Below are 68,812 nucleotides of genomic sequence, written 5' to 3'. Positions count from 1 at the left end.
TTAAAGACTGCATACTCTGTTTGCCAATACTTGCTATGTCCGTTTGGTTTGGTGGTGTACACCTACTGTACACTGCAGGTATACTTTTGGCTTTGACCTTGTAATTGTATAGATCTTACACGTAATTTTGTTTCTTCCTGCAGTACTGTTGTATTGTGTTTTTCTTCCTCAGGGATATACACCAGTAATAAAGACCCCATCTCTTTGAGAACAGCTTGCAGTACACCACTTCCCTCCAGCCTTCTGTCTCACCAGAGCTCCATCCCACCATACAGTAGAACCGGCACTATCCCCCCCTCCTCCAGCGCTTCTACCACGCAGGTCAGAGCTGGGGACAGAAAAGTGCTTTTTTCATCATGGGTTAAGTGTTATTGGCGTAGTAGCCTGTGTGTGATCGAGGGGTCTCATCACTAAAGGTTCATTTTGCTGTGAGCTTACAGATAAGTAGAGCTAACATACTAAACGTTTGCGACTTTGACTAAACTAATTAACTTGAATTTTAATGAACTTCTAATTGAATGCAACAGCGGCTAAGCTGCGGGGTGGTAGTGGGCAGTTTAATGCTACTGTACTAAATAGGACGAGTGTCTATGTATATATTTAAGTACAGAGTAGCTGGCATGTTGTCTTTGCTGATAACTTTGTTTGCTTTCTCTTTATTTCCCCTGCCTCAATATACTCCTCTATTCTGCTCCTCTCTTCCTCCCCCTTGCAGGTATTCTCACTGACCGGCTCAACATTCAGTATCCCCTCATCTCATATTTTCGGAAGCTCCTTGTCAATGCCTCCTCTTCTCAGCCAGGCTGAGAATAGTCGTACAGGTAACCTGAGACTTATATATATATATTATATTTATGACAAAGGTTACACACATGGTTATATGCTTTGTAGTGATACGTTGTACAAGAAAATAATGGTGCCTTACACCTATCATTCTATGTGTTCCAGTAATGTGTGCCCCCTATAGTACAGAAGGTGGTCTATAGCACTAATTTTACTCTTACATAGATGGGACGTTATTGCTCTGCCAGCAGGGGAACGATTTGCTTTTTCAAGGACTATTGGGATGAGTTTTAAGCTTCAGGTCACTCAAGTCTCTTCCTCTAGAGCGTCTCTGAGTTTTGTTAGGTATGTTTGCATTAAAGAGAAGAAGAAGGAGTGGTGCATTCGTACATTTGCAGATTTTAACTACCGGTGTATGCTGCAGTGCAAGTTCAGCTGAACCCAATTAAATATCTATCACAAGTGCTCTAGGACAACAACTTTATATCAGCTTACCTGTCCTAGGTAAATGATTAATCCATATTTATCTGAAAAATAAAACACTGGGTAGGATTTCACCCTAGTGTACCTGGTTTCACATATATCCTCGCATGGATCCGAGGGCTTGGTTTATTAGAAGTGATTATTTATTATACATGGACAGAGACATCCTGGTATAATTCAAGGAGCCTTGCTGACAGCACCACCCTTAAACTTGTTTGAGTCACAGTTGTAAACTGCATACAAAGATAAAATGGATTGAGAGCTCACATATATTCACCCCCTCAACGAAGAGAAACAATATAATAATGCTGGCTTCCTCCCCTTATCCAGAGCCCGAGCTGGAAGATTGCAGTTTTGTATGCAGAGGCAGCTCCCCCCGAGAAAGCCTTTCCTCAATGTAAGTCTTCAGGACGGAGAGATAAGACCAGAGGGTTTATGTTAAGACTGGAATAACTTTTTGTGAGAGAGGAAGGCATAAGGGAAGCATTTGCAGAAGGACGTATCAGTCATGACTGTGAGACATGGTAAATAGTGTGTGTAGATTGAGGAGGTTATGGAAATGGGTGGTGGAACAAACTGCCGATGTTTTGTATATGCTTGAGAGAGCACATAGGTAGCCGTGTGTATGTTTAAGTGAGGAAATGGACGGTGGAGGCTATATGTGATGCACAGGGGCTGTGTGGATATAGGGGTTGAGCAGGAGAATGAGGGGAATTGTTAATAACCTGTTTGCGTTTGATCTCACACACTCTTGCTCTTTGGTCTCAGGTCACCAATCAGCAGTCTGCCCCCGTTATTTGATCCGAGCGGTTCCTGCAGTCAGAATGAGAGTGTTCCTCATGTCACAGCCAACCTTGAACAACTGCTGGACAAGCATGGAGAAGCAGGGGTTAACAGTAAGACACGGGTTTGGGCCAAGGGACCAAGTGATTAGCAGTGAGGCCTGAACCAGAACCAAGGCCAAGGTAGCAGGAGATGGAGTGGAAAGTGAAGGCTAATTATGAAACTGCTCGGCGTGTATACTTTCTGTACGTTTCTGGGTTATATTGTGACATGGCACGCTGGTGTTCATGTATTTTGACGCCATTGTGGCGAGTTCCCCAAGATCTGAGTTTTAGGATCAGAGTTAAAGTGAGTTGCCATGCTGCTGAGATTTAAGTGAACGCCCAAGGTGACATTTATCATGTTTAGGGCCAAATCTGTGGATATTAGTGATGTGTAGCTTCGTAGGACATGATGATCTGTAACACTGTGTGCCTCTCGTATGTGGAATTACAGAGGTCAACGTGTTCTGTTTATGTGCCTCTGTCATTGTGAACCTGCCGCTCTGTGTGAGTGCAGCTTTCTGGTGTTCATTGGTAGATAAGACTTTGTGTTATTATATACTTTGGGATGCCATGTTTTATTTCTCCGTTGTGCCTCTTATGATGACTCTATGATTGTTTCACAGTTGTCGACATGCTTCAGGCCTTGCACTCCCTACAGAAGGAAAACCGCTCCCTGCAGGACCAGATAATGACACTTACGGCTCGCAAGGAGAAGCTGCAGCTGCTGAATGTTCAGTTGTCTTGTCCATTTCCCCCAACCCATTCACAGCCCAGTGCTGCCCAAGGTGAGAACCTCGGCAAGATCCTTTCTTTCCCTCCCTTCGACCTCATCTGCTCATCCCTTCGTTTTGTTTTTTTAATGTGGGTGTGTAAATTGCTATCACTGTTCTTCTCTGTAGTGTTTAGCTTTCTGTGCGGCTCCTTTCTTTTCTTGGCGTTCCTCACTCTTCTTTCTCCCTCTCTGTGCAGTGGGGTCCCAGGAATCTTTCAGCAGCAAGAGTCCTAATTCCAAGAGCAGCTTCCGTATTGAGAACTCTTTGTCTTCAGAGGTGAGGCAGGTCTGGGGCAATCAATCTGCACTATTAGTAAGAGGACTTGTCCAGTCTTTACCTTGCATGTTTCCCTCCCCATGTATACTTTACCTACCTCCTCTTTATAATTCTGCTGTTACCTTATTTTCCCTTTTACCCCCGTTGTTCCGCTAATATACAGAGTTCATTATGTTCTTTGTTTGCCACAGGACACACACTCTGGCTTTCCCAGCAGAAGTAGTTCTTGTCTGTCATTACATAGCACTCCACCACCAGGCCCTGTGTCGCAGACAGGACCGTCCCTTCCGTCAATGGCAGCAGAGCAGCTAATGAATGGATTGGCACGAGCCACTGCTCCTGGTGGCCCTTCCGCACTAGCTACTATGCCTTTGCTGGGGGCTTTGTCAGGGAGCCCTAGACCGCTGTCATTGAATGGTATTCTGGGAAGCCTCAATGGAGGCCTACAGGGGACGACAGGACAGTCCCAGAATCCTCTGCACAGTGGTACCGGAAGCACACAGTTGCCAGCCAGGTGAGAAATATGGAATATTGAATCGTTTAACACATTTTAACGACTATTTTCCTCTCTCGTTTAACTACCTCAACTTTTTGCCCATGCAGTGTCTCGCCTATGAACACCCTGTCAGAACAGCAGCGCCATCTTGTTCAGCAGCTGCAGCAGATCGCCTCCACGCATCTCTCTGCGGTAAGAGATACCAATTATCTAGATGTTATGCTTATTCTGTCACCAACATCTGGTGGTTTAGCATTGTGTATTATATGTCAACTTTCCATGTTTTTTTAATTTTCTTCGAGGACACTTTAGGGTGATTATTAGCTTGAGCATTTGAAGAACATTTTAGGCTTCTGATGCTTCAATGTCTTAAGAAAACAAGAAAGAAACACCTCCACAAAAAAAGTGAATATTAAAGATGATAAAAAATAATAATATATTTATAAATACCCTACAGGTCCTGCTGCTACCCGAGAATAACACTCCTCATAAGTGTTAACAGGAACAATAGATCAAAATACCGGGGCGCAAAGACATGTGGGAGAATAAAAATAGTAATATAGTGTAATAAAATCTCAGATATTTTAAGAGATATAAAATGAAGTAATTGCACTCACAAACGTGCTCAAGGTTAGGCGCTCATCAAAGTGATGGAGTCTGTATATCCTTAGGAATACTGTGATAAGGAACAGAAACCAAAAAATAGTGCAAATAAACGTTGATATATTTATTATAAAATAAAAGGTAAAAAACTCACAAGCGTATATGCATAACCAAATTGTCATGCATAAAAGCAATGGAAGGGTGTCCTTTTCAATAAAATCCGAAAGGTCGATGATATGTATAAAAGTTTCTTAAGTCTCTCAACGCGTTTCGCCGACTATGGCGTCGGCTTCCTCAGGAGAATTTTGCAAAGTCAATGTCTTAAAAAAGACTGAACTGCATTAAAAAATATTAATTGAATAAGGATAAATGTAAGCAATGTTACAGTCTAATCAAGCCTGGTCAACGTGTCCTTTGTCTCCTTAGGATCAGCAGAATATACTGTACCAGCTAGTTCAACAAATCCAACAGCGCCGGGATTTGCAGCAACTAATAACATCACCGCCTGCTCCCCCCCTGCTTCCAGTGACATCAGCGTGCAGCTCCATGGCATCATCACCTGCCCCTCCCATCCTTACAGCACAGACCCCCACTTTTATGGCGACACAAGGGGAGGGGACATTACAGAAAGCCACAGTGAGTGTTTGGAGAGGCTAGGAGGCCATATTGATGTGGGAATCGATTTCTTCCTCTGTTTCCTTATTCCAATCTTATCGGCTTCCCCATTGCTTTTTCTTTCTATCACAACCCGATATCAGATTTCTTTTCAAACATCTTTACTGTGTTTCGTCCATATTGTTGGACACACTTCTGTTTCTTTCTAAAATACATTCTTGGTTTCCTAATGTTTGATTGCTTTCTTATTAGCTCTTAACTAACTTCATTATTTATAGGTTTAATTTTTATTTGATTTATAAATTATATACGTTAGAGGAACCTATGGAGTAATGATTAGGCAATATATGGACGTAGAGCGGCATCTTCGGTGGAGTCTCATAGCTTTTATTTTTAAAACAGCGCGCGTCCTGATTGGTTAGTTAGTGCAAAAGAGACCAATCAGAGAAAACTGATAAATTAGTTAGTACAAAGAGAGACCAATCAGGACGGGCCGCGGTATTTGGTGTGACCACCCCTTGCCTTCAAAACAGCCTCAATACGTCATTTGCACAGCACTGTATCTTTGATATGGCCAGTTACAGATTTCTCTTGTTTTGTAGAGGGGGAGCGAGAAGACCCCCACAAGCCATGACAAGGGATAAGCTAAGCACCTGGTGGACTTTCGCTACTGAAGTGAGAAGATAAAACATTTGGGGGGTTTGACCAGAAAAGGAGAAAAACCCAGGAAAGAACATGACGCTGTGTGTTCATCCCAGACCTACATGGCCTAGCACATGCTTCATAGATATTGTATACTGTGTATGGTTTTTCTGACCAGTAGCCAACATGTCAGCATGTATGGATATTATCATGTGTATGTTAACTCCATGTCATTATCCCATATAGTTGTATATAGCGTACTCTGGGTTGTTGTCCTAGGTTTGCCTTGCATGAGACAAGTGTTTTTCTATAGTGGAGAACACTTGGTGTCCACTTTAAAAATACCATCTGTATATATTTTATGTGTGTAATATTTGTGTATACATATGTTACATCTGGTTAGATGTTCATTTAATGGCCAAGAAGGGCTGCTAACATTAGTCAGATGGCGAGGCTTCTGTTTAGAATGATGCCTCTTCACTATGAGTGTTGGCAAGTTCACGTTTGTTTTTGTGGAACGTGGTTAGAAGCATGGATTGTGATGGCACAACATTTTTTGCTTTTTTTTTTCCTTTCCACCTACAGATTTGTGCCGGTTTTCCACTAGGTTTTTGGTATTTGCACTGTGATGCCGCAGCACCACCACCACCATTGTCCTACCTTCCATACATTGTTATGTAGCAGCCTCTGAATTAGTGTTGCTTTGGCTAATAGGCGCATGAAAGCCAGGATGTATAACTCAGATGCCAGGAGCTCTGACCATGTTGGTAACGCCAGGTGATTTTTAAACATGCATACGTTGTGTGTCTGGCCTCTCACCTGTTATCCCTTTGGGATCTGAGCCTTCCCCTTCAACTAAATGAATATCTTCGCACTTTGGAAGTAGAACTTTGTGCCCCTGCGCCCTGGATTCCATAACTTCTACCCCCAGCCTATTTCCGTTCTCTGGAGCCAGGGGCGAAGCCTGAAGCACCTTTTGATACATAGTATCAGTCTGCGTGAAGGATAAGCACCTCCACGTTATGCTCTCTGTTGCACTGTCCTTGCGTTTCAACATGTACATGAGACCCATATTAGATATATATTTTTCTCTTACGTTTCCATGTTTGAATTGTTGATTTCTATATAGAGAGCGATAAATGTAGCTGTTTATATTGTGAATCCATTAGCACATGATGTAGACTTGTGTTCCTTTTGTATCTGTGGGCTAAATAGGTAGGATTGCTTTGAATCGATTATAGGAAGACTTGGTTTTTCTTATTTGATTCTACAACATAGGCCCCAGTATTTTGCACCTTCCAGAAGTCGCTTCTTGCGTCTGAATGACTGTTTTGTATAGAAAAGTCTGTGTTGGCTTCATTAATGCCTGAGGAAGGGACCTAACAACTTGGTCTCGAAAGCTCGCAATTAAACTCTGTTAGCCAATAAATGGTATCATTTTAATTATACTTTTCTCCTGTTTTGTATAGAGGAAGTATCGTATTCTAGTTTAGCTTTTAAGTGCTGCAAATTCTACAGTCCTTTCTATTTTTAACATAAACACCCAAACCCAAAATCCATCTTAAACTTATCCATTTTAGAGGGACGCGTAGCACAAAAACAAATTCATCGCCTGCTGTTTCTCAGTTGACTACAGAAAATTTGGGTCTCCAAACCTCTCATTTGGAAACTAAAATATGTCGTACAGGAGCGACGTAACTTCCAAGCATTATTTATAACTGGTGAACATTATGCATTTTAATTAAGCATTGGAGAGGTACCCATACAGATTTGACGGCTGGAAATCACCAACCATGGTGGTACATCCATCAGATTTTTGTGATGAATTTGTGGAGTAACTGGGACATGGAGCGAGTATGTGATACGCGGTTCTGATGAGTGTGAGGGAGGAGGAAACTTTGTTCTTAGCCTCCCACACACTGATCACAATCTGATCTCTGGCTGATAGCAGACATGATAATTAATACAAACCCATTAATGTACAAAACCCTGTTTCTACCATCTCCCAGAATTCAAACGCAACTCGTTTTACCAAACCTCTAGTTATATTTTTAGCACAGCATTCGAAGTAGCTTTGTAAAAGATACGAACATTCCCTGGTAATTGGGATTAGGTACCAATGTTGGAGTACTATAGACTGTATATAGAGTTTCACTCATTTGTTGGATTTGGGAACGGTGTAGCTATTATTTCAGTCCGTCCCTACATAAAAGGTTATGGGGATGTCCACACCAGACAACCAGTGGGATATATGACTGCTTCATAGTCCCTACCCCAGATAAGGAAAACTGTTGGGTCTGACCTTTTATTTTATAATTCGAAAACAAAGCTCTGTAGCATCAATGTCTAAGTGATAGAAGATGTCTTCAAAGGGATTATTATTTGCTTTAGCTCTCAGGTCACCACAATAGCGTCACCACTTTTTAACGCAATATCTGCTTGTATACCTACTATATAAATCTTTAAACTGCTTTTCCGTCCGATGAAGTCGGTGCAGACTTCCCCCTTCTTATTGCCCTGCTTGGTGTCCTGTTTTAAGAATTCAGTGTTGGGTTTTGGAGTAGATAGTTCTCGTTAACTCTATTTGTTCTTTTCTCCATCATACATGTAGGTTTAATGTCCAGGTAGGTAGACATTCACGGGATTAAATAGCAACAAGCCCGTCCTGAGAGTTGGATGATGTCCTAAGCTAGAATTCTGTTGGGGTCGCCCTGTGATGCTCTTATAATAGCACCCGGTTTAAATCACAGTGTAATATAGATGATAACAGCGTTATTTGCAGCCGCTGTGCACGTGGCTTCGTTTCTCGAGCTCGTGGAAACATTCGCCGAATGGTTCTTATCTGCTATGTTATGTAGGAGCCGAGCAAATAATAGATGCTGATTAAGATACCTTCTTTAGTCTCATTTTAAGGAAATATTAACTGAGCGCCAGTGACTTAGTCACTTGGACACAAGAGAAAGGGAGAATGTAGGCTTCCATGTTACCTACGATTTTTCTTTTAAAAGGTAAGTGGAATCGTCCATAGCAGGGCTAACAGACTATTGCCTTGATGTAAGAAAGGGGTTGCGACGTACTGAATGGTGTTTTATTGGAAGCTGGACTCCAGCACGCCGTAAACTCCTCGCTCTGCCGATGTACTAGTAATGGAAAATACCAGCATTGTATTACTTGCATCAGTTGAAGTCTCTGCCGCTCTTCTAGTATGTATGTATGCGTGTGTGTATATGTGTGTGTGTGTGTATATATATATATATACTACCTTTCAAAAGTTTGGGGTCACTTAGATGTTTTCATAGAAATCAAGGACATTTAGCCATCCTAACATAATTGCAAAAGGGCTTTCTAACGATCATTTAGTCTTTTAAACTTGGATTAGCAACACACAAAGTGCATTCGGAACACAGGAGTGATAAAAGGCCTCTGTGCTCCTATGAAGATATTCCAGCTTCACTAGTCATTTACAATGTCTGCGCTGTATTTCTGATACATTTTCTGCTATTTTAATGGACAAAAGTTGCTACCTATCAGAAAACAAGGAAATTTCTACGTGACCTCAAATTTTATATATATATATATATATATATATATATATATATATATATATATATATATATATATATATATGTGTGTGTGTGACATATATACGTATATATATATTGTACGCACTGAATATTGGGCAGTTTATCACCAGCAGAAATGTGTGTATGTTGGGCAATTCTGTATCTGTGGGTCTACTGGAATTTATTAAATGTAACTTGTAAAAAACTTTTTTAATAAAAGGAACGATTTTCAGAAAACAATGTTACTTTCAAAACAGTGAATATTTACGTTACATCTTGGGGGTGTTGCTTTATGGCATTATTTGTAAAATCCTTCCGGGGCAACACGGCTGCTTCAGCGTAGAAGCACACATAGCAAAAGGGAAACTGCTGTCATGGGGGGGGGGGGGGCATTCTGCCGCAGACAATCCCTGAACAGAACTTAGACTAGCAGCCTTACACAGATGTGTAACTACACAAAAACCACACAGCATTATGTGTAAGGAGGCTTTAAACCTTGTGCCACCCACAAGAATGTATGGGGACCGTGCGTTTACTGTTACAGTGCCGAGACAACACTCACTATGTAGTAGTCATGCCTTGGAATGCATAATAAAGTACATAAAATAAAAGCTCTCTCAAGCAGACACTTAAACCGGAACACGAGGACCTTGCTTCCCAATATATATTTTCAAACCACCTCCTCTTCACACTTTAGTAAATATACAAAAAACAAACTTCTTAAACTGTTGTGATTCTCAGAAAATGTAAACGATAACTTCATATGACTTCCCAAACCAGTATCATTATCTGTCTAATTTTCACAAGGCTAAATAAATCAACTTTTGTATAGGATTCTAGCCATACCGATTTCAGATTATCGGTATGCAGAAGTAATGTGCTGAATTCATTTTATTATGCTCGAGTATGAAATTATACATTGTGCTGGACAGCTCTTGTTACGAATGCTCTATCACTCTTGCCCGGAAAAGTTCTGGAAAGATATTCCTTGTACCAATACTTTACAATGATTTATTTAAGGCAGACGATGTGCTCACTCACCCTGTTCTTACTGGTTTTATAGTTTACAAGTAATTTAAATGTGTAATTTTATTACGTAATAAAGAAATATTGCAAGAAAATCAGCAAATCATCTTTTGTTTTATAATGTAATTACATGAAGATCACAGGACACCTAATTTTATGTTACATTTGGCCAATGGCCTCATCATGAGAGTGTCTAACAACGTTTGTTTAAATAGAATGTATGGTTTTCTATTGTTTTTAACAATACTTTTGCTATTGATGACTATTGTTAGTAGTATACATGTGATCTGACATCTAGGGAGAAATGAGAGAAAAGGAAGACAGAATGAGAGAAAGGGAAATAGAACATAGAGAAAGACACAAAGCGAAACGGAATAGTGAGAAAGAGAGGAGAGAGAATGTGTGTTTTAAAAGTGTATGTTAGGGCAAGTAGGTCTGTAAGAGCGAGTGTACGCTAGGATATTTGTGTGTATGGGCAGGTGTATATGTGTGTCTCTTGACAGTCTGTTACTATTTCTGATTCGAGTCTTCCTAAAGGGCATAGAATGATATATTCTGACACAATCTTGGCTAGGGAAACTATTTAGTATCGTTGCCTGCCTGCTGGCCCGACACCGACATCTGTTTCTGCATTGGGTTCTGCTCCTCCGCCTTGCTGTTGGTGACGTCCACCTTCCTGTGTCCCACGCCTGTTCCCGGTCTGGCTTCCGCACGCTACAGAGACGGCCTCGCAAACAAAATGACTGCAAGTAACGTCTTGAACAGCGTGACATCGCTCCGTTTGAATTTTTGCGCCAACTTGACACCTTTTTTCCTTCCCTGTCCTATACAAGCCTCAGATGCTCAGGATACATGTGCTAGTCATGGTGTATCCAGTCCTAGTGCATAATTACTATTTGTTCCTGTGTTTGACCCGGCTTGATCGCTACTATCTTGTTTTCTGGCTCCCTGACCTCGGTTCTGATATCTTGTCACCCTAAACTCCGTCTTACAGACTTCGGCTCCGGCATATCGGTTATCGTGAACCTTGGCACTGATCTCGGAGGATCAAGAAAGTCCCATGTAGGGTGACCACATGTCCGGATTTTCCGGGACATTTCCACAATGGAACTATAAGTCCCGGGTCCCAGGCAGCCTCAGTCTGGGTCCCTCCGTCACACAAAGCTCAGTGTAAGCAGCAGCCAGCACCAGGTATGCGTGTTTGTGACTGCGTTTGTCTGTTTGTGTGACACAACCTGTCCATAAACACACATACAGGCTGCCTTTACATACACCTGACCATTAACACGCATATACTCACTGCCCTTACACACGACTGCCTCTGTCTCTGTGCATTATCTGCCTTGTTTTGATCCCCATGTATTTGTGAGATTTAACATTTATGGTTTACTTTGCTGGTAATGCTTTTGACTTGAAAAATTGAAGACTCCAGAAATACTATCATTACAAAATACTGTTAGTCCGACAGGAAAAGGTATTACAAGATACTGCAACATTCTGTTATATTGGATCTACATTACTGGATTAATACTAACTACATTATGTAAACATAGAAATGTATATATATATATATATATATATATATATATACACACACACACACATACATACATACATACAGTCTCTAAATCAGCGCACTCACATCAAATAGGTAATAAACTCTGTAGTCCTTGTTACAGCTACTTAAAAACACCTTTCTAAGATGACAAAATTGGAGTTTTAGTCACATCATATGGCCATATTATGCTAAGCCCACCACTACGCCAAAGTACTCCAACGTAGGTGCGTCCTAACCTAAATACTGCTGCTTATATGGAGCTAAATCTTTGCAAGTACATTGCTTACCAGGAGCCAAAACACCTTTCTAAACACAGACACTCCTGCAATTGGGTTTCCAAGGACCTCAGTAATGGAGCACCTGTGGTGGGGAGGGGCGCTGAACCAAAAGCCTGGTCAGAGCTTCAAATACAAAAGGGAGGCACTCACCTGAATCTTTGCGAGTAATGTACTTTGCTGATTTGGAGATTGTGTATGGCTTTGGTCTTCAACAGCACCCCCTTATTATTAATGCTAATTCAGGCGAGTGCTTCCCTTTTGTATTTGTTTATGTGATATATATATATATATATATATATATATATACACACACATTTATATCTCTTACTCTTTGACTGTCTCTCTTTCTCTAAAGATATTATTAATGCTTGTTAGCTGAATCTAGCACGTTTGTATGCAAGGTAGGAACCAACGATTTAACGCCGAGTTTCCGGGGATCCAGGTTTCTGCGGTACCGGCCACGAATGTCAATAGCAATGAGGTTATTGCGGGCGGTGTGCGTGAGTGTGACCCGGGTGAGTGTGTACAGTATTGTATTGCATTAATTGCACTTTGTCAGCCTACTGCTTGGTAAATAATGTGGCTTCCCGTGCGTTGCTGAAAAGCGCTGCAGAGTATTGCACACTGCCTGGGAACAGCAGAAGCCTGCAGGACTCGCCGTTTGTCAGCCCGCGGTGTATATTCACATCTAGGCCAGATCATTACAGAGGGTTTGCATGTTTCTCCTATTAGAGATACTTTGTATCTATTAGGCGCAAATTGTTGAATATTTGTGTTGTATAACAATGCATTGTACCCCTTATGTACCAAGTAAACGTAGAGCACCACATAGAAATCGTTGTATGTATTGCAGTCTGATGATACGCTGAAATTAAGTTTCAAATACCTTTTTCCAGGCCTGTAGCACAAAGCAGAATGTCCCTGTGATTGCAGCAAAGCATCCCTATCAAGTAGATGTAAAGGCAGGGAAAGTATACCCGTGGTGCAGCTGTGGCCACAGCAAGAAGCAGGTGAGTTTAATTGCTTGTATTTAACATTTAAATCCAATTAAGTTTATTTTTATAAAGCAGGAGATAATGAACCAGAATCTAGTAGGCAGCGATGTGTAAGAAACACCAGTATATGCTGTATATGCCGCTTGTACGGCTCCAGCCGGATCTTAAAATCACAGCAGCTTAAAATGATCTGCTGGCGACTAGTCCATCAGGTCCCCGGTTAAAGCGAGTTTAGCCCCCCATCTGCATACTCATTACTCGCGTACATGTTTGCAACACTAAGCACTGGCTGTAACCCTGTCATTGCCACTCGGTAGGGGTGTTACATGATACTTGACAGGTGGAATGGAAAGCTATCTAACGTGTGGAACAATAGATGAATGATCGTGACAGTAGAAAATTTTGACCCATCTAGTCTGCCCTTTTTAAATCGGTTGTTACGCGCACGTCACGTTTTCTCTAATTCCCTTACTACGTTTGTCTGGACTGCTTCCAGTGGAAGTCGGTTCCAAGTATCTCCTACCCTTTCTGAAAAGCAGAAATCCTCTGGTGCTCAGTAACCAAAATGCAGCAATGTTAAATACATTTTCCCCTCGTTCACACTTTTTGTTTTTTTATTCTATCCCCTTTCAGCCTTTCTGTGACGGTTCCCACCGGAAGGCAGCCCCCGGCCTGTCACCATTGCGTTTCACCCCCACTGAAGACAAGGCAGTTTGGCTTTGTGGCTGCAAACAGACAAAAACAGCTCCGTACTGCGATGGAACCCACAAAGAGAGCCATGTGCAGAACTCGATGCCGTGCAACTAACTTACTCTATGATAAAAGTTCTTACGTGCCAAAGGTTTGCATGTCCTTCAGCCGTCTGGCAATGAGAATGTCGGTGTAGCAGTAATGTGAGATCTGTGGTAACACGATTTGGGGATGAGTGATGGTAGCTGTGTAATTATTACTTTATTGTTTCAATGCTGTAAAGTGTGTGAGATTCTTGGGGATTTAGTAAAGATTATTCTAAATGCTGCTTTCGTGTCTAATGTGAAGTAAACAAGGGACAGTAACCATTGCCAGGAAATTGAAGGTTGATGTAGGTAAAATTACCTGTGCTGTAGGAGGAACCTGGCCGAGTCGCTCGTTTTCAGGATGCCTGTGAGCTCTGTTTTCTATGCCCCACGTTCCATTGAACTTGCCAAACTGTAAGAATATACAGTTTTATATTAACGAGCAGTTAGTATGTCACTACAGTTTGGAACGCTGACAGACTGAAGGACCAATTTCTGACAGGCAAACCTATTTTCATGTGCTGGATTTGTGACTTTACTGTCCTTTAAAGGGCTTCACATGGACACAACTGAACTGGTTTTACTCTGATTGTATATTTTAGTACACATTAACTATACAGCCCAGTAATTTGTACACTTACTGTAAATCAAAATATTCCAAAAAGTACAATAAACGAGAAAATATGCATTCTTGATAAGGTAAATCATGTTAAGCGCCACCCAAGGTTGTCTGTATGTGTGCGTGTTCATTATATTCATATGCGAACGTCTAGTTCAATGGGGCATCTATAATATGATGCAAAGTTATGTTTCTTTAGAAGTGTTCTTTTGCACGTGTTTGTGTGCCTAATTATGCTTCATTGCATGTATGTCTCTGTTGTATATCAGCTGTAGTTTTAATATACACTCACTGGCCGTTTTATTAGATACACTCTGCTAGTGCCGGGTTGAACACCCTTTTGCCTTCACAACTGCCTTCGTGGCAGACTTTCTGCAAGGTGCTGGAAACATTACTCAGAGAGTTTGCTCCTTTGTTATTCACAACAACCTGAGCTGCTTTCCTTAAACTGATTGTTCCAGGATACACAGCCATGGCTCCAAGCCTACATGCCGTCTTCTTATGCGTGTAGTTCTTGTATCATATAACGGACCAGTTACATTACATATGAACACACTTTATATTAAAACATTTGGAGATAATTTTAAGAAGTATGAAACATTGCTCATGCCAAAACATAACACTCTGCATGACTTTATTGATATACACAAGAATAGACAATCCACAACCCTAGAATCCCACCCACACTAGATACACAAGTTTTTATAGGGGGGAGTTTAAAGGGTCATGATTAAGATAGGAACCCCCGTTGTGCCATATATGGAAGGTGAACAGATTTCCTTGTTTATGCATAGTCCTCTTGGAGGGAGTTGGGGTATTTTTCTAGAGAACGTCAACCAACATTATGTGCTATTAATTTTAGGAAAGGGGAAATCCTACTTCCAAAACAAATATATACCATAGTAGGTGCTCATAAGGGCCTCACTCTTGCCATAGGTAGAAATGCCGCAAACTCAGGTGCTACGTTATGGTAGAGCTACCGCTAGTATCAAGTTAGTCATGCCCAAATCTGGTCAATGACTTGGGTAGTTTTTCCAAAACCCCTATTCCTCAACAAAATTTTGTTATGTTTCCCTTTTGAAAATATTTCATTCAAAAGGAAGCTGTGATCACTCTACATGAAAGTTCCCAATCACGTCCTCCTATTCACAAATTTAACAGTCCTGGAAAATGGACTACATGGGAGATCGCCACCATCTGTAATAAGGGGGCAGGTTTACTGGCTCTTAATGATGCAGAGTATTCAGCCGTCCTCTTCACTCGGCATACAAAAACAAAAAACTGGAACGAGACATGAGACTAAAATAGAGGTTTGACAAACATGGGAGTGCCTGCATTCCTATTCAGAATGCCCTGCTTCTCCCAACTTTCTTATAAATTACAATCAAAAATTACAAAAAAGGGGTTTAGGGCAGGAGATGGGATTAAATTACTCTTGTTTTGTCCATAGAAAATAAGAACGTCCTTCTGTATATATACATATGTATAAAAGGCAGCAACAAGAAAGGGGCTTCAGGTGAGAGGGGGTCCCGGAACACCATTGAGTGCTAGTTTGCGTCCTCGTCCTGCTGAATGCCCGTTGTGCAGGGCAGACAAAGGAGGTATCTCAGTAGTGGGGTTTGGCGACCCCTGGCAAGGGGTTGCAGGGCTGGGTAAGGAGGATGAGGTGGAAGGAACAGGAGCTGGACTACTAGCCTTGTCACTAGCAGATTCTCCCTCCGACGTGGTTCCGCGGTTAAGCTCTTGAGGGTTCCTTGGACGGCTAAACCGCAACCTCTTGCACGTTGGCTGCACTCGATACTTAAGGGGTAGAGGACCCGTCTACAAAAGAATTAAAATGAGAAACATCTAAATGCAGAATGTTATTAATACAGCTGCAAGAAGAGAACATAACATATATAAGGGTGTAACAAAAAAGGCTACGGGTGTGTATCTTGCTTGTTATTGTTATTCTACTATCTGTATACATCCATGCTGATAATCTGATATCAACTCCGCGGACAAAGTAAAACTAATCCTGCCACTGATTTACAAATTCAAGCAGCGACAAACAATGATGGATCCTGGTGGAAAAAAGATTTTGCAAGCAGCTGCTTTCCACTGTCAGGAAAGTGTTTAATTACCCCCCCCCCCCCCCCATTTCAGAAGAGTACTTAAATATGCCCCTATAGGGGTGTCACATTCGACTGTCCCTTTAAATACAGATGTGCACATGGTACATTAATGTAACCATCTACCTCATGTCAGCAGCAGCAATGCTCCATTATATTTTGTGATATATATATATATATATCTCAGCGATTCATTTTCATCTTGTTCCCGGACATGCTGAGAAGCAGCACAATGCGCTCCTGGGACAGACCGATGCTTCATTTTCGCAATGGTTAACCTTATTTAGTTAAAACAACCCATTAGCAGTACTTACCCTCCCCCAGGGGTAGATATATGCAATGTCCATAAGCGTGTAATAATCTTTTAGTGGCTCCTCCTCGTAGAGAATCTCCACCTGCAGAAAGCAAAGCGTAAGCCAAATACATTCATCGCATGGTTAGATTATGTCAGATATGAAGTGACAAGGCAGATCTTTTTCACTGTAAATCATGGCTTTGTAGTGCACGTGTGTCCCTTCCCTTTTGTTGATAACCTCTACATAAACCTTTAGACTTAACATGAGGCAAACATACTGAAAACAAAGCCTGGTGGAGGTGAGCAAAACGTTGTGTGCTGGTTGTGTTCCCTCAAACAGGAAGTAGCTGTTTCATCTCAATGACTTCACATTGCTGCACCCAGTATACCCACAGCATTTTCCAGAGAGATCACATCAATGACACTCATTAGGTCGTGTGCACCAGAGAACTTCGGTACAGTTCTGACATGCTTGTTGCACAGACATACATGATAATATGTTGAACCCATTCATATAGCTGGTTGCAGAATACACAGGGTCCTGGATAATACCTTGTACTTGCTAGGGACATCCATCTTGTTTCGTAGGAATTTGGCAAGGTGAGTAATGGTCATAGCAGCTGGACAGCGCAGGAAACGCAGACTGTTCCTCTACAAAATAGGTGAAGACACGTATCTGGAGTCACACATTGGCATCGGAGGACATGCGGGCACACATCTTTCAGTGATTCTTAGGAAACTTGAAATGAAAGGTTTGGTTTGTTTGGTAAAATCAACTGATGTTCTCACCTTCTCCAAGTCCTCGCTGTCCATTGAATCCAGAGTGTCGTCCCTGTAAGTAAAATGTTTATGTTAATCTGTAATTATAGCAAACAACAAAACTGAATAATGGAAATGAAGATGCTTCAGAGAACAAGAGGGAAAGGGAGGGAGAAAGCAATGATCATACAGAAAAGGGATGGGTTTTGTGTATATATATATATATATATATATATATAAAAATAGTTTTATTGGGTGTCATACCTGGCATCCTCTGAAAACTGAATTGAGAGACTGATATTTTCCTCCTCTTGCATGGCTCCCTCCTCGCATTCTGTGGTCTTCTCTCCCTGTTCCGTGGCAGAGCTATCAATAGCTGTAAAATAATCCAAACCTTGAGGCTTACGAGTGGGCCAAGTGAGGTTTTGACTATTTTGAATGTTGTAAAAAAAGCAAGTATAATACTCAAGTGTTACACATTGGGGTCAGTTCACGAAAGGCAGAGTTGTCAGGACCGCTTAGTTTTAACTCCTTACCTCACTGTTCGTTATTTTGTATATTTTTTCTTTAAAAATAAATTTTTCTTTAAAATAGCACCAAACTTTAAGGCTGCGGCCTATAATCCAGCCAATACAGTATAATTTAATAGGTGCATTATACAGGGCCAACCAAGATTGTCTTGCAGCAGCAGCTAATTGGGGTTAGACCTTCATAAGCCAAGGAGTCAAAAGCTCAACTCTCCCATAAACTGTCCTGACATCTTTCCCTTTATTGAATAAACCCCATAGGTTAACCACTTTCCATATTTATTTTTTGTTGAACTATCTATAATTGAAAAATGAAATGTCTGACCCAAAATTTCAAGTCCACATGGGAGTTTCCTTGATAAACATCAAAAGACAAAACATTCTTTGATTATTTGATTATGAAGGGACAGTCCTGGAGAGGCTAAACTGACCCTGCATAAGATGTAGCGCTTCTCATTAACTGAGGACAGCTAATGTGGTTCTATTATGGTTCTCTTTTATTAATATAGCGCCAACAACCGATACATTAGGTAGAGAGAGCACTCACCCTCTTTACGGTTATAGGAGGCATAGAAATCTCGCCGTCTTTTCATCTCATCTACAGTGGAGAAAAAATAAAATACTTGTTATTCCAAAATAGCAGTGGATAATTGGAACAGACCGAGACAGTAGCTGTAGTACTATGACAAACGGTAAACGAATTCAAGAAAGCTAAAGATAAAACAATTAGTAAGAAAAAGTGATTGAAAAGGTGACAGTAGATGGAACAATTGGTTCTTTTCTGTCATCGCTAACTATGTATCTAAGAAACAAATAAGTATCTTTATTTTGGCAGTTTGGCCTATAAATTCTCCTTTTCATTACACAATCTAGTGCCCCTATATCGATGCGCATGTCCACAATCATGTGCTTCCTAGTACTGAGAAGACAGAGACATTGGTGTGGGGGTCAGAGAACAAGATTGGGGGGGGGGGACATTTATCACCACACAACCTCTTGCAGGGATTATAAACCAGTTATCTTTCTCTCACGCAGTCATCACCAAGCATTACTCTACTCGAAAACAAAGAAAATCAACCCTTCTCCAAATAAATAAATAAATAAACCAGATCAGTCTGAACACAGATGCTCCTATCCTGCATGAAATCATAGTAGATAATGAACAATATATATATATATATACACACACACACACACAATACCTGGATGACAAGCTATACAGAATATACTTACAGACATGAATCTAGAGCACATGCAGGTATATGATATATATTCGACTTTTTGTGCTCACCTCTAAAGAGTCCTGGAACAAGTTTATATACAATATCCTGCAGTGTTTTGTCTGACCTAGAGAGAAAAACAAGGTGTGTGTGATACAAAGCGGCATTACACTTGAGGTCTTACAATATAATTGAAAAAAAAGAAAAAAAAGAAAACATGTACAAAGGATAAAAAGCAAAAAAAGGGCCTGTTAAAATGTCAAAGGAAATGTTTGCAGAATACTATACATACATATAGTGTGGAGCCCTTCCATGGTGTGTTCTTTATAAATATATCACTTACTCCTTATCATCAAAATACCCCTAACGGCCATTTTTTTCTTTTACTTAACTTTGCTGCGTTTTATTTTAAAAATATGCTATATCTAAGATATGGGGTTCTCACCTGATGCTCAGGAGCGGACGTCCTTTGTGGACCTGGGAGTCACACATTGGGCAAAATTTGTGAGCTTCCAGATACCGCAGAATACAAGTTTTACAGACTGTAGAAAGAGAGGGGAAATGGTAAAGAAGGCTTGATGGAAAAGTACCTTATATTAGACCAGGGCTCGGCACACCCCGGGTGGCAGGTCACCGCGGCGGCTAGAAGCCACTTCCTGGTGCCCAGGATTTTGCAGGACAAGGGGGTAAAAACTGTCCAGGGCTGACACCCTCAATCCAGCTGCCTACACGGCACGTGATCCCGCTAGGTGTCACACAGCACCCGTGCAGGAAAGCATAGGGTGCCAGATTCACAATGGCAGAAGATAGGCAGCAGCGTGGAAGTTATCCACAAGGTGATAAGGAGAATAGTGTATGCGAGTGTATACTGCTGCGTCAGAGTCAGTGTGTATGTGTGTAAATGTATAGTGCTAGAGTCAGTGTGTGTACGTGTGTTAATGTATGGTGCCAGTCAGTATGTCTACTGTATTGTAGGGCCAGATTCAGTACGCATGTGTGCATAGTGTTAGAGTATGTATTTTTGTATAGGTATAGTGTTAGCCGGTGTGTGTATGTTGTTGCATTCTGCATGCGTGTGTATAAGAGGGTGGTGTTAGCGTGTGTGGTGTTGCTAAAGTCATACTGTAATATACACAAGTTTGTATGTCAGCATATAGAGCGTATCAGTGTATGTTCTTAAAACGATTGTAGAATGTTAGCGTGTGTTACTGTAAGGTGTTAACCCGGTTCCTGTAGAGGGGGAAGAAATCGAGGACTGAATACCCAGGAAGTTTCCAGGTATGGCAATTGCACTGGAGTGAGCGATTAGTAGGGCCCGGGTATTGTTTTTAACGATGACTAGAACTACGTAACATACGACGACATATTCTGCATGGTAAATAGCACTTACATGAATGCAGGCACTCTACAATCGTGGCTGCATCTATGAAGTATCCTCCACATAACGCACACATCAGGTGCGGGTTGAGCTCCGTAATCTTAATCCGCATAGTCCGATGCATGACTGAGCCGGGGGAGGGGGAAGTGGAGGGACTCTGCAACGACAGAAGAACAGGACTGATATAGAGAGAAAAAATATATAGAAAAGTCACAAATACCTGTTTCCCCCTCAACCACTGACTAGATTGTAAGCTCATGAGAGCAGGGCCCTCTCTTTCTTATTGTGTGTGACTCCACGGGTTGTAACAGTGCTAAGGAATCTGCTGGCGCTTTATCAATAAATGTAATGTGATGTAAATACAAATTAGATTTAATAAACTAACAAGAATTAACATTAAATCTATTATATTACTCCTTGATGTTGACATAATAGAGGATGCTCCTAAAGTACACATGGTTTTAGAACATAAAGCAGAAAAAGCTTAAGAAGCTTCTTCTGTTGCCATGGCAACAAACATATCTGTAGTCTGCTTTCTCGTAAGCGGTCACACAAAAAATAAAAATGAATGGTGCAAAATCTAGCACGATCACTGAATTATTTCTGGCCGGGGTTTGGGCGTCTGATACCGTATTTAGTAGCAATCGTGTTTCTGTAAAGCAATCCCACAGAACAGCGTGTAGTGTATAGAGCTGCAGAGAGAGCTCGCCGTACTAATACGAGTAACAGCCTTGTTTATAATAAACCGATACATCAAACTTATTAGAACATAAACAATATTATTTAATATCAGTCATTGTGTAAACTGCTACTGTGCCGTTAGTAAACGCAGTAAGTCCTGCCGGTGTGAGCGCCTCCTCTTCATTAGTAACAAAGAGAAATAAAATAGATGAAAAACATTGTTACACATTCGCCAACAATTGGCGGCTATCTCCATGTAATCGTCAGAATGATTTTACAGCAAAGTACCCAAAGCTAAAACAGGCATATGTACAGAGCTGAAGTGATTCATCCACACAGATCTACTGAAAATAACTAAAATGAACGATCAAAAAGTTCTGAACTGGTTTGTCCAACGCTGGTCTAACCGAACGTTCAATCCACTAAATCAAGTCAAGCCGTATAACATAATTAAAGAAAGTCTTGCTACATGCAGACAGAGAGGATGGTTAAAAAGTGAATTCCCATCAGTCTGCTCTTGGCACAGACAGAGGGAGAGCGGTTCGTTCCACAGGTTTGGGATGTGAAAACCACAATCGGGTTAGCGGTAGAAAAAACCACCGAGAAAATCAGGCAGATCCTCCCTTGAGATCGTGGAAGAAATAAGAGTCTGAATAGGAAGGGCCACAGAGCGTCCGGGAGCCGTACCCACATCAGATGCTAAAGTAAAGAAAAGCAAACACATTCACACACATCGATTATCGAATGAAGGAAATGGGGCTACCATAATGGGCATTCATTTACTTCTGCTCCATAAATATTGTGGCACAATTTTGGTTACGTTCTCCCGCAATAACACTAACAGAGTATCACAGGGAGCGACGGCAGCCCCAAACGTCATGAAGTTACTTGCCAACGTATAGCAAACTGCGTATCTGCTCAATTTCCATCATCTTTAGGGAAAATAAACTGGCTATTCGATAATATTACTAAAAACCTTTTTACTTACACCTGGAAAATGAGTGACCGATATAAACAAGCGTTATTATATACAGTTATATATGTATTATGTATTAAGGATACATTAGTAACTGTATATAATATAATACCGTTTATTTCACAGAGCGGCATTTTTGAACAAACATTTTATATTAATCACCTCCCGGTTTATATAAAATATTATGCCAGAGTCAAAAAGGAGGCATCACAGGAGTTGAAGCTCCACACCGAAAGAGAGAGACCCAACGCCAATTTATAGTTGCTGGGCTAAACGAATGTTCAATGCACTAAATCAAGACATATAAACATACCGTATTTGCTCGAATTATGAGACAAGGTTTTCCCCCCCAGAGCAAATGTTTTGAAAAATACCCCTCGTCTTATAATCAAGGTCGTCTACTAATCAGACCTCAAATAGAGGTCTGACTATGAGACTGAGATCCAGATCCCCCGCAGCGCTGCAGGGGACATGGATCCTCCTGTCTGGTAACCTTAGCAGCGGAGGTTGTCTACGCGCATCGCGCATATCTTCCCCGACTGCCACAGAGGACAATTAATATTTAGCGCAGGGTTCTGAAGCTAGCCCTCACAACCCATGAAACCTGGCTTTTTGGCAAAATATAAGTATGGCTGTACAATAGGTCTTTCCTAGCAGCACCTCAACTTCGTTTAATTCCAGAGAAGCCTCTGTTGTATATCACGTATATGAAGTTTGATAGCCCCTGGTAGCGAAGGTAGCGAGTACACATTGTATCGCGGGATCCTCACCGTTATTTCAGGGGAATGGGAGCCACGCGTTTCCAGGACAGCTTTTTCATCTATGTACGTTGTCTGGTCCAAAGTATGGAATGTATACATTTAGGCACATCCCGCGTTCTTTTGTATTTTATTCAAACCCAGGTGTCTTCACGGCCTTTTTGCCCAATCTCCAAGAACAACAACATTAGGCGACAGGTCCTTATATCCCCCTTAAGCAAAGACTGGGTGACCTTACTAAATAAATGGCGCACCACGGGGTCCGACAGATCCAAAGAGCCGGGTAGTCGCTGCCCACAGACTCTCAGATCTGCCCTCCTTTTTGTATCATTTTAGATCTCGATGGCTGTAACTCTGTCTCCTAAAAACATCAAGCCGGCTACACAAGTTTATCTAGATGGGCAGACTGCATCCCACGCGATAACCCACGGGGACCGCATCCACCCTAATTGTAAGATGGCACACGGGACCCTCGCCGCCAGCCACATCTGTATACACGCTGTATATTTATAACACATAATTATGGGGGTCGATACAGTGAAATCAGTTCGTAAGGATAGATTGTTACTCCTGTACATGTAACAGAGCGGCACGCTGCGCACATTCACCGGCGTATAAAAAAAAAAAAAAAAGACCCCAGCGTTTGGAACTGTTTCCCTTTATACCGAACTATGTTCATATATTCCCCCCCCCCCCTATATGCACGGGTTACTTTCCTTTTAGGGGTCCCCTCTATTACTTGTTCTGTAACAAGTCAAGCAGAAAATCAGACGTCTGATAAATTCCCACGAGAATAGGAGGAATTGGGGGGGGGGTTTGGGCTTCAACTGTTTGTGATTAAAGCCTTAATGCTCTCCAGCACCGCAGAGGTTAAACTGCAGGAGAGTCCTTCCTATTTCAAAGCACCCTATGTGGTTTAACCTCTTGTAATCTGGATCCTAATCGAGGTTCAATATCCTCTATGACAAACCATCAAAGACAATATAGGTCGGCAAACACCGGAGGTAATAAAAAAAAATCTCAGCACAAATATTCACTTCTCGATAAATCAAAACCGGGACTAACATTTTTGATTTGTTTTCGCAGAAGGTCTATCGAGTTCAACAACAACTTTTGGCCTTTTATATCGACAAATGATTTATCAAAATATACTATGTATCGGTCCCGGTGGATACATCGATAACAAACGCTTAATATTTACATTTACAGAGGATACGGACTTTACTATGGGGGGGGTGTCACTGATTAAACTATATAAACAGGGGGTGTATAGATTACTGCGGTTTATGTAACCGGCAAATAAACGTAGAATCTTTAGACTAATCAAACTAAAACTGTATATAAGTAGAATTTATGAAGCTGGTGTTGAAATGGAGTCGTTTAATATTAAATAATAAAATACACTAAAATGCAAAAACGAACAAGTGAAAATACATATTTGCTCTGGTAATATGTAACATATATGCACATGTTAAAAACGTATTACTGCTTTGTAAAATAGAATAAAAATACATAAAGTCAACCAAAACAAGGATTAGGACGATAATAAACGATACATTTTATACTCACATATACGAACAGTCAATCGGATCACATATCGGGCACACTGTACGGAATTGCAATTTAATGTTATTTCACCAGCAAGCGAGCAATGGGCTGTAATATATACATATATTGAATCTATATGTGCATTTACATTTCACACAGTAGGGTGCATTCTATGAGTACACACCATATAAATAAAGTGCTAGCAATTGCCCCCTTCTGAAAATGAAGTAGGGGGGGGGGCACAGGCTATTTTGACAGATGTCACCATCCCTGCCACACTTGCCATGTCTGGCACCCTGTGCTGATAGAGGGGTTAACAGTCTGACATATGGCACCCCACACACAAACACTTCCCGAGAAGCAGGCCCCACGCAGGACAAGGGAGGACATGGCTGGCAGAAAGAAAATGGGGGGTCGCAGCTTCCCTCAATGGTGGGAGGTCTTAAGCACAGCACTGTGTGGGGGAGGGGTGGCCAAGGAGCACCCCAAATATAGATCTTTCAATATATTACCCCTCCCCCATCCAGCACAACAACCCTGACAAGGCTGGCACAGAGACCCCGTATCCCGGGACCCCCGGGGCACTTACCGAGTGATGCCGGGTCCTGCTTTCTCCGCGCTCCGTCTGTCTCCAGTTATTACTCCGAGCGGTTCTGTCTCCACATCTCTTTCCCCCTCCTCGCCTCCCTCCCTGGCTGGCTCACCCACCCCCCACGTCTCTGTCACCCCCTCCTTTTGTCTCTCTCGCTCCTTCTCTAATTTTTGCTTTTTTTTTTTTTCTTTCTATCGCAAAATGGCTTTTTTTTTTTTTGCAGACAAGAAACAAACCACGCCCCCGGTCATGTGACCACCTCCCTGTGGATGGCTGATGATGGCGGGGGATGGAAAACAGAAGATGTGGAGGGAGAGGACAAAGACTGAGACACTGCCAGACTGTGCGTCTGCCTTATATCACACACACTGAATCAATACAATAAAGATACAGGGGGCGTCAGATACAGACCCCCGACTGCAATGAAATCACATGGGTTTCCCAGCATGCGTCTGGGAGGGGGCTGTGTTTGTAAAATAAGTGTACTTGGCACACACACGTATACTATCTTTACATACCGCTACAGTACATACACAGTCACTTATACACGCAAATGCCCGTGTGTGTCCGTCGCTGCCCCTAGTTATCGTAACACACGTGTGACACGGGTGAACATGCGGGGATTGTACGTGTGAACTGTGGCCCAAAATGGAGCGATCTGCATGGGGCGGACATACCCAGAACATGCGGGTCAAAACAGACAAAGGGAAACCCAAAGTACAGAAATAAGGCCTTTCCGTGTAGGATTTGCATGCTAAAAAGCTGCGTCGCTGTAGCTTCCAACTCTATGTTTAGAACATATCTGTATCTTTCCACGGCGTGAAAACCCACCAGTCACCACTCGGCTAGTCAGAGGACATTCAAATAAACCCCCTTTTCTGAGAGCCGTGCCAAGGGGTGTCTGTCTGCAGGGGTCCGTGCTCCTGCAGCATGCGTCCAGGGCGCCAAGACATGACATACCTATACAGCACACAGGGCAAACTATTCCGTTTGGTCACAATGCTCATTGCAGGGCCACGTGCGGGGCGCTCAAAGTTTTGGTCATTTAGCAAGTTCTTGTTTTGTTTTTTTAAATGGCAATGGGCGGTCCCTAAACCCATTGAAAACGATGCATTTTGAGCCGGTACGGGCTTTGTCATTAAGGGGTTAAAACTAAGTATAACTTTGGTTTTTAAATCAGTGGAATAAAAGATGGTTTAAAAGCGAGCTACTCCGTCCAGAGGCGAATTTCCACGGCAAACGGCGACAGAACAGCCAGATCCATACAAGGCGCAGACAGGACGTTAACGTGGCTCTTACTACTTAAAGTAATATTTGCGGGCATCGATATATATATCTGCCTTCATGCGCGAGCCGTGGGAATGAACCCACACAAGCAACTAACAACCATAGCCAGACAGAAACGGTATGTAATCTTACATAGTAACAGAAATACAGCGCTACGGAATTTGATGGCACTATATAAAACAATAAATAATAATATTAAAATACTAATATATGTCTACACCTATAACCGGGAAGGCCTTCTTACTCATGTAAGGCGGACGTCGGCGATCGCACTCGTTGAAGTAATCATTCAGCGTAATCTCTTTTTTAGGTCAGAAGGAAGAGAGGCGGCATTCAAAACCTACAAGGAATACAAGTAACCGGGTCGCCGGAAATGGAAAAAAATGAAGAAACTGCATCAGACGAAAGTAGGGCAAATAAAAAAGTAAAGAGGACGCTTTGTCATAATATCTGCATAAATTGTGAAGCGTAAAACAGTATTTACAGATAAGAAAGCCACATTGTTTCTATGCTTCATTCCATAGCCACCCTACTTGTCAGAGGATCTGCACAATTATTCCTCCCCATCAAATGGTATACTAATTTGGTCTCGCATGACTATACCCTTATTAGTCTCTGGGTTGGAAGGTTACGAGCCGGACCCCTCTTACCCTAACGTATCGGTTCGTATTAGTCTGTCTAGTTTCCTCGGACCCTTTGACTGTATGGACTGTAAGGGTTAACCGAGGCGTTCAGAAACATGTACTGTGACCAAGGCTTTAATGACATCACTCGGTACACATTATGGCGCCATCATATTCTGTGAGGACGTACAACAGGCAAGCCGTACAAATAGTGCGTCGTAAAACAGTTTGGACAGAGTAACAAATGGCAGCCATGTAACATGTATAGAGAAATACATGGATATCAAAAGGTTAAAACAAAACTAATTTTTGTTGCTGCAATGGCAACAAAACTACAGCCTATCAATCTCCTCTCAACAGAGATGTCATTCAAAACTGGCCATTGTTATTGAAATATAAATGCGGCAAACCGCGTAAAAGGCGCGTTGAGGCCTAATTTATGTGTGTGTTTTTTTTTCCAGGGGTCACTGACAGGAATCCCTGAGGGGAAATCCGGCCATTTCATTTTGGGCCACAGCGTTTACCCAGCGGATATCTGTTAGCCAACAGGGCTGGGAAGCTGCCCCTCCATGTACGTCGCAGTGAAGCTGCTCGTTCAGCTGGGCTCGGTGATAGCGTCACGGACACTGATATTACCACAAATATAGATAATTAGCAGCTTTACCGCTCGCTCAATAGCCTTCCGGGGGCTTTTTTTCAACTCGGGTGCTCCAAAATCCCATCATGCATCAGTGTTCGTTCTGGTCATCCTGTATCCCAGCATACACTGCGAGAGCGTATGACTGAGCTTTTTCACGCTCGCCGCCTCTCTTCCGGCCAAAGCACCAATAAGCGGTGATTGACAGGAGGCGGACGCAATGAACGCTAACTGTACGTCTTAGCGCCTCCAATCCGTGCGGCGTAGGCGGGCTCCTGAGTTAACACCGGTTTAGGGTTTCGTTTTCGTATACAACGGAGGGAAAGGACCGGCGGCATCATGGTGAGACCCGACAGGACACCGTAGTATGAAGCGTACAGCTCGTACCCCATGCGGGGCCTTTGGAGCGGTAGAGTAGAGTTAGTGCGGGCGGTTGAGTCTGGGGCTGTTAGGATGCGGGTGGGGATGGGAAAGAGAGGCTCTGAACGCATCAGTCTGTACAGAAGGGGCTTCTAGGGCGGTTTGTGGTCTGTAATGAGGGCAGGCCGTGTACCCGGACTTTGAGAAGGGTGGGCCGACTGGGTGCTGGGCTGGTATGGCGGTGGGCTGACTGGGTGCTGGTATGGCAGTGCCCGGGCTGGTATGGCGGTGGGCCGACTGGGTGCCCGGGCTGGTATGGCGGTGGGCCGACATGGCGTGAGCTGTCATAGTCTGGCAGGCTGAACCCAACAGATCACCTCTCGGTTTGAGGGATTTATCAAAGAATATTGAAAAGTTAACGGTTGTATTATCGCGGAGCTCGTCCGCCTGTCCTGTCCCCGTGGCAGCTGTCAGAACTGATCTGAGCTAAGAAATCCTGTGCAGGGATGCCGATGGAGCCCATGCCGGTAACCAGAAACCCTGGCCTTGTGGATGAGATCCTCCATACTCCTGATAACTTGCACATTTTAATCCGTCCTGGTAGGTTTGGAGAATCCAGGAGTCTCCAGTGAGCCAGAATGAGAAGTTTTGGTGAATTCAAATGGTTTTGAAAGTGATTTGGTTTTTTTAACGTAACGGGAGATTTTCCCTGTTGGCAGTCGGCTACTAGCAATTAAATCCCGGATATTCAAAATCTTCCTTAAATATGCGACACTGTTTTCTTTATGCGTAGAACACGCTATGATCTCCGTGCAGAATATTGTCCGGTATGATTTGTAGACAGAGTATTGTTTGATGTAACCTCAGTGTGTAGGATGCTCCTTGTTTAAATTGAAATGTTTGCCCTTTAAAGTAAACTTGCATGTAAAAATGTATATATTTGCATAGTGCTAGTAAACGTACAGATAAAAGAATGATTGGTTGAACCTTAATACGGTACTTTTTGAGAAATAGGAGCAGGGCTTAACAAAGGTCATTCATGGGCACAAATGTAACTTAACCTGATGCGATAGTTACAACAGAATTGCCTAAATATTATGTTTTTGCAATGTTTCCATACCATATTTTTCTCCCGTTTCAGTCTATTATGTCATATAACGGAGGGGCCGTCATGGCCATGAAAGGGAAAGACTGTGTGGCCATTGCTGCGGACCGTCGCTTCGGAGTCCAGGCTCAGATGGTGACTACGGATTTCCAGAAGATCTTCCCGATGGGAGATCGCTTGTACATCGGCTTGGCTGGCCTTGCAACGGATGTACAGACTGTGTGAGTGTGGTGCTAGCGGCAGAAAAATGCGTTACTTCCTATAGAGGAGAGTAACATAAGCCAGAATAGATCTATGCAATAGCCGCAGCTATTATACCAATGTAGTTAATGCTTTTATGTACACGTAAGACATGTATGAATTAATGCAAAATATATTCTCTTCCTCCAACATTAGGGCTCAGCGACTGAAGTTCAGACTGAATCTGTATGAACTCAAGGAAGGACGTCAAATTAAACCTGAAACATTTATGAGCATGGTGTCGAATTTACTGTATGAGAGAAGGTAAGCCGCAGCAATAGCAGAAGAAACGCAAAACGGCCATCATTGGAGCAAACCTGCTGATTTCTACTTAGAAGTAGAAAGAGGTTTTTTGTTTTTTACGTTTACTTCCTAGATTTACTCCAGGCTTTCCATCCCGATTTTGTTCTTGCACCTAGGTTTGGCCCATACTATATTGAACCTGTTATTGCTGGTCTGGATCCCAAGACGTTCAAGCCCTTTATTTGCTCCTTGGACCTGATCGGCTGTCCTATGACAACGGAAGATTTTGTGGTGAGCGGAACGTGCTCGGAGCAGATGTATGGAATGTGCGAATCTCTGTGGGAGCCAGACATGGTAAGCTAGGTATCCCTTTTACCCGTGTACTCCATCCACCTCCTGTGTATGTTACAGTCCTTTTAAGCCAACCTATTGTTACAATAAAGTAAAACTGGCGAGTCCATGGTCCAGGGTGATCCAGAAATGGGTTTCCCCCTGCACATCTGAAACTTGTATACCTTGGCTTACAGATCCAATGTATGCGGAGATACTATAATCCTCTGGACCCTCTTTACCCAATGTATGCAGATCTGTTAAATTGTCGGCACCATATCGCCTATTTTAAACATAGTTCAGTATCTATACTATCAGATTTGAATTGGGGGGGGGGACCATGATTAATTTGGTACAGTATACTAAAGTTCCGCAATCAGCAGCTACGGTGCACGGGGTGTTGTAGCGTAAGTGAAATGTACTTGCGAACTCAGTTTTTCTATCTTTTATACCAAAAGGAACCCGATGACTTGTTTGAAACCATCTCTCAGGCCATGCTGAACGCCATTGACAGGGATGCTGTGTCTGGAATGGGAGTGGTTGTACATGTGATGTAAGTGTTTCTGAAGACTTGTAAATGTGGCAGACACCTTTGTTTTAAGAATGAATATATAAAACATGTCAATTTTAATGTCTGGAACATCTTCATGATTGGTGGGAGAGTTCTTAAAGACTACCATACCTGCTGGATGTGTAACGTAGCTCTGGAGCTACAAGCCTCTGATGCTCGGTCAACCATATCCATTTTTATGACAATTTTATAACATCTACGACTTAATTATGTTCTTTTGTATTAATTATTTCAAATGCTGACTTGCTTGTTTCTTTACAGAGAGAAAGACAAAGTTACCACAAGGACACTGAAGGCACGAATGGATTAAATGCCATACCCACTGGATTCCCTGCGGTTGATCAGTTATGTTGTGTTTTGTTTTTTTATTAAAATAAGTATTCAATGATTGACTAACTGTATTTGTATTTATTCCATATAGTATAGAACAAAAAGACATGCAGAAAGTGTAGGTTTATGTAGGATGTAAACATTTTGGACTGGGGGGGGGGTGGAAAAAAAACTCCAGGAACAATAACCAAGAACACTCACTTTATTGACAAGTTTTACATTGATGAAGGGAAAAAAAACATTTGGCAAATTGCTTCTTATGGAAACATGAACCATTCCCTCACCTGTGCAACAAGACAGGACTGCTGCTTCAGAAGAGTTATCCCATCACACTAATTCTATTGCAAATGGACAAGCTGGGTGGGTGGTTTTTGTTTTTTTTTTGCTTGTTTTTTTTTAAATATATATTTAAAAAAAAAAAGTACAGGTTGGGAGGGACATAGTGTAACACCGGCATTCAGACAAACAAATATAAAAAAATTTAGACAACCATATATACCATGATTACCATTTCTTAAATATCTATACTTAAAGGAGTAAAATATGACCTATGGGAAGAGATTCAAACAAAATGAAGATGCAAAAAATCCCTTTTTCTTAAAAAAACAAAATCAAAATAAAATTGCATCTTGTTAATAAAACAATACTGTCAGAAACAATTAGCATTTGTAACAGAATGCTACGTTATATGTAAACAGGTTACAGAACACTTTATTAATCCAGGTATACATCTGGGAGACGGGATACTGCATCCGTATAGAGAAAATGTAGGAGTGAATGTATAGGTTCAGCCCAAGGCTGCCACAAGGGTCTGCAATGCAACAGGAGAAATATCACGCCTGGGGGTCTTATCTGCATTACTGAATTCTAATCTCTTCATTGCCAAAACCAGCTGGTGTGTACGAATTAGAGAAGGTTGAGGTTATTCACTAAAGGGAGCGTCTATTAAGGGCCAACACTTGCAAGTTTCTCAATTCAATGGGAATGGCGGGTTCTGCATAATTTAATCAGCAAGGAGACTTTGGAGGACTCTCGCTGGTTTGATTATATGGTGCGGACCGGCCAAGCCCATCCTGCAGCAGAAGCTCACCGGAGTTGGCCCTTCATAAAACACAACGAAGCAACAATAAACCTTGGTTGTTTATGTATAAAAAGTAGTCTTAACACCACAGCAATTAACAGAATAGTCCAATAAGCAGGGCCAGTCCAGTGGTTGTTATGACGGGCTAATTAAAAAAAAAAAAAAAATTTAATACATAAATTCTGTGGGGTTAAGGTTAAAATCAGATATTTTAACAATGCAGGTGGACTAGAAAATCATTAAGTATAAGACCAGCCTCTGAGCAATACACTGTAAATCACTTAGATATATAATACATATTGCTTCCCTCTCAACAATTTAAGTGTATTGACCTGTTAAATTATTTTGTTGCTAAAAATCTGCCCAGACACACCAGCTAGGTCATTCCCTATTTAGGGCTCAGGGACACAGAACATTTCCTCTATGTCTGTGGGCCAGCAAGACTCGACTGATGCATCAGTGCAACCAAGTACAGGTCCACCATTACACTTCCCCTCCTGCTTTTGTTGCTTTACCCCATGATAATACTTTTGATGTAACATGCACTATGACGCCATCATAAGCTTACTCGCTTGCGAAAAACTCAATCAGATCCACAAGCCTAGTGCTTTGAAAGCCAGGCATATAATTCTCCTATGTTTTTGTTGTGGTAGCCACCACCTAAAGTCCTATAAAGTCATAATGTTTATTTGCAAATAAGTTACTGCTTAGGAACTGCCTTATGAAAAATCCAGCAGCCATTGCTACAAAGTGCTCCAAACTAAATGTGATAAGTCTGCCTTTCGGACAGCGTTAATCTTAGCAAAGGGCCCATTGGGCAAATGAAAGCAATTGTCATCGAGAGACAGGTAGGGAAAGACCATGTAACAGCGTGTGCCCCTCATAGGATGAGCACAAAATACTTTTAGGATCTAAGGACAGAGTTAAACGTGGGAGATCGCCATCACGGCACTCGGGTAGTAACTTAACTCCTAGAATGACCCATAGCGTCAGTAGGTTCAGCGCTACTAATTTAAAACTTGGGGTGGGTTTGTCGCGTGATTTCTTTTTTAGCATTGTTGGGGTCAAGCTATACGAACAGGATGGGCATGCAGCACAGACCAACTCAATCACACTCATGCAGACACGTAATCTCTCTCAGCATAGAAAGGGAGAAGTGCGGAGGGATGGAGAAAGGAGAGCTACGCAATGATGTTTGACATGAACTCAATGAAGCGTTTGGAATACTGCTCCGGATTCACCGTGGAGATCTCTGCTCCAGCCTATAAAATACACAAAAAACGCACAAATTAGAGCAGTCGTGATGATATGGTTTGATGTTTGAAACAAAGTGGTGTTGGCCTGTCTGACCACACTTCAGAAACATACCCCGTGTTTGACCGTTTTGGCTGCGTGCGCAGCTTTCTTCTTGGCATCATATGGCGTCAGGATGTCTATGATGGCCATGAAATAAACTTCTCTTTTGGGGGCACCTGTGAGAAAGGATGGAGAATTGAACACAACGTAACAGTATGGCGCAAAAATGCTAAAGCCAGAACCCAATTTAAGCATTTTAGAAACTGTCCATGCATTATCTGGCGCCATCAATCTGGACAAATTTGACTTCCTACAATGTTAAGGACATTAGGCAAACACTGGTGCTGATGCAAGGAAATGCTTGGCAACGCAACTGCTAAATCGTGCTAAAGTTGTTTGTCTGATACTTGCAGATACTGAGAGTTTGTGACTAATTCGTTCATCCTGAGGAAGCACAGACTGTTTGATCAAAGATGTTTCATGGGTTTAATGAAAATACTCCACAGGGAGGATGAGTCCAATTAGCCCTCTTACCGGCCCGCACACCGATCAGTGTCCCATCTACCCCATCTATCACCTTCTGTAGGAGACATCGGACTTAAACCTTCCCCAGAACAACCTGAGGTTCTTCCATAAGCACAATGCATTTTTAAGTGCCGGGTCTGGCAGGTCAGCGCAGCATATGGCGAATGCAGGAAAACAATGTGCATGCGGACTTTGATATAAAAGAGGTACAGTAGACAATACAAGAGACGACCTTGCGCGCAGACACTGGCAGAGCAGTATACGCTGGAGGGGAGATCTCATAGGATATGGGGGGGGGGGGGGGAGTTCCAAATGTATTTTTATTCTCATGTTCCCACTTGAAGCAGTCACCACATACATGTTCTTTCCCTCCTTACTTACTCTCATGGCTCTTCATTGCATAGACATCAACGGACGGGTCAAACTCTCCCGGCCCAAAGAACCGAGGGCAATTAAGTAGGTTCCCAGGGCTATCTGGTGGTGTGCCATAAGAACAGATGGGGTTCCCTGAACCATCGTCACACTCCTCTTCTTCTGCCCGTTCTTCCACTTCCATCTCCTCCTGCTCTGCACGATCTACATCATGTAGACCAACTAGAAGACTGTAATCCATGATCTTCAGCAAAGATAAGAACTGTAGTGAAAGTGTAAATGTCATGTGAGGACAGGTGTAGACTTTCTCTGTAGACCACCAATTAGCCACATTCATCATGCATTGACTTCGAAAATGTGGACAGTGCCGGAAATTAGCGTTTGGCAAAGATAAGGGTATAAAGGTTTAATGGAAACATGAGAAATATACTAAGATAGCTGTTCCATAATATTGCCACGAAACACAAGTATAAAATTAGTACACCTTTATAGGTGAGTGGCGTGGCATGGCATGCGTTGGGCCAGATACCCGTGCCTGGATCCCTACTCATGATCTGATCTGGATTCACATGATGGATGTGTAACATGCTCAGCTTCTCACCTCAACATCTCTCTTAAGTTTCTCCAGGAAAATCTTCTTGTTCTCCTCACCCACACGGAGTTTCTGCCCTTCATTCAGAAAATCATTGTCTTTGAATGTAGGTAAATCCTTTGCCTGTGAGTTGAAAAAGGAGAATCTATGGGTTATCTAAGAGTTAGAGACAAGGCGTGTAGGTGGGATGGAGAATCAGAACAAACCCTTCCAATAACAGATATCCAGTTAATCTACTCATAGTATGACCCATGAAATGATGACCGATTCATGTCTGGGTATAGCATGGAAAGTTTAGATGCCAACCATTTCTGGACTCATTGGATTATGAGCCAAACCTACCTTTTCTTTATCACTGGCTTCTCTGGCCACTGTAGAACCCTGGAGGAAAGCGGAGGAAAGAGGATATTCGGTTTAATGAATGAAGAGGAAAATGATCCCATCAATATAACAAGACAAGCTCTTCTGTACACCGCGCTGACGCACCTTCAGGTCGTACTTGCGATGTACTATGAGCCGATGGCTAAACACATTCCTGGTGACAATCATATAGGTTTCCACGCCATCCACAGTGAGTCGGTACATGCCAAGGAACTGCGGAAGGAGTGTGTTTCCGTGGCACTCCACTATAAACTGAGAAGAAATTGGGTTGTTAAAGAATCTCCCCAGTGCTGAGAAAATGAGAAGCAGCGTTTGATGTGATAAAAACTTTAAATGAGAACAAAACAACATAAAGAGAACAAACAGGTGAGAAGGAAGCGCAAACATGGGAAGAAAGGAAAAAGGGAACACACATATTGAGAGAAAAGACTTATCAGTAAGACCGCTAAATATTAACATGGCTAATACTGTATATTATTCTACCAGAATATCAAATATATCTATATATATATATATATATATACATACATATATTGTGACATCCCAATCCCGTGCACCCAAGACCTTTGAGTACGATGTCCAAGAGAACAATACACAACCCACACCTTGAATTACGTAATACTATATTGTATTGAGGGGATTGAGCTCAGCCACACCATAAATTATGTACCTGGTGATATTTCTTCAAGATATTGTGCATCTCAGCCACATCCTCACCGGATATCGTTTTAATGACAAACCGCCGGTCAAACGTGGTAAGAAAACGTGAGCCGAATCGGCCTTGTGTCTCGCTGTTCACTGGCGCACTGCGGGTCAGCGAGTTCTGAGGACAAGGAGAACAAAATATTTTTAGAATTGTAAAGGATTCACAAAATAACCTTCCATCTGTGTGGAAATTACAAAAAAGTTCAAACATTTTTGTAAACAGTTTCTTATAACAGTTTTATAAAGTATGTTTTTGACTTGTGGTAAATAAAAGAATGCCTCAGTCTTAATCCAAGGTGGACTGTTTGACTAAAAATGGTCTGTGGAAAAGGGACTTCATAAACTCCGGCATTAACCAATCACTATTGAGTGGGACCCAATAGCACATGAATTATCCTCAATGCCAACCCAGGGATATTAAGATAAAAAGTCAGGAATTGTATTCACTTCTCTACTGCTTGCCGTGGCATATTTAATGCTTGAAAATAATACAGAACATTTTCCAGTCACCAACCTGGTAGTCCTGGTCATCAATGCCAAACCTCTCCCGCAGGTTTCGGAAGACCATGGGACAGTATTCCTTGAATTTGAAGCGGCTTGGCAGGTTCTCCCTGCAGATGGAAGGGATAAAAACGTCAGATTGGTTGCCCGATAAAAGAAGGGCTTTATCATGTTACAGAATTAGACAACGGAAGTATCATCGTTAATGAAACCGCAAATACAGAGGTAGGGGTTATCACTTCTTGCATGAGCGAGCCCCCCATTTATCCTACTCATAATGGCAGCTGTTGAAATTTGTCTGGAAATGTCAAAATGCGGTCTTATGATCGTAACACTGGATCATTCCGACGTTTGCTATGATTATCGGAGACCTTTTCAAACTTAGTACTAGAGACGTTTTTATGAAATCCACATTCTATCTAAATCCCTTTACAACACATTTCATGTAAGTAAGCCGGGATACCCGGAAATTATTAAATCTAAAAAGACAAATACATTACCCAAACATGCCAAAAATAAGGAGCGGTCATGATACGTGAACTAACCAGACATGCAGCCAACAAATCGAGGAACTGTCCAAAGTACTAATAGTGAGGTCACCAAAGACGCAGAATTGTTATACGGATAAAGTGAAAGAGAGAATAATCGTGCAAACCGGAACCATGAAAGGAAACTGCGCGATGTAGTCTATTAAGTAAATGATAGAATGTAGAGATACCGTCACAAAATGTAACATGCCTTTGCTAGACATTATCTATTCCACTGGAGAACAGACCGTTTTACTGTGACAAAGGCAAATAAAGACAGGATCTCGGGATCTGTTTGATTACGCCTTACAATTAAGTAACCGGTCACGTATTGTCACGTTGGTTACTGGTTCAGACTCCCAGAAGAAGTGGTAGATGGTAAAAGGCTAGGCGTCAATAGCCAGCGTATCATTACGTAGGGCCGCTCGTTCGTCACGCTGTAATATCCAGTGCGTGGGGACGAACGGATGATGGCGCTTACTTGTTGAAGAGGTGGTTGTCCACTTTGATCTTGCTGTAAGCTTTAAAGTCATCTGGCATCAGCATGACCGGCACAGGGACGTTACTCAGTTCATTGATCTGAAACAAAAGGTTAAGAAGGGAAAATGAGGCGCAGCGGAACGCGAGGAGGATTAAAGGGAAGCCTATGCAGCCCCTATAAAGCCCAAATGTTATCTTTAAGCGCATTATATTCTTGTTGTCTCACAAGTTGACTGCTAGAAAGCTGACGATACCAAACACGCGTGCGAAATCACAAGTTATAGGTTTATCAGGGGTTCTTGTTTGTAAATGTATTCCTGTATCTGTTCTATATTATTATGTTCACCTTTGCAGTGATGTTTAAACAGTAACTGATTTTGTTAATGACCATCGCAGATATCTAGGAGGAAGGTCAGTTCAAGAAATTTATGGGTTATTTATGTTTTTTTCAGTCAGAGGACTGATGTATTTCGAAGCCGCGAGCCAGTAACGGGTATCGCCACCAACATCAATTTAAAAAGAAAGGTCCAAGCAAAGAACTTTAAAGTCCTTGGTTGTCTTCTGGGATCCGTCCTCCACGCACGGAGATCCTGAACCTCGACTTGAGAAGTAATAAAATAGGGAATATACCGGCACGCGGTGGGACGTCTGTTTCTATTCTAAAAACATTAATTTTCACTTCACTTACAAGCTCAAGTCCAGTAGGCATCTAAATTATGTCCCAGGGCTGTAAGGGGATGAATATTGGTTGTGGGTTACCGATCACTAAACACAAGCCCACCTTGTGTCCGCTGATTCGGGACGTAGACCACTGAAATACGGAACTTTATTGGGAAAGATCTCGTTATTTATCTATTGTTATGTAGGGAATGTAAGAGTTGAGTTGAGGAACACAGGCGGTAGTTCTTTGCCCCTATGCAAGTAACTAACCAACAAACCACAGGCAAAAAAAAACAACAAAAACATGGCGGACTGCATCAGAGATGTCTACGGACAATCCGATCATGGCGGAGAGAGACGATTCTTCCCAGATCTCTAATAAGACCTCATCTAAAGCATTGTGTACAGTCCTGGAGACCTCATCTCCAGAAGGATATCGACACAGTGGAGAGAGCTCAGAGGAGACCAGTAAGTGGTTTCCAGAAAAAAAAAAGACCAGGAAAGACTAATCTTCAAGATTTCACTCGAGCTGCCCCATATCTCTGGAATCTTCTCCCAAGGAACCTTCAGCATTCTCCCTCCCTCCCAACATTCAAGAAACATCTAAAAACCCACTTCTTCAGAGAAGCATACCATCTTAGCTGCTAGAACTTCCTTGTCATCGATACAACCCCCACACTACCTCTCACCCTTTCTCTATGCCTTATGTTTGTCACCCCATTTCCCTCTAGATTGTAAGCTTGCGAGCAGGGCTCTCTCCACCAAATGTATCGGTTTGTCTTAGTCTGTCAATTCTTGTCTTGTCATATCCCTTGAATTTATGTATTGTATTAAGCGCTGCGTAAACTGTTGGCGCTATATAAATAAAAGATAATAATAATAATAATAATAATAATAATAGATTAGAGGAAAGAAGAGAGAGAGGGGAGAAGTGACAGAAACATTTAAATTCATAAATGGATTATTCAAAGGGGGGGGGCGTTAGGACAAGAGGTCTTAATCTAAATCTAGAGGGTCCGAGGTTTGGATGTAATGTAAGGAAGTTTCACTTAACAAGAGGGGGTTGTAGAACAATGGAACAGCCTCCCAGCAGAAGTGATAGAGGTTAATACAGTTAGGGGATCTGAACAAGCATGCAGTAGACACGTAGCTCCTGAAGATAAGACCAAAAACCGATTAGGGTCAGTGTCTTTACATCAGGAAAAAAGAGAAGACTAGACGGGCGGGATTGATCCATGTTGATTAGTATGTATCAAGGAGTATATACACAGTAGCATTACAGCACACGGGACACGCGTGTTTCTACATTAGGGTTCCTGGCCTGGCTGCTGAAAACCCCTAGACAGCTCATCGCTAGAACCAGACAGATACTTGACAGAAGGGTGAGGCCGTTATATGGCGGTATTACACAGAAATACCCGCACCGGGCGACTACCTTTACACGGCGCGGCTTAAAAAGCCATCGGGGTAAAACCTGATGACATCACAGGTCACCGGAACAAGGATTTTGCGCAACAATCGCCTAAAGAATTAGAGAAGGCCTCGGAAAAAAAAGAGTAAGTGGGCGTTCCCAGCACAGAAGACCCCAAACGGGAGGTGTATATAGGGGCTGCTTCTGCTCTTACTCCTGACCATCCCTATAGGCTGATACACACACACACACATTATATATATATATATACACACATATATATATATATATATATATATACACACACACACACACACACACACACACATATATATATACACACACACACACATATATATATATATATATATACACACACACACACACATATATATACACACACACATATATATATACACACACATATAGTGTCTGCCACAAGACTAACCCTTCTGCCATCCCCACTCCCACCGGTCCAGTGTATAAGGTGCCCTCGGATCGGGGTGTCTCTCATGCCCCTTTGATGCAGACTCACCGTGTGGTTGACCCCCCACATCAGCACACTCAGGAGGGGCTCGCTGGCTCGGAAGAGCTTCACCTTCTGACACACAAAATGCTTCTTCTTGGTCTTGGTTTTGCTGGCACTGCCAGCTACGGCGCTGCTGCTGCAGTTGGAGGCCATGATCCAGCCGAGCTTCCCCGGGACCACCCAGGGCAGATGACACGCTTCCTCTACGGGCACGGAACCAGTCACCGGGAACCCACTCCCGGGGCACCGGTGGCGGCTACCAGCAGCTCATTTTACCGGTCTACTCCCCGGTCCAGCCGGAAATATTACAGCCCGTTATCCTTTTTTCCCTCAGTTACTCCTCGCTCCGGGCCCCTGGCCACCTCCTAGAATCAAAAATCACAACCCGGTAGATACAAGTCCGGTTGTCTCTTCTGTCACTAATGCGATGCTCCCAGTGGCCTCAGTCCAGTTACCTAAGCAACCCGAACCACAAATCGGTTCCGTATCTCTTTTTGGAAACGTCGGTCCTCCGATACCCGTTAGATTCGCTGCCAGTACCGGAGCAGTTCCGGTACTGCCTACTGGCTTGGAAAAGGTTATGTGTTTCCAGTATTGGTCTTCCCGATAGTCCCGGTTCGGTGCTCCCGGTAGAGCCGGTCCCAGCTCCGGACAAGATGGCTGCCGGCTAGGGGCGGTGAGGCCCACTGCACCACAAGCAGAGAAATGGGGGGATCCGGAGAGGCTGTAGAGCGAGAAAAAATTCCCAAAGACACCGTGATAAAAAGACGGAGATCGGTACAGACAGACTGCAGGAACGATGTATTTTGGCCAACGTGCGGAAACCAGAGCTTCGAAACCAGGAGCAGCTCAGCACCGATGACTGAGCGACGGCCAGTTTCACCCCCCCCTTCCGGCGCCGAATAGAACAGTCCGGAGCAGCCTGACAGATTGATGGGGAGCGGATAATGTTGTTCTGGTCCCTGGGCGCATCGGCTGCGCGATCTGCGGCCCCCTGAGGACCGTATCGGTAAAAAGCAGCAGAGAGGAATGGAGCACCGGCACCGGTCATATCATCCGGTTCCGTGATTGGAATCTGGACTTGTTTTTCTTGTATACTCCACTGGAAAAAAACGCCAGTGATGAAATTGTCACATTTTAAAGGAAATAAATAAAACGAATTGCACCCACAAGATTATTCTTCCATTATTATTCTAAAGTAAGATCTTATTGGGGCCAGTGATACGTACCTTGTCCCACACACAGCAGACTCCCCCCCTGGGCCTTGTCCCACACACAGCAGACCCCCCCCTGGGCCTTGTCCCACACACAGCAGACTCCCCCCCTGGGCCTTGTCCCACACACAGCAGACCCCCCCCTGGGCCTTGTCCCACACACAGCAGACCCCCTCCTGGGCCTTGTCCCCCACACATCAGACCCCCCCTGGGCCTTGTCCCACACGCAGCAGACTCCCCCCCCTGGGCCTGTCCCACACATAGCAGACCCCCACCCCCCGGGCCTTGTCCCACACACAGCAACCCCCCCCCCAGGTCTTGTCCTACACACAGCAGACTCCCCCTGGGCCGTGTCCCACACGCAGCAGACTCCCCCTGGGCCGTGTCCCACACACAGCTTGCCTACCCCAGGGACACATTTTTGTTATGGGTATTTACCCTTTCACACAGCCTCCAACACAGAAATTTGCAAGTCCAGGTTCTTCTCCAAATAAACTATCCTATCTATTCCAATAATCACAATCTGTGCATGATGATGGTCACTAATTCCTAGTATTATTATTTATGGTTTTATATAGCACCATCATATTCTATAGCACTGTACAACGTATCATATTGGGTTCTAATGAAACCAGCGATGGAGACAACGTGTAGGTTTAGGTTTGATAAGGTGGTGGCACGGAGTCACTGGAGACCGCGGCGATGTCTCATCCTTTGCATATTGTAACGGTTTTCTTGCTCAGTTGCATGTGTGTCAAATAGTGGAAGTTAAGGGGATTGAACACTTTTCTTCCATTTCTCTGGAAGAATGGCCGTGTTTTTTTAGTATATGATAGGCTTTGTAAATGGCTCATTTTACTTCAGGGCTCCTACATGTACGCCCCAAATGTGCAACATTCTTGTAGCTGGCTTCTATTCCCTGGAGTTACATCAGTGATACCGTATCTACCATTTGTAATAGTAACCCGGCTGGATTTGCATAATTTACAAGGATACAAATTTTTTTAAACCAAGCAATCTATCCGACGCAGCTTCTCCTTTCTCAAATCTATTCTAAGAAACGGTTCCTATGAACTCAAAAACTCTACAGACTCACCTGATGAGCCGATGCAGTTACTCAGCTCCCTGTACTGCTGATCAACAAGCGATAGAAAATAAAGTAAAAGTAAAGCCAGCTAAAAACACAGAAATGTTTAATATAAATTGAAAGCTCCAAAACACGAGCAGTATATACATTGTGCGCTCAGCACAGGTACAGAGTTTGACACCAAAGAGAAGGAAATGGTAATTGTGACAAATATGGTCCTAGCCCCTGATATTCCAATCAGGAACATCATTAAAACACAGATAATGTATGGTATTGAGTACGTTAAAAAATGTCATAAATCCCGTCAGCCACTAGTCTTGCTCCCATTAGAATCCATTCTGATTGCCACCACTGAGAAAAGTAGCTCAACCCTGAAAAAAATGACATTTTTAAAATAAAAGGTTAACTAATCTGTGACCTCTGACAATACAGTATGGGGAAATGCTTTTGACATCCGTATCATAGGATACTTGTATCACCCCATATCCGTTGCCCATGTAAAAGATGACTGGGTGGTCAGGGACGGAGGTCCCTAAAAAGTGGAGGGCTGCTGATGTACAATATGGGAAGAACATGGGGGGGGGGGGGGTAAAGTATGATCCTTGCATTAAGGATGAGGTAGCACATGTCACTTATAAGGGAGAATAAAGAACAGGGATTATGGGTCTCACATATAAGTGTGATGGGAAGAGATGTGCACTTCAGCAGGGAATATAAAACGTAGGTGGCTGTGGCCGTTATCTCTGCATGAAGTTCTTTTCCAAGGCCGCAGATGTGCGCTGGATGCCATGAATGTTGCGTTTAACCCGATCTTCCACTGACGATGTTGCTGCGCTCTCCAACTTCATCTTACTGCATGAGAGATAGGAGATCATTAAATGGCGAGAATGTACGGAAATAAAATGCAAAGGAAAGTATACAACCCCGCCACGCAAGATAAAGAGGTAGTCAATGAAAAATGGTTGCGTGGTGCACATGTAACATGCGATAGGCCATTCCCCTTCTAAACTTACTGCAGGAATTTGCTCTCGTTTCTCCGTTGATCTTTCTCTCCCTCCTTCTCCTCCTCTTGTTTGTACCTACGCACATTGTTGGCTCTGTCTGCCTCCCTCTTTTGGGCATCTTCCATCATTTCTTGTCTTCGACGCTCCAGCTCTTCTGCAGAGAGCTTCCTGCGGAAGGAAGACAAGAGACGTGAACAAGATTTTGGCCCTCCTGTGACAGAATACTATCCATGTTCACATAAAAAACAGAAGCAATACATGGTCAGGCTTTTCCTTGTGCGTGACAAGAAATATTTTGGAAACCCAGTTAGCAAGGTAAATAAGGGCTCGTGATACCAAGAGCAGGCTGGTATTTATTTGGTTAATACGTGGTCACAAAACCGGTCCCTGATTGCTTTTTGGTGGAAATTTATGGGCAGAGAATATGTCATTATCACAAAAAATTAATTTAAGAGCATCTGCAGACAGCGGCAGAGCAGAAAACCCCTCACTTGTATTTACTCGAGGCAGCATTGTCCCCGAAGTGGTAGAGAAGTGATTATGGGCAATTTGATGCTTTGGGGGTTAAATACAATTAGAGAAGTCCAAGAATTAAGAGGTTGAAATGATGAGCCATTTATCTTCCAAAAATATTTCTGCAAACACCCATAAATGAATAATAATGTGCGTAAAGCTTCATTTAATGTGGAGTTCCCACCAAACTTATACATATATATATATATATATATTCATACTGTATTGTTTTGTACAGTTCTAGTTTTTGCATAATAATACATTTTAAGGCCCTATATTTTACGATCAAAGAACTTTCTTTTCATGGGACTTCCCCTTTAATGCTACTGCCAATCTACAATGGCTTCTGTGCCGTATACATTCTATTGGGAGACACCTAATTTGTAATATACAGTAAAACAGATGGCAAGTGCTTGCACCCCACACTATGATTACTTGGTGTAGCCTGATGTCCTCTGCCTTCTGTACTTCTCCTCTTTCCGAGGAGAAGGACTCCTACGTGGCCTGCTGTTAGTCCCCTCGACCTTGGATCTGCTCCTGTAGGACACAAATTTACAGCATTTAATATAAAGGGCCTGTTCAGTATTTCAGAACATGAAGGTTTTTAATGAAAAAGGTGAACTGTACTTACAATCATCAGATTTAGACACTAGTATTCTTAAAATCTCAGTAGCTTTCGTGATAATGTCGTCATCTTTAGATTTTTAGAAATTCTTACACGAGTAGCCTTTTCTCATTTGGTTACGTGACATAAACGCATAACAAGACACTCACCCAGAGTTGGAGCGGTGGGGACTCCGCGAGTGACTACGGTGTCTCTTGTTATCCACTTCTTCCCTCCTGCTACCACTCTTGCTGTGATCTCTGAACTACAGAGGTATAAACATATAACATAACATTACATACACACAGAAATTTTTTATTTCTTCCACATATTTTTATTCAATATGACAATTTCCCATACATAGGAGAAAAACCTCACACTTCCATCGCTAGTGTGCAGTACAGACCTGTAAGCCATAGCCTGTCATCTTGTGCCGTGCTTCAAGAGATGGAGACTCTGGGCGATTCTTGGATGACCTAAAATTTGGATAAGGAAAAAGTCTGAATTATTCTGCAAACACCGTATCATCCCACCTCATACCAAAATCCTACTCCTCCTCATATTCCCTGCTCTGAAAGTAACCAGACTATGAGCCCCAATACTCAAACCCTCACTAAATTTAGAATCTTTTGAACATGTAGCACCAGCTTTCTCTCAATCCTACAAACCATAGATGTTATTCTAGCACTTCTTTGTTCTGTTTCCATCTCCCTGCTTCAGCAATAACTTCCCAAACTATTCGACTTTAAACTGCTGTATAATCTGTGCCATTTCACCTGTTCCTGCTCCTGTCCTCATCTTCACTGCTGCTGTCTTTACTACTAGAACTTGATCTCCTCTCCCTTTTCCTCTTCTTCTTTTCCTTCTTTTTCTTCTTGATTTTTTTATCCAGACTGCTCTGCAGCTGAAAGTTACAAAAACACACAGTATGAGACAGTAACTGTACATTTCACTTTAGAAAGTTTAACTTAACCATACATATACCAATTTATTAAAGTGCTTTTTTCCCCTCTGTGAATGTATTTAGTGTACAACTCGCTCACCAGCTCTCTAATCTTCTTCATCTTTACTGGGTTCTTAAGAACCTCCCTCTTTTGTTCATCTTCTTTTTTCCTGGATTAAAAAAAAGACATTATTAAAAACTCCTGACTGCAGATTAAAACACAAAATTTACATTAAAAGAAAAAAAGTATAGCCTTAATGCCGAAGTCACCTGATCATAAAGAGCGGGTCTTCGCGGATTTTAGTTGCCATGTCCAGGGAAGAAACGGCACCGGATGCACTAAATATCGACCCTGGTAAAAGTCCAGTTTCAGTAGAAGGACCAGATTCTGGATCTTGCATTTTATCAAGGATGAATTTGTCCACTGGCCGACCCAGGAGGTATTCTTCCCGGTTCACCATCCCGCCTGGACCCTGATACATCCAGTCCAGCTTTTCATCTCTCTTTCTGCGGAAACAATATTTAGAATTTAGCTAGATAATTAAAATGGATGTGTTTATTTAAACAGATATAGTGTAATATATTGGGGAGGCTAAATAATAACAGGCACAGTCCTGGCATCTCTAGAAGTGAGACGGAACGTGCCATGGCTTTGCCATTATCCTTCGATAATAAAAGTCTCTCACTTGACAGCTCCGGTCTCCTCGGCATATCTTTGCATCTCCTCTCGTGCCCTCTCGTCTCGCAGCTCCTTCTGTAATTCCTCGATCTTCTTCTGTTCGGCTTCATGTTTCTGTTCCGCCTTCCACACTTTCTCCACATTGCGCAGAGTCTGCGGATGCCAACTCTTTTTCAAGTTCTGAAGGAAACGAGGAGGAAAAAAATGTTATCACGAATAACCAATTACAGATGTAGCGGTTTACTCTTAATATAGGGCCCATAAATTGCACAGTTTAAAGCAGATAATGCTACATGTGTATGTACTGGATTCATTAAACGTGACATTATTTACCAATATTATGAACAGTTTCTAAACATACCACTATTAAAGGTGCTGTTCCACTAAGACAAAACATTAACTGCGCTCTCTAGTATGTTAAGCGAATTATCCTTAGCAGATCTGTAATGGTAGATTGTAAGCTCTTTGAGCAGGACCCTCCTCACCTGTTTCCGGAAGTCAAATTGTTATGTTATATACTAGTTATGTCCTCTCTACCCATTGTACAGCGCTATAGAATAAGATGACGATATATAAAACAATAAATAATAATTGTACTTTCCTTTAGAAGCTTGGTGACATTAGAAAAACACAATCTTTTAAAAAGTTTATACGGCAACAACCTATCAGCGCTTGCTTTTGAGTAACATAACAATCTAAGCAAAAACGATGAATGAGGAAGTGGTTAAATGTTTTATTTGCAGGGAAAGTGTTAGGTTTGGGTATTTAGCAGGAGCAGGAATGATGGTATTTGCTTAATTGTTTTGATTCGAAGTGGTCATAGAAAATGTACGTGGCCTCAGCCTATGACCCAACACGGACATGCAAATTACGTTATTATATATATAAACACAACCATTAGGAAAATACAACATATGACGTCACTCTGCACTAGTAAGCTACAGCCATTAATGAATCTGAAAAACACGTCACGTCACGAAACTTCATATGTATACCCGACATTACTAAAATGTTTCCACCAAAACACACACATACTGGCAGATATTAGTTGAATTCGTTACTACATGTTTTATACTATACCAGGTCTCCTCCCCCCATTATGCCAGACTTGATAGGGGGCTCTCAGACGATGTCGATTTCGCTCGTGTGGAAAAAAAATACCAACATTAAAAATGTAGACGTCATAAAACTGAGCCGAACGATAATTTCAGAGTGAGGCTTGGAACGCAGCTTGAGGTCACGTGGTACGTTAGAGAGCTAACGCATATACGTCGGTAATGGTGTGGAAGTCATCGATGTCCCAGCATAGTCATGGTTAATACAGTCCCATACACGACGTGTAATGATATTTTACAAGCAGGCTGGTATATACACATAAACATACATGTTTAAGCCTCGGAAAAGGGGCGTGTCAAACGATATCATTGTGTAAATGTGGAAGTCACGCTAACTGCAGGGAGACTCGTCTAGTTACGCGATGGGTTGTTAATATGATCGACGGCTGGTTTGATTTATCAGTAACTGCGTGTATTAAATTGGGATTTTAAATACTCGTGTGACTATGAAGAGCTAAGTAAGATTAAAATATATTAAAAAAAAACTTTGAGGGGGCACCCGGATTTGAACCAGGGACCTCTCGATCTGCAGTCGAATGCTCTACCACTGAGCTATACCCCCGCTTGTTTTAATACGTGTCAGAATCAGAGGTTATGGATACATACGGGCAGAAAACTTGTGGAATCAATAATCATTTCTCATATATACGGTATATATATATATATACATACATACACACACCTATATATATATATATATATAATTATCTCTACACCTGTGGCAGGACTCTACTTAGAAATTCATAACATAAACAGAGTCCCCCGGGCCCAAAAGATTGACTAAGACTGTGCTTATAGGATATGGCATGGTATCCTCAAGCAACTTATTCATCCGCACATATAGAGCACCCAGATCGGATGTATCGATCTCTGCCATCTTTTTTCCCCAAACATCATATCTCTGCCATCTTTTTCCCCAAACATCATATCTCTGCCATCTTTGTCCACAAGCAGCGTGTCTGTGCGATCGTTGTTCCCAAATGACTTGTCTGTGCCATTTTTACCCCAATTTGTAGAATGGCTTTTTTCTTCCACAACAGCTTTTACAGGTTTCATTAATTTAATTTCATTGATGCTGTTCCATTAATCTACCACCATTATAGTAAATTTATTTTTCCTTATATTACATCTCCCTTAAGGTTTTGTGACCATTAGGTTGGTCTGTCTAGTACCATATATTCATATAGCACGATTTGGGTCTGAAAGAGGATTTCAAATGTTTTCTGCAAAATCACTCTGACCGACCTGTGGGAAGCCTGACCGATTTTCCTAACTGTGGGAGGGAGGAGAAAATGACTTTTTCTGACTTTTACTTGAAAAATATTTTACTCACCTACAAAAGCTAATGAAAAAACCCTGCTTAATAGATTCTATTTGTGCTGAGTTTAGAAAAACCCAATGTTCTTCTTATTTATTTTTTTGAAAGTTGTAGGGCAAGAAGTACTTGTAATGTTTTGCTATTTCAAAACCATTTTTTGTTTCCAAATCTGGTCATTCTGCCCCATGTCCTATTTGAGATATCTTTGCAGCCAGTCAGTTCAATTAACCCCTATAAAACCATATATTTCTGAAAACTAGACACCCCACAGTATTTCACCTGCTACTATTTTTCCACCTGCCTTTGTCAAACTTTGTGGCAGTATTTTTTGTATTTATCCCCACACACATTTTACTTCAGGTATGAATTTACAGGTCCTGGTATGTCACTGTCAAACACCACAGTATGTGTCCTGCAACATCTCCTGAGTACAGGTATACCCCCTCCCCATGCATGGGGTTGTTGGGTTACTTGGGAGGTAAAACAGACACCGTTGTGAGGTGTGCATTTTTTGGAATGTAGACACCTGGTCAGTCTGTGCCCGTTTGATTTTTGGGACATCTTTGAACCCAGCCAATTTGATTTACCCCATCCACTTATATATTTTAAACCAGGCATCCTGTATGAATTTAACACCCAAGTATGTTTAACTCTCTCCCTGTGAGTTTTTGATAGAGCACTAATTTTATGGCTCTTACATAAAAGCTATATATGCTTTGACTTTTCATTTTGTTGGAAGGGGAAGATTCCACTGAATGGGACATCAGTGGGGACTTTTTTCATGCTACTTTCTTTTATTTCACTAATCATACTGCAGTGGGTTGGCCTCCATTTTCTGGCATGGGTGAATGCAGTACCTGTTTTTAAAATCTGCAGGAGAGCCCAGAACTCCCACGAGGGTTTGGAACAGGCACAGTTCGTCCTTTGGTGGGTTTTCATTGTTACAAAACGCCTCGCTATCGCAAGGTTTGGAGGCAATCGATCGGAAAAACAAAAAAACTAAACGCGTAGCTCAAGGCCCGGCTCATTACAATATAGGGTGGTTGTTGACATCTGGGCGAAGGGTCCCAGCCGTCAATCACTGTGTTGCTGAATGCCTCGACCTCTTTAATTGCTTTCCTCACCCTTTTAAAGTCATGATGTGCCAGGCAGCTCAATCGCTGTGAAGGGATAAATACCCCTGTTATGAAAACAACTGTACATAAGTATAGGAATCAGAAAGGGACAGTCCAGAAAGTGACAGCACCCCTAAAAATTTTGAGCACTGCCATAAAAGGGTTTTCCAGACATTTAAAAAACATTTTACTTCTCAGTTCCATAATCAATAAATTGTTGATACATATACAGAGTCAATAATCAATAAAACAGTCCCGTTTTGGTATAACCACATTTTTATTTTACAAAGGGGGGTATGTTCAAGCGATGCTTCCTGCATTGGAGGCAATCCTGGGCCACAGATCTGCACACTCCTTTGCAACAGGGCCTGTGATAGCAGAGCCTGAAACAAACAAAAAAAAAAACAAAGTAAATAAACCACTTTAGCAAAACAAGAACTCCCTCTTAACACGGACTATGTGAAGGGCCAAGGTGGGCCTTCATAACGCACGACTTAACAGCAACTCGTTTGGGATTATTCACTAAAGGGAGAGTTTTGGCATTAACTCACTTCAACATTCTTTATGACTGGTCAGCATTGCCGGGTTTGTCCAGCAAGGGGTGTATAAAGAGGCAAAGAAATATATACATTTAGCTTTACATTATATGAGCCAGCCAAGCTCTTTCTGCAGTAGAAGCTCATTAGTGTCAGCCTTTTATAATGTTTAGTGAAGTCAAGGAGTCGAAAGCACAACCATCGCACAGACATGCCCTTTAGCGAACAGATCCCATTAAGTACAACACTGGTGTGTGCTTAAGGCAGGGCTTGACAAATTTGTTGTGAATCTAGGTGCCAGCTAAAAGAGTTAGGAGCCAGGATTTTTTTTTTTTAACCAACAGTTGGTTAGGAGTGATCTGACCATCATCAGCCCACTTACAGCATTGACTGATATTTAGTCCCCACAAGTTTGTGGGGACAAATGTTAACCCCGTCAATGCCACAATTGTGTATGACACATTTGTGGCATCGCAGGGGTTAACGCTGCACTGTCGCTCTCATGGAGCAATCAGGCAGCAGGGGGTGTTGGGGCTGGTCTCCACATGAGTGTGGAGACCAAAAATCCCTCTCCCCTGTCCCTGAAGCTGCCACTGGCAGCTGGGACGCAATTGCTGGTCTATAGAGCAGCCATCGCAGGGAGGAGTCTGATGACTGCTGTAGGCTTCCATGCCTACAGCAGTCAAAGGGCTTGTGGGGGCTTCCAGGCAGACCACCAGCAGCAGAGCCCCTTACAAAACAGGAATTAACCCATAAAATGCCATTGAAGGGGTTAACGCTGCACTGTCGCTCTCATGGTGCGATCAGGCAGCAGGGGGGTGTTGTGTCAGGTCCCCACACGTGTGTGGGGACCCAATCAACACTCAATCCCCTTTCCTGAAGCTGCCTGTGGCAGCTGAAAACGAGATTGCAGGTTTCCCAGCAATCGCGTTTTTTAGCCTACAGAATCACTCCGTGGGAGTGATCACAGGCTCTGGCTCGGAGTGGCTGCGCTGGTCTGCCCACTCCTCCTGGGCAGACAGTAGCAGCAGCACCACCCCGCGATCACCATGATTTTGGCGACGTGGGGGGGGGGGCTGGTTTACCAGGCTGACAAACACCTAGGCGCAAGGACAAAATTCTGAGTCGCCATGGTGACCTGGGATTTGTCGAGCCCTAGCTTAAGGTGCATTATAAAAATCTATGCTGCATTGTGCTAGAGTCTTTTCAAGCGTACATGAAATTACAGCCGGAAAAAAAACCCTTGAAGTTGAGGTGGTAATTCTTCATACAAGGTGCCACCTCAAATCAGGCAATTACTTTCTGCAAGATATATTGCTGCTATACAGAGTACAATTCTAAAGCAGTTAATGCAGGGATGCGGATTTGTAACATCACCGATTGAAGCCTAACAGCACGTGGAGCTGCCGCTTCACCCAAAAGCAATGTGTTACTCTCCTCTTCCACGACAACTCACCGTGCCACTGAGCAGACATTGCAAGTGCTTTTTAGAAGAGGGATGGGATTAAAACAATTCATGTCAGAAGACAATAGAGAGAGTATTTCTACACACCACAGAACGCCTTAAAAAGATTTCTAGATGCCATTTATACTGTGTGTATATAGCAGGTTATTTTGTGGACCTACCAAACTAGTAATGCTTACAAAGTACATACTGAAGTAAAGAGAATCTCAATGTGCAATCCTAGTCATCCAAGGCCAAAATTATTTATACCTTATTCCATTGGAAAGCACTGTGGATTATGACGGTGCTATTAAAAATACCCACAGAAAAACTGCCTACACAAACATAGAAAGTAGCATAAAGCATTGGGTTTTACAACAGCAGATAAACAAGAGGACCACTTAAAGCTTATTTCACCATCTGATGTAGAATAGCAGTTAGTCCTTCTAGAAAGCTCTTCCATGATGTCTGCAGGCTATTCCGAAACATACCTTTCATCTCTCCCTTATTGTTCACTATCACCCCCGCGTTGTCCTCAAAATACAAGAACACCCCATCTTTTCTCCGATACGATTTCCGCTGCCGTATCACCACCGCCGGATGCACTACAAATGGAAAGCGAACAAGATTAACAGGTCTATTTTAATATAAACATGGAATATTAAACCGGGCCACATGATCAGTATCTCACCCTTTTTTCGAAGTTCGGGCTTTCCTTTCTTTACTGTGGCCATCACCATGTCTCCTACACCAGCGGCAGGCAACCTGTTCAGTCTACCTTTGATACCTTTTACAGAGATGATGTACAGGTTTTTGGCACCTGGAAAAAAGTTCAAACACAACCTTAATCGCTGTCCTGGATATACATTTAGCTGCAGCAAAGTAATTTTAAGTTTACTAACAGTTTGACCTAATCACTCAAGTACTGCCCATCATATAACATAATTACGGCACAATGAACTGGAATAGCAGCCTGGCCAGAGCGCCAGGTACAATCATGTAACATCGCCGATTGAAGCTGAACAGCACAAGGAGCTGCCGCTTCACCCAAAAGCAATGTGTCACTATCCTCTTCCACGACAACTCACCGTGCCACTGAGCAGACACTGCAAGTGCTTTTTAGAAGAGGGACTTAAGCATTTAGTAAATCACAACACTAAGATGGGCCACAGGGTTATACATCATGGCCAGAGACTGCAGGAATGTTAGATTCTAGAGGACCAGCCTGAGCATCTCTTGGCCCGTTCCAATCTTCTGCTCTTGGCGTGTGTGTGTGTGTGTGTGTGTGTGTGTGTATACACACACACATATATAGCAGATTAACAATCAATGTAAAATATGGCATCGACTAGATGTTTACAAACAAGAGACTCTGGGTATAATATATATATACACACACACACATTTATATACATACGTGAGTAAGGCCATACATTTGTCCGAGTAGTGAATGTCACCCACGTATAATACATTATAAGGGATGAGCGGAGCGGCGAGCCGTACCTGTGTTGTCGGCGCAGTTTATGACGGCCCCCACGGGGAGACCGAGGGAGATGCGAAACTTCGCACCCGAGGAACCTCCACGTCCTGCAAAGAGAAAGAATGCATGGTGAGATCCGGCTCCTCAGCCGTCTACAGCCCGACACTCGCCCATATACCCCACCGGTAGCCCTAAAACCATCGCTACATCAACTTCCTCTACCCGGGCGGCATTTACACAGACGCCGGCTGAATAACCACCCGAACCCCCCTTAACTCAACAGTAAGCACGGCCGTTCTCGTTTAGTATACGATATAGCTGGCCCGACATGCGCATTTCTCGCCTCGCACGGCAGCTTTTCATACATAGCGCCTGTTCACAGCCGCGGCGAATTTCACTATTCACACAACAATGCCCCAGACACCCTCTCACGACTTACACTCGGACAGGAGAGCCTACTCCTCCCTGACATCTTCCAAACAAGGCTGCGCAGGCCACCCGCTATACCCCACCACCCCCTGCGGGTTCTCGGTGCTTCTTCATCCACCATCACTACTTCCAAACTTGGCAAAATGCTCAGTGCAGGAGTGCGAAGAGTGTGAGGATACACCAAGCACGAAAAACAGCACCCACAGCAAGATAGCAACAGAAGATGGCTACGGATTGAGCTCAGCAACCAAAAGGCCTCACCTCTCTTAGACATCTTGGTTACCGGAAAGAGAGAGAGCGAGGCAAGGGATTCTGGGATATATGCTCTGTCTAGCAAAGGGAAGGCGGGACTATCACGTGACCATGGTTGGCAGTATTCGATTTGAAGCGTGCCAGTCTTCCGGTAGTAAAACAAGTCAGCATTTCCCCAGCGAGACCCCTAGTGTCCGGGAGGCGCAACTGCATCGTTGTTAGTTACAAATATAGAAATTATAATAATGGCTTAACAGCAAGGTCCTAGTGCTGTCTCGCCTGATATATGTTCTAGTGACTGGTGGAAAGGAGGCCACATCTTAAGAAGGCTTTGCATCATAAATTAATAAGATATCACGTGGTAGCCCCCATATAAACCATATAAACATGTGTATGAAATGTTTCTGAGCTCCTAGAAGATATACGGTAATCTTTATCTTTGGTGGCCTATAAGCCTATTATAATAGTATTATGTGTTTTTAGGTTCTCAGAGGTCCATCTTAAGAAAAAACGTGGTTTACAACATAACACTAGTCTACTGAAGAGGTACCACAAATGTCGTTTGACCTTGGACCCAACAACACATTCTGACCCACGCCGACAGGCCCAAGGGATGAGGGGGGCAGCAGTCCTCCTGCCACAAAACGGGAGGGTCTCCGCTGTGCCGCTTTTCAATGGGCCGGTTGTAAGGGAAATCTCTGATCTCCCCAACCAGTCCGTTTTCACTATGGAGATGCGTTACAAGGTCCTGTGTATCTTTACAACACGGAGTGCTGTGATATGACATCATATTATGCTAGCGCTCAGCAGAGGGGTGGCTTTGGAGAGCTGTGCTGGGTCAGTCCCAAGGTAAATACACTCCCCTGCTTGGACCAGCAACACACTATCAATATTTGTGTGAAATATTAAACACATGGTTCTAACGATTTGAAAGGATCAAAATATTACCTTAGCGCATCATCTGTATTGAAGTATTAGTCTTAACTAACACATATTAGCCAGAAAGGCACCTGTAGCCTTTTCCGACTTCAAATAAAATACGTGCCATTTATTATGTTCGATATCAAACAGATCCCTATCCATTGTAAATTAAAATGATGAGGATAAAAAGAGGGTTGAAGGAGAGGCAGGTGGGGGACAGAGATGTGGAAGAGATATGAAGGTAAAACCAAAGAATGTCAGGGAAAATGTAATGAGGTAGAAGAATACGTAGTGATAAAATGAAATTGTAGTTGATAGTACAAGAGGAGATGAAGCAGGGAGAAGATGAGCGGGAGAAATAAATGGGGAAAATTGTGAAGAAGCTGAAATCATGGAGAGGTGAGGCACAAGGTTGTTATACAGCTGAACAGGGGAACACGGGGGTTAAATAAAAGGACAGAAGGGGAGAAATTGCTTAGAAGTTCATCTTGGACTGCAATACTTCAATGCAAAGTGAAATTTGTACAAAGACAAGGCTCCTTAATTAAATACTCAAACAAAGAAAAGGAATCCCAGCACTACAAACAGCTTCCAATCTTTAGGATACTTTAAGAGAACGCAAAAAAAGCAACGTTTCGGCCAAACAGGGACTTTATCAATTTAAAAAAAATAGTGAAGGGGGCACCCGGATTTGAACCAGGGACCTCTCGATCTGCAGTCGAATGCTCTACCACTGAGCTATACCCCCACCATATGTAACAGTGTGAAGAGCGTTTCATATTTTGTTAATTATGAGCACAACTGATTATAAAAGTGAAAAAAAAAAAAGATTTCACAAAACAGTTACATGTGGAGCAGGATTTTACATGAATCGATCTTCTGAATTTGGGACAAATCAAAATGCCAGCAAGGGGGCACCCGGATTTGAACCAGGGACCTCTCGATCTGCAGTCGAATGCTCTACCACTGAGCTATACCCCCTTCTTACAAACGAGTGAGGACAGCATACAATATTTTTTAATTACGAGGCCAAGTAATTATAATATTTCAGAGCGAAAAAAATAAAAGATTTCACAAAATAGTGACATGGGGTGTAGGATTTTATGTGTATCAATTTTTCTTAAGTGAGAATAAATTAAAAATATCGCGAGGGGGCACCCGGATTTGAACCAGGGACCTCTCGATCTGCAGTCGAATGCTCTACCACTGAGCTATACCCCCATCACACGGAAATGCTGCACGCGTGTAGTGTGTGGGCACTACGTTGTATTCTTGCGACCGCAGACAACTGTTAAGAAGAATATATATCTCTATCTGTATATATGTATATATATATCCATCATCTGTATATATATAGTCTACGCTTACATCACTGTCTTAGTTCCATGGGTATTGATACAATTAATGCGCTCGCGCTATTGTACACGAACACTCCCAACGTAAGGCGCGCAGCAGTCTCCTCCTTGGGTACGCCCACCGGGCTTTTGCCCACGTCCCCATCGCCTGCGTGTGCGCGCCCCCACTGACCAGAGCTCGCATCGTGCGCGTTTCCGCGACCCCCGCCCCTACTGTATTTGTCAGCGACAGCGCGGCAAAGAGACTGCAAGAGACGGCTGGTGTGAGGCCGCCGAGGACGGTGTTAGCGAGACACAAGCGGAGAGGCCAGTAACTGAGGAAAGGCGCGGCAGACCGACAGGGAGCGAAACTGTGAGGGACCCAGAGAAGAAGCCGGAGATAACGGGCTTAAAGGCAAGAGACAGGGCGGGACAGACAGTTACACCCTGTCAGAGAGACAGACAGCCCCCACAGAATGAATCCGAGTTGTGCCCGCTGCTCGAAGATCGTGTATCCGACCGAGAAAGTCAACTGTCTGGACAAGGTAATTTCCTACATCGCACAATACAGTATGTACTCTATATGCGGTATTATGCTGCATCCCACAGCCTGTTCTCTACTGCATGTACCCAGCCCTCATATACATGTCAGCGCGTATATCCCGACATTCACCGGCTGATGCGCATTCTGCACCCTGATATATACCCCACAGAGGCATTTTATAGCTTGACATATACCCCCCCTGTGATGCGAATACTGCACCTTGACATATACCCCCCTGTGATGCACATACTGCACCTTGACATATACCCCCCCTGTGATGCACATACTGCACCTTGACTTATACCCCCCCTGTGATGCACATACTGCACCTTGACTTATACCCCCCCTGTGATGCACATACTGCACCTTGACATATACCCCCCTGTGATGCACATACTGCACCTTGACATATACCCCCCTGTGATGCACATACTGCACCTTGACATATACCCCCCCCTGTGATGCACATACTGCACCTTGACATATACCCCCCTGTGATGCACATACTGCACCTTGACATATACCCCCCCTGTGATGCACATACTGCACCTTGACATATACCCCCCCTGTGATGCACATACTGCACCTTGACATATACCCCCACCTGTGATGCACATAGTGCACCTTGACATATACCCCCCCTGTGATGCACATAGTGCACCTTGACATATACCCCCCCGATGCACATACTGCACCTTGACATATACCCCCCCCGATGCACATACTGCACCTTGACATATACCCCCCCTGTGATGCACATACTGCACCTTGACATATACCCCCCCTGTGATGCACATAGTGCACCTTGACATATACCCCCCCGATGCACATACTGCACCTTGACATATACCCCCCCGATGCACATACTGCACCTTGACATATACCCCCCCCTGTGATGCACATACTGCACCTTGACATATACCCCCCTGTGATGCACATACTGCACCTTGACATATACCCCCCCTGTGATGCACATACTGCACCTTGACATATACCCCCCCTGTGATGCACATACTGCACCTTGACATATACCCCCCCTGTGATGCACATACTGCACCTTGACATATACCCCCACCTGTGATGCACATACTGCACCTTGACATATATCCCCCCTGTGATGCACATAGTGCACCTTGACATATACCCCCCCGATGCACATACTGCACCTTGACATATACCCCCCCCCCGATGCACATACTGCACCTTGACATATACACCCATGTGATGCACATACTGCACATTGACATACCCCCCCCTGTGATGCACATACTGCACCCTGACATATACCCCCCCCGTGATGCACATACTGCACCTTGACATATACCCCCCCTGTGATGCACATATTGCACCTTGACATATACCCTCCCTGTGATGCACATACTGCACCTTGACATATACCCCCCGATGCACATACTGCACCTTGACATATATCTCCCCCGTGATGCGAATACTGCACCTTGACATATACACCCCCTGTGATGCACATACTGCACCTTGACATATACCCCCCCCGTGATGCACATAGTGCACCTTGACATATACCCCCCGTGATGCACATAGTGCACCTTGACATATACACCCCGTGATGCACCTGGTTGTCATGTTTTTTCATAGAATTCCCCGTTTTTATGTTAACGTATATTTGTAAGTATGCAGTGATCGGCAGGCCTCATCCGGCATATTGTTAACGGGACGCGTCGGTGCCCCCACATTGGAACAATGCGTGTGACGGTACTTTCTGAGTACTTCGATATGCAGCGTACCGATCTCTGTGCTTTTGGAGCCTGTTGCTGGCAAAAAAGAGCCCCCATTGAACGCACGTTGTGCGCATGCGCGTGGAAGGTCTTGCGTTACCCCCTGGAAGTTTAGCCAGTTTAGCCATAGGCACTGGCAGTGAGTGTGGCGCGCATGCACACCGACGCGCAGCATATGGCAGTGGGGAAGGAGGGCAACTGCATAGAGGGTGATTTGATGGATCCTTCTATGCGTTTGTAAGGGGCGAGGACCCCATTAAAGGCTGCGTGAGGGAGGATGTTTCCCTGTAACCTGCTTTTTATACGGCTGGCCCACGGTATACCCGGCTGGCCCACGCGTGCCTGTGTTGGCGGATTAGTGTACACTGTTTATGAAGGGTTAAGTTTGTTTATATCCCTGATGACATGTATCCTATAGAAAGCTTTACATTGATCTCTACGCCAGGCCATGCGCTTCCTCCAGTGTCATGATTTCCTATGCACGTCCAGTCCGTGTACTGCTTGCAGTGTACACAGCGCTGATGGGTGGTGCACATCCGGAGTTCCTTATCAGTCAATCCCAGTTCAGGGTCATCTGGGCCCTGAGATTTCTAAGCCCCCCTCTTTGCTGTGTGTACATGATGCCCCCAATCTTTGCCCGTCCGTAGGATGCCCCATCCCCCTTTTCTAGCCGCCATGTATGCGGAAGTCTAACCGTTTTGGCATCTATTGCACGTCAGTATTTTCTTAGTATTAACCCGTTATCTCCCTGGCCCGCTGCCTGATCTCACCGCTTTGGAATTTGAACCTCTCCTCCCCCTTTAACCTTACGTTAACTCTTACAAAGTTCACGCTAAACCACAAAAGTTTTCTTAGTTATGTTGCAGGACAAGAATATACAAAATAAAGTTCTGTTTGAATTGTTGCACTTTTGTGACATCTTCGTAAACAATGTAGCCATAAAACCGATTTTTGTGTGTATATATAAATGTGTCATTTTTGGTTTCTGTTAAGTAATACGGTTACTCGGTGAGGATGTAGAGTCGTTCTTCCTGCTGCTTGTGTAACCTGAAAGCAGCCGGGGTAGGCTTAACCCTTTGTGTGGCTGTAGACAGACAGTTGTTGTTTCAGTTCGGGGTTAATACTTTTACCCCACCCCGGCTAGGCTTGACCCCTGGAGTTCATTTTCCCAGGGCTGAAAAATCTCCCCCCCTCTGTAAATGCTTCCGTTCATCCAAAAAGAGCTGGGAAATGCTAGTGTTTTGTAAACGTGTGTCTGCCTTTGTGTTCATCTCTGTATCCGTACGGAGCGTACTCAGCCGCACACACAACTTACATAGTTATAGTGGTATATAGTTATAGTTATATAGTGACGCTCCCTCGTTATATGGTGATGAGGGAGAGTAACGTGTTTTTCAGTGAGAAGAAACATTTGAGACCTTTCTGTAAATGTATGCACAGTCTCTGCCCGTCTCTCTCTCTCCCCGCCTCTCTCTATCTCTCTCTCTGCCCGTCTCTCTCTCTCTCTCTGCCCGTCTCTCTCTCTCTGCCCGTCTCACCGTTTCTCTTCCCGCTATCGGCTCCCTGTGAATATAAGGTTGTTCTTTGTTTTTCTGGGGCTCTGCTTGTTGCCAGATAATTCAGTTGAGTTTGGAAACCTTTTCGTTGCGTTCGCCGGTCAGAGTGTAATGGCCAAAAAATAAGCCATTCAGATCGGTGACCTGGGTTGTAGAAAAAGGGACTGCTTAACAAATGCCAGCTACTCACAGCTCGTGTAATGTAACTCCGGCCCAAGCTGACATATCTTTATCTTATCTCTAGACGCATCCATTCCCGGCTCCTGAAATCTAAATTTACCATTATAATGCATTTTACTCCTCATTATCAATCAACTTTCCTCTTATACATGTTCCCGGCACTTGTGACAAATCCACGACTAGACTGGCGGATACTTGCAAAATTCCCCAAGTATCTGAGATTCCCAAACCCGGGGAGAGCTGAATGCCGTTTCCCTCCGGCCGCTCCGGATGCCTTCACTCCATGTACTCGTAAAGTTGACTTTCTTTGCAAGGGCCGTTCAGTCTCTTCTGAGGCCAGTAATATTTTCTTATATTTCTTTAGAAAAGGATATTATTTTCTGCCAACCTGGCTTGCTCTTCCGGGGCAGATTGAGATCCCGTTAATCTTCAGGGTGTGTATTTTGTAACACATCAAACACCATCTTCTCTCTCTATGACTTGATAACTTGTCCTTTTAGGCGTGTTTTGGGGTAAACCAAGGTGAGTTTTTGTGGTTTCAGGTGGGTCGTGTCGGCTGAATGCAGTCTTTCCTATTGTAAGCAGACAGCATAGCGAGCGCATCTATGAGAATTCGATTTCCACGGAGATCTTTAAGTTAAAATCTTTGAAAAATAATCCTTTTAATGGCGCCAGTGATGTCCTAAGCGTTATCCCCTTATCAGGGTCTCGTTTACCTCCCTAACAAGTACGCGCTTGCTGGTATTACCGGTATATGGATGTATAAGTGCCCTGCGCAGTGTGAAAGCGATTGTGCGAGTTCCAACGTGTTGTTGTAGAATGAGTGTTTCCTAGTTACCACGCGATCGCTCTGCAGAACTGGAGGCGGTTTTTAAGACAATGTCCCTTTTTTTGTCAAAAGACTGAAGTGAAATTGAACCGATTGCCGCCTCACACTCCATATTTTAAAGATGTATTTCTTGCTTATTTTAGTGTGTGTGTGTGCGGGCGCGTGTGTGTTACACATCCTTTATATGCTTCCTCTGCAATAGGATCCTTGCAAATACACACAGCTTAAGCTTTTACTACAACCCCCCTCTCACAAATCCCTCATTAAATCCAACCCAGATAATAAACAACCCCCCCCCATAGACTTTTAGGTTTACTTCCCGTCTGCAGTGTAACGGTTGAAGTGTCGGCTGAAATGTGGCTCTGTGCATAAAGCCCTCGCGAGATTTAGGAAGCGGGGTTAGTATTACTCTGCGCCATAACGTACCTTCCTCATTTAACTTCACCCCTTCCCGATTCATAGAAAAGGCCGGGCTGCATGCCCACTCACGGCTGCTTTTAGAGGAAAAAGTATGTTCCGTTCTAAAGATAAGTAGATTTCATACATATGTTCTCAAAGTATCCCCACCCCCGTAGGAGTATAAATTCAAATGACTCCTACATGGGACATCACCCATAAACTTAAGGAAAATGGTAAATTTCTTACAAATTCAGAACATTTTAGCTTTTTCTCTGAGAAATCCGTCCAGTTTCTCCTCCGGTGTCATAATGTATAAGGATTCAGTTTTTCCATCATACATATTGTTGCTGTGGATTATACCGACGTGAAGACAATGCATTGTGAGCCCGTACATGTACGGGCTTTGTTATGAAACTTACAAGAAACTAGACACGTGCGGATGGGCCAAAATGATTCGAATAATTTTTTCGGTTCGTTTATTGCCCATTCGCTTTTGGGCAACAAGTTTCTTTCCCCGCATACCCGTTTTGGGGGATTTTTGATTCGGGAACAAAATTTGTTGCCCAGTGCTCACATTCACTCACTCATTCTCTCTCATTCTCACACTCTAATTCTTGTTCACACTCTCACGGTCTCTAAATGTTTCCCTAGCTACGTGAACGTGAGGGGAATATGACGGCTCGTGGTGAAGTCAAGCAACATGGCTGTGTGTATGTGTGTTTATGTATGTGTGTGTATATATATATTATATTAGTGCTTCTCTTTTCCTTACCCCTTCTATATTACTTTCTCAAATAACAGGCGGAATTCTTATTTTTATAAGTTTGCCTGGTCCAATTTCCGTAGCAAAACACTCTAATTTGCAGCTCCTGAAACGACTTTACAGCCGCATTGAACTTTATTTCTTTACAGGAAATCCTTCGCACGTCTCAAAAAATCTTTTGGTTTTTGCACTTGTACCAATTTGTAACCATGTTTTTGAAATGAGTTTCTTTCCGCTGCGCTTTGTGAGCTTCGTCAGGGTGAACCCCTGGGCCGCGTCAACGTTTCCAAGATCTCCTCGCCGCTTTAATGAAGAATCGTCTCTGGCGTTTTTCTGTTTTAGGCATCCAACCATTGATTATGAGCATTTTGTCAATTTGTTCCTTAGCTGAAATCATACTCTGCTTACACGCTATATCTCGATTTTCTGAAACCTACCCGGATGTAAACGCAAGGACCAACTACAGACATCTTTGGGGCAGCTTCTCCCGATTTGCCCCAGAGGCAGATTGTTTTGAAAAGCAGCTGTTATTGGTATTTAATGATATATTTCTATGAATAAACTGTTAGCAGCAAACAAACCCAACTGCTGGTAACATTATCTGCCTGTCTGGCGTCTGTGCCTATAGATAAGATCCGGTGGTGTTGGGTTCAGTACTGGCCCCGTTCACAAAAGAAGTGCATGGAAGTGATGTAGTATCTCCAAGAGGATATAAATAATGCAGAACGCGATCCTCCAGATGGTGGCGTACCGATGACATGACCTGTGCTATCCATACCTCTATACCTATACAACCTCTATACAGATGGTTAGGCCATTAAGACACCTGAAATAATAACTATGAAGTCATTTACCTGTTCAGTAGCTGAACGTTATGTCATTTTTGACCACAATAATGGCATTTTATACACCTTTATGATACACAAAGTGTTGTTTTTATGACAAGGCTTGCAGGGTCCTCTCCGCCTAATGTGTCGGTTTGTCTTATTCTGTAATTTCTCCTTCAGTATTTGTATTGTAAGAAGCGCTGCGTGGATTGTTGGGGCTATATAAATAAAAGCATAAAAAGTGCCTTTATTAACATAATTTAGCAATCAATCTTCCTAGTCTATAGAACGTTAATTATAGCGTAGCCAAACACTGCTCGGGGTAAAAGGTGGGCAGTGAGCGGGCCTTTCCTATCCCCCCCTGCCCAGAGTCTTATTACACGTTGGGATGAGAGTATGTTGTGGCTGAAGTGTATCAGAGTGCTGACGATTGCATCTCTTCTCCTTTCAGTATTGGCATAAAGCATGCTTCCACTGCGAGACCTGCAAGATGACGCTGAACATGAAGAACTACAAGGGATATGACAAGAAGCCGTACTGCAATGCGTGAGTGAGAACAGTCCGATGATGGTGCCGGCCAACGTACACACCGACACAAACCCGACACAACGCAACACAGACACAAGCCCAACGCGCATTGCAGCTTTGTTACTCGTTTGTATAGCGAGGGCCGTTCTATGTGTATGCCTACTAAGCGATATGACACAGGATTAGTCAAACTTCTTATACAGAAAACTTTTCCTCATACTAAGACACTTAAAGACCGCAGATGTCATAGCTGTTCTGGTTTCAACAAATATACAAGTATGTTATCTTCTATACATGTACAGAAGAGCTTAAAAATGGGGTAATGCGAAAGCATTTCTTGTTTAAGAGGAACTCCAATGTTTTTTTTCCTCCTGAATGTGGTTTATGGTTTATATTTATTGCCAAGTAGTTTTTTGTTATGTGAGAAAGAAATGTACATAAAGCTTCTCGTGGTTGTCCCTTAGTGTGATTTATAGGTGGTATATCCAGTGTGCGGGTCTTCGGACGCCGATGGACAGGTCTACTGCGCACTTTACTGGAAAGCAGGATATTGTAGCAAATCTAGACATATTTGCTCATTTTTGCTGATATGTGGCTTGTGTAAAGACATCCATATTTACATGACTTCATGTGCAACACAATCAGGTGTCATGCTTGATCTACAAGATGCTTCCAGTTGGCAAGGACCAATTACACAAATAGCAGAACACAACGGGTAGGTCATTTCTCAACGGCAAACGGGATTAAATGGAATTGTTGCCAATGCAAATATTACTTGCGTTTTTTCTTACAACCATGGGACTGAAAGGTGGAAGGGTATCGCGGGGGGTTAACCTTTAACCTTTCTGGTATTTTTGGATTAGTGATAAGATCGTGGGCATGCTGTGAACATGCAAATTCCAGTCATTCCACAGAAAGCACGCAGAGAAGTGTGTCTCTTTCTGGCTGCGTGAAGAGTTGTAAAAGTGGTACAGTCACCATAGCAACCGATGTTTCAGCTGATTCCTTCACATATATTGCTTTGCACAAGAACAGCTTTTTTATATTTAAAGGGAAATTCCCCATTTTCTTGTGTTTGCCTTATTTATATTTGTGTTGTAAGTTGGGTACCTAGCGATGTGTGCGAAGTAGAAGTCTTGCACACATCTGCGGGTTGCGTTAGAATGTTTGAAACCATCCGCAACATAAATATTCACGAGGTTATGTCGCAGTGTGCACGGGTACGCACTCCGATTGTATTAATTACAACCGGCCATGATCACACAACAGTATCCTCCCTAAGCACTCTTCTGTGTTCTTGGCATGCTTCCTAGGTGCCTCCCTTCTCATGCACACCTTTTAATCTGCTTTTTTTGTTCTCCCCCGGTGTCTTTAGATATCTTTATCTCGAGCCGTTCACGTGTAACCTTACCTGTTTGTCTTTCCGCCCACCTGTTTTTTTTTTTTTTGGACAATTCTGCTAAACAAGCCCACGCCGCATCTCCCTGGCCCTTATCTTATTCTGTCTTCAGCTTTTTGTCTGCGTCGGTCTGGCTGTAGCTCGCGTCCTCCCCACCCCCTACCTGCCCGTGTCCGTCGCAGGATGTGCATTTTTGCGGCTGGTGACTGCTTACTGAGCCTGCACTGTGTCGCATTGTCTATAAATAGGCATAGAATCTGGCAGAGGAAGTGATCGTGGTCACACATGGACGCCGGCCCCTTGCTGATGAACAGAACAGTCACCTATGTGTGGGCTCAGTCACTTCCTGCCGCCATGACACACAGGCACTTTGTGTGGTCACTTGAGAAATCTCCTGCAGCGTGTGTTGTGTTATCCGGGGGAGGAAGCGTGTGTTACTTTTGCAGTTTAGCTCATTTAATATCTTGAGGGAGAAACTTTTTCTTTTAATCTGGTTGAAGAAGGCTTCATAACCAGTTAATTTTCATAACAGCCCGGTGACTTACCCTCGAAGAGTTCTGTTGGGAGACAGGGGTATAGTGAATGTTATTTATAGTGTAATTCATGTGAATTCTGTCAGCCAGTGGCAATGGTTTGTATCCGTATTAAAGACAGGCGTGTAATATAAATACCTGATAAGAGTCTAGAGTTTGTGAACTTTAAAGTTGCTTATTTGGCTCTAAAGGTGAAATAAAGATCAAATTGTATCTAAATATAGCTTATTCTATATATATATATGTATCAACATATATAAAATCACTTGCTTCCAAATCACGCTGCAGATTGTGCTGATGAACAACGTCACTCGATTGGAATATGGGTTTTCTTTCTAGAGCAGGGTAGACACATTTTGGTTTGGATCTATTTTCATTTATTACTCTACCTGGTGCCCAGGGTTTGTTGAGTCTTGCCATACACTAACACACACTTAACACCATACAGTAACAGACAGAACACATTATAGTAACATGCACGCTAACATTCTATACTCATGTACACACATGCTTACACCATACACTAATACACACACTACATGCTGACATACATACTCACGCTAATTCCATGCTTTAACATAAACACCACCATACACATTAGCACCACACTCTTAGACACAAGCACACACTGAATATGGCACTACAATACAGTAGACATACTGACTCTGGCACTATACATTTATACACACACACACTGACTGTTGCACTATACATAAAGCACACATACACAGTAGACATACACACTGACCCTGACACTACAGTATACACACAGACTCACACTACAGTATACACATACACACATGCACACTGACTGACGCTACAGTATACACTCACATACACTACTCCCCCTCTCACCCGCCACGCTGCTGCCTATCTTCTGCCTCACTGCACCAGATTCATGATGGCAGGCCTGCAAAACCAAGTGCCAGGAAGTGATTTCTAGTTGCCATGGTAATGACGAGCCCCTTCTACAGCTTGTGTCTCTACTACATCATACCACATTACCAAATTTAACCCCTTCTGTCCCTGGCAGAAAGGGTTTAGGGAAAGGGAAGTCACTCCCCATTCTGGTTCCAGCATCTCCGGTACTGCTGGGCTGGTATTATAAACAAAAACATTATTGGAGCGAACGCTTGCCTCAGCATCCGGTAAAACGGACTCCTTGCAAAAGAGAGGACTTTTATAATTGCGAAACATTTAAATGTTTTCACTTATTTTTGCCTTTCCGCCCTTCAATTTTAGTCATTACCCGAAGCAATCTTTCACCATGGTGGCAGACACGCCAGAAAATCTCCGCCTGAAGCAACAGAGTGAATTACAGAGCCAGGTAAGCAGTCTGTACAGTCATTATTTCTCTGATGTATGTGACACCACTGGCCTAACAACACAAGAACTCAAAGGTAACGGTGAAAGTGGTCAGTACAGCCGGAGACGCAGAGTTTATGCTGTCACACAGCGGATCTGATTGATCCAAACTTATTCTGTGATCTTGCGAGCCTCCTGATTTGGGTTTGTGCCTGCATAGCACAGCGCATCATTACACATTGTGCTTAGCATTTGTTGGGGGCTGGTATTCATAATGCTGTAAGCATGGAACCCATCATGTGCCGCTCTTCTCAGATCCGTTACAAGGAAGACTTTGAAAAGAATAAGGGCAAAGGATTCAGTGTTGTGGCTGACACTCCAGAACTGCAGAGAATCAAGAAAACTCAGGATCAGATCAGTAACGTGAGTATCCACCTTTACAAATGACCGTCTCTCAATCCTTCTTTTTATAAAAGTACGCTTGTCATCGAACAGAAAATGTACACCTGGCTAAAGCATTAAGACATTTTTTATGACAAAAATAGCCGTGTAATATTCTAGTTTGGCAAACGGGGCAGGATAAAACTATATTAAAGGCTGTGAGTGGTATGGAGAATACTCAAGGCCATACATGTCATGATCAAATCTACTGTCTCTTTCTTACAGATTAAATACCATGAGGAGTTTGAAAAAAGTCGAATGGGAAACCCATCTTTGGAGGGGGGAGATATTGACCGTAGAGGGTCAGAAGATAGTGGCAATTATCGCAGACCCCCCTCGGAGAACATGCAGCCCCCTGCCAGTAGCTCAGGTAATAAAATCGAGTCTGTTCTAGGATATGGAATTTTAATACTAAGAGGGAATTTGCATGAAACCGTGCATTATCAAGGCTAATCCCCAGGCAGCATCTCCTACAAGGTGGTCTGGGTTGGCCTTGCATAAAGCATTGCTATATAAGCAATGAGTGTTTTAACACCTTCATGCCCCTATAGATGTACAGATACAAAAAAAAAAAGAGGTCCCCTAGGACATGCCTGTATGTCTTGAATTACAGACTCTTGCAGAAGGTCAATGCTGACAGACACTGGAAGGTCTTTGGAGGTGAGATCTCTCATTGCTTTCAATCAGCAATACAATACAGGGCTATGGTGCCCTCTTTCTCTTTGCTGAGAACAGAGTAAAGAGAGGGTTCTCCCCTGCATATATAATATATGTGTGTGTAAAATGGAAGAATAAAAACTTTGAGGAGCTCAGTAATGTCAAGGAGTATATATACCGTGCTATAGGAGGTGTGTGGGACAGGGCAGAGAAGTGGGACAGGGCAGAGAAGTGGACAGAGCTTCTACACCAAAAGACTGCATGACACTGTCCTAAATGCCACAATGACTCCTGGCATGAAAAATTATTTTGAATTTGCACCATTAAATACATTTACCACCCAAGACCCACATTGTGTTTAATGTACAGACCTCACAGGGATGCACAGCCACTGTGTTAGCCTTTAATTCTATCATTAAATACCCCCTTTGCAGGCTATCAGCAACCACAGCAACAGCCACAATCCAAGTATGGCTACCAAGAGCCTGTGGTCCCCGTCTCCACCCAGCGCAGTGCCCCAGTTGGAGGGGTGAGTATAAATCTCTAAAAGTTGTGTATGTCCAACTTACTCCAGTTCCGCTGTTACATGCCCATCCTCTCATCCAGCAGAAGCGGTTCCGGGCCGTGTACGATTACAATGCAGCTGATGAAGATGAAGTGTCCTTCAAGGATGGTGATACAATCATTAATGTGCAGCAGATCGATGAGGGCTGGATGTATGGGACCGTGGAACGCACAGGGGAGACAGGCATGCTCCCTGCAAACTATGTGGAATCCATTTGATCAGGAGACACCGCCTCATCTCATCCTCTTCAACAATCATGAAGCATTCCAGTGCAGCCCTCTCCCGTGTAGCTTTTGGAGGAGTGGGCTCCACCTTGCCCTCTATTCCAGCGTTCTCTTAAACCCTTCTGCTGCCCTCTAGATGCAGAAGGGGGTAATTACCTCTTGCTTCATTCTCACTCTCTTGAGGATGTATATCGGGGTGGTATCCCACTCCCCAAACATTCCTTCTCTTATGTCTGGTTGACTTCCCTTTATGCGCTTTGCACTGGTTTATTTTTTTAAACTAGATTACAAGGAGTGGGAGGCAGGATCCCTTTAACTCTTACAATCATATTTCAGAAAGCCATTGCCTCTCATCCAAAAAAGCCCAATAAAATGT

The 68,812-nt window shown here is 43.0% G+C and overlaps 8 protein-coding genes and 6 non-coding genes across 14 annotated transcripts in view; 4 read left to right on the top strand and 10 right to left on the bottom strand.

Annotated features, from left to right (window-relative positions):
- LOC149274500 (protein AF-17-like) overlaps nt 1-5,500 on the top strand; it is a 15,277-nt gene extending 9,777 nt beyond the window's left edge. Inside the window, exons 11-19 of the mRNA XM_089505432.1 lie at nt 173-321; nt 716-821; nt 1,597-1,663; nt 2,035-2,162; nt 2,717-2,878; nt 3,063-3,142; nt 3,334-3,656; nt 3,746-3,830; nt 5,459-5,500. Of these exons, the coding sequence (XP_089361558.1) occupies nt 173-321; nt 716-821; nt 1,597-1,663; nt 2,035-2,162; nt 2,717-2,878; nt 3,063-3,142; nt 3,334-3,656; nt 3,746-3,830; nt 5,459-5,500 (1,142 nt within the window). The remainder of the gene's footprint in view (nt 1-172; nt 322-715; nt 822-1,596; nt 1,664-2,034; nt 2,163-2,716; nt 2,879-3,062; nt 3,143-3,333; nt 3,657-3,745; nt 3,831-5,458) is intronic.
- Nucleotides 5,501-12,399: 6,899 nt separating this feature from the next.
- Nucleotides 12,400-13,725, top strand: LOC149274499 (CDGSH iron-sulfur domain-containing protein 3, mitochondrial-like). Its single transcript, XM_089505431.1, has 3 exons — nt 12,400-12,438; nt 12,820-12,933; nt 13,552-13,725. The coding sequence occupies exons 1-3, from the start codon at nt 12,400-12,402 to the stop codon at nt 13,723-13,725; spliced, it is 327 nt and encodes a 108-aa protein (XP_089361557.1).
- Nucleotides 13,726-15,825: 2,100 nt separating this feature from the next.
- On the bottom strand, nt 15,826-20,727 carry LOC149274498 (polycomb group RING finger protein 2-like). Its single transcript, XM_089505420.1, has 9 exons — nt 20,616-20,727; nt 19,671-19,767; nt 19,297-19,352; nt 18,549-18,603; nt 17,743-17,844; nt 17,509-17,551; nt 17,272-17,370; nt 16,739-16,819; nt 15,826-16,134 (listed from the first exon to the last, which is right to left on the bottom strand). Exons 1-9 carry the CDS (start codon nt 20,725-20,727, stop codon nt 15,826-15,828), a joined length of 954 nt encoding a protein of 317 aa, XP_089361546.1.
- An 8,485-nt stretch (nt 20,728-29,212) lies between these two features.
- Nucleotides 29,213-30,864, top strand: LOC149274497 (proteasome subunit beta type-3). Its single transcript, XM_089505418.1, has 5 exons — nt 29,213-29,391; nt 29,567-29,674; nt 29,830-30,007; nt 30,442-30,536; nt 30,816-30,864. Exons 1-5 carry the CDS (start codon nt 29,213-29,215, stop codon nt 30,862-30,864), a joined length of 609 nt encoding a protein of 202 aa, XP_089361544.1.
- A 2,282-nt stretch (nt 30,865-33,146) lies between these two features.
- Nucleotides 33,147-40,097, bottom strand: LOC149274496 (phosphatidylinositol 5-phosphate 4-kinase type-2 beta-like). The gene is made up of 10 exons (XM_089505410.1): nt 39,951-40,097; nt 37,346-37,443; nt 36,351-36,447; nt 35,802-35,954; nt 35,237-35,383; nt 35,093-35,131; nt 34,760-34,873; nt 34,168-34,420; nt 33,334-33,437; nt 33,147-33,227 (listed from the first exon to the last, which is right to left on the bottom strand). Exons 1-10 carry the CDS (start codon nt 40,095-40,097, stop codon nt 33,147-33,149), a joined length of 1,233 nt encoding a protein of 410 aa, XP_089361536.1.
- A 2,885-nt stretch (nt 40,098-42,982) lies between these two features.
- Nucleotides 42,983-47,086, bottom strand: LOC149274495 (pre-mRNA-splicing factor CWC25 homolog). The gene is made up of 10 exons (XM_089505429.1): nt 47,069-47,086; nt 45,996-46,168; nt 45,580-45,816; nt 45,410-45,479; nt 45,143-45,270; nt 44,773-44,842; nt 44,537-44,631; nt 44,198-44,293; nt 43,259-43,417; nt 42,983-43,097 (listed from the first exon to the last, which is right to left on the bottom strand). The coding sequence occupies exons 1-10, from the start codon at nt 47,084-47,086 to the stop codon at nt 42,983-42,985; spliced, it is 1,161 nt and encodes a 386-aa protein (XP_089361555.1).
- Nucleotides 47,087-47,593: 507 nt separating this feature from the next.
- TRNAC-GCA (transfer RNA cysteine (anticodon GCA)) lies at nt 47,594-47,665 on the bottom strand. Its single transcript has one exon. It is a non-coding gene; the product is annotated as a tRNA-Cys (tRNA).
- Nucleotides 47,666-49,831: 2,166 nt separating this feature from the next.
- Nucleotides 49,832-53,699, bottom strand: LOC149274491 (large ribosomal subunit protein uL14). The gene is made up of 5 exons (XM_089505414.1): nt 53,687-53,699; nt 53,020-53,103; nt 52,208-52,336; nt 52,008-52,121; nt 49,832-49,919 (listed from the first exon to the last, which is right to left on the bottom strand). The coding sequence occupies exons 1-5, from the start codon at nt 53,697-53,699 to the stop codon at nt 49,837-49,839; spliced, it is 423 nt and encodes a 140-aa protein (XP_089361540.1). The 3' UTR covers nt 49,832-49,836.
- Nucleotides 51,436-51,569, bottom strand: LOC149274493 (small nucleolar RNA SNORA21). The gene has a single exon (XR_016279428.1). It is a non-coding gene; the product is annotated as a small nucleolar RNA SNORA21 (small nucleolar RNA).
- Nucleotides 52,512-52,645, bottom strand: LOC149274492 (small nucleolar RNA SNORA21). The gene has a single exon (XR_016279427.1). It is a non-coding gene; the product is annotated as a small nucleolar RNA SNORA21 (small nucleolar RNA).
- Nucleotides 53,700-55,274: 1,575 nt separating the features above from the next.
- On the bottom strand, nt 55,275-55,346 carry TRNAC-GCA (transfer RNA cysteine (anticodon GCA)). The gene has a single exon. It is a non-coding gene; the product is annotated as a tRNA-Cys (tRNA).
- Nucleotides 55,347-55,507: 161 nt separating this feature from the next.
- On the bottom strand, nt 55,508-55,579 carry TRNAC-GCA (transfer RNA cysteine (anticodon GCA)). Its single transcript has one exon. It is a non-coding gene; the product is annotated as a tRNA-Cys (tRNA).
- Nucleotides 55,580-55,747: 168 nt separating this feature from the next.
- On the bottom strand, nt 55,748-55,819 carry TRNAC-GCA (transfer RNA cysteine (anticodon GCA)). Its single transcript has one exon. It is a non-coding gene; the product is annotated as a tRNA-Cys (tRNA).
- Nucleotides 55,820-56,408: 589 nt separating this feature from the next.
- On the top strand, nt 56,409-68,430 carry LOC149274487 (LIM and SH3 domain protein 1-like). Its single transcript, XM_089505416.1, has 7 exons — nt 56,409-56,477; nt 63,236-63,330; nt 66,487-66,571; nt 66,865-66,972; nt 67,216-67,360; nt 68,082-68,176; nt 68,254-68,430. Exons 1-7 carry the CDS (start codon nt 56,409-56,411, stop codon nt 68,428-68,430), a joined length of 774 nt encoding a protein of 257 aa, XP_089361542.1.
- Nucleotides 68,431-68,812: the final 382 nt, after the last annotated feature.

Source organism: Sceloporus occidentalis, unplaced genomic scaffold (assembly GCF_023333645.1).
Source record: "Sceloporus occidentalis isolate IW3139 unplaced genomic scaffold, rSceOcc1.0.p SCAF_328, whole genome shotgun sequence".
In the NCBI taxonomy this organism is placed as follows: domain Eukaryota; kingdom Metazoa; phylum Chordata; class Lepidosauria; order Squamata; family Phrynosomatidae; genus Sceloporus; species Sceloporus occidentalis.
This window is presented reverse-complemented; position numbering and strand designations above follow the sequence as displayed.

Excerpts from the sequence above, each read along its gene's own strand:
- LOC149274495 (XM_089505429.1), bottom strand. Across the intron at positions 45,480-45,579 it reads GACCCGCTCTTTATGATCAG|GAAAAAAGAAGATGAACAAA; the intron begins GTGACTTCGGCA and ends TTTTTAATCCAG. Across the intron at positions 43,098-43,258 it reads AACGAGAGCAAATTCCTGCA|TAAGATGAAGTTGGAGAGCG; the intron begins GTAAGTTTAGAA and ends TCTCTCATGCAG.
- LOC149274499 (XM_089505431.1), top strand. The coding sequence starts at position 12,400 with ATGAGGTTATTGCGGGCGGTGTGCGTGAGTGTGACCCGG. Across the intron at positions 12,439-12,819 it reads TGTGCGTGAGTGTGACCCGG|GCCTGTAGCACAAAGCAGAA; the intron begins GTGAGTGTGTAC and ends ACCTTTTTCCAG. Across the intron at positions 12,934-13,551 it reads GTGGCCACAGCAAGAAGCAG|CCTTTCTGTGACGGTTCCCA; the intron begins GTGAGTTTAATT and ends ATCCCCTTTCAG.
- LOC149274497 (XM_089505418.1), top strand. The coding sequence starts at position 29,213 with ATGTCATATAACGGAGGGGCCGTCATGGCCATGAAAGGGAAAGACTGT. Across the intron at positions 29,675-29,829 it reads AATTTACTGTATGAGAGAAG|GTTTGGCCCATACTATATTG; the intron begins GTAAGCCGCAGC and ends TCTTGCACCTAG. Across the intron at positions 30,537-30,815 it reads GGAGTGGTTGTACATGTGAT|AGAGAAAGACAAAGTTACCA; the intron begins GTAAGTGTTTCT and ends GTTTCTTTACAG.
- LOC149274498 (XM_089505420.1), bottom strand. The coding sequence starts at position 20,727 with ATGCATCGGACTATGCGGATTAAGATTACGGAGCTCAACCCGCACCTG. Across the intron at positions 19,353-19,670 it reads CGTCCGCTCCTGAGCATCAG|GTCAGACAAAACACTGCAGG; the intron begins GTGAGAACCCCA and ends TTTTCTCTCTAG. Across the intron at positions 17,371-17,508 it reads ACAGCGAGGACTTGGAGAAG|AGGAACAGTCTGCGTTTCCT; the intron begins GTGAGAACATCA and ends CCTATTTTGTAG.
- LOC149274491 (XM_089505414.1), bottom strand. Across the intron at positions 52,337-53,019 it reads AAACTGCGCCGACAACACAG|GTGCCAAAAACCTGTACATC; the intron begins GTACGGCTCGCC and ends ACTTTTTTCCAG. Across the intron at positions 49,920-52,007 it reads CAATAAGGGAGAGATGAAAG|GCTCTGCTATCACAGGCCCT; the intron begins GTATGTTTCGGA and ends TGTTTGTTTCAG.
- LOC149274487 (XM_089505416.1), top strand. The coding sequence starts at position 56,409 with ATGAATCCGAGTTGTGCCCGCTGCTCGAAGATCGTGTATCCGACCGAG. Across the intron at positions 67,361-68,081 it reads GCCCCCTGCCAGTAGCTCAG|GCTATCAGCAACCACAGCAA; the intron begins GTAATAAAATCG and ends CCCCCTTTGCAG. Across the intron at positions 68,177-68,253 it reads GCAGTGCCCCAGTTGGAGGG|CAGAAGCGGTTCCGGGCCGT; the intron begins GTGAGTATAAAT and ends CCTCTCATCCAG.
- LOC149274496 (XM_089505410.1), bottom strand. The coding sequence starts at position 40,097 with ATGGCCTCCAACTGCAGCAGCAGCGCCGTAGCTGGCAGTGCCAGCAAA. Across the intron at positions 36,448-37,345 it reads GACAACCACCTCTTCAACAA|GGAGAACCTGCCAAGCCGCT; the intron begins GTAAGCGCCATC and ends TTCCATCTGCAG. Across the intron at positions 35,132-35,236 it reads ATCGCAAGTACGACCTGAAG|GGTTCTACAGTGGCCAGAGA; the intron begins GTGCGTCAGCGC and ends GCTTTCCTCCAG.